This window comes from Ochotona princeps, chromosome 30, assembly GCF_030435755.1.
Source record: "Ochotona princeps isolate mOchPri1 chromosome 30, mOchPri1.hap1, whole genome shotgun sequence".
Classification (NCBI taxonomy): Eukaryota; Metazoa; Chordata; class Mammalia; order Lagomorpha; family Ochotonidae; genus Ochotona; species Ochotona princeps.
In genome coordinates, this window is record NC_080861.1 from 7840078 (window position 1) to 7912166 (window position 72089).

Consider the following 72089-nt stretch of genomic DNA (forward strand, 5'->3'; position numbering starts at 1 on the left):
AATTATTTCAGTGGTTTCTCATATAGAAAAACATGTATCTAGTCTGTTACTCTGCACTTAGCTTTTGGGCCTTTACCAACAAGATATGTACAAAAGAGTCTATAGCATCCTTATTTATAATGCCTGCCATTCAAATGTCTGTTGATAAAAAAATGGATAAACAGCTATGCAATAAAACCACACGAAAGAGTATATAAACAAATAATACAGGGATTCGTGAAAAGGTTTGCGGAAAATTAAAAGATAAATTTATTGAAAAACTTTTTTTTTATATTTCTAGTACATTTTTCCATAATATTTCCATCAACTTATTGAAGACCACCCCACATGGATCATTCTCAAAATTCTGAACTAAACGAACTTTCCATGAAAGAGTGTTTGCTGTAAGATTCCACTTAGATGATGAAATTCTAGTGTAAATAAAACTTCTGTATGACGAGACAGAGGAAGGCAGCATGCCATGCTCTCAAAGCCTTGTCCTCTTAGCTTCCTGTGTCAAAAGCTCATCACTGGCGTGGCAGTGTTTAAAGTAGATGACTAGGTCACAGAGGCAGAGTTCCCAAGGTGGGGCATGCTTCACCCGACAGTGCACCTGGGTCTTCCTAGCCACCTGACTGTGACAAGCAAATCTGTGTTGTTTATAAGCTACCCAATCTGTAGTGTCATGTACTAGCACACTGTATGGACTGTAACGGGGGATTTGGGAGCAAGCAAAGCCAAGACTTTCCTGGATGTTGGAAATGCTGCCTATGGTGGTAAGAATGCAGTGAGTCTACATGTAAGATCTTTGCATTTCAACATATGCAAGTAGTCTGAATGAAAGCAATGAAAAAGCCCTAGAGGGTATAATTTAGCACCTGATTAGTTAGAAATATTTAACATTTTTTAGGTACAGCTTTGGTACACAGAGGGTGCTGAATTCAGATCATATTCCTGAGATTTATTAGTTATCAATGTCTGGTAAGTTACATAATCTCATTAACTTTCCCTTGCAGACCTACAATATCTGTGCTCTGGGGACACCGTGAGAACACATGTAAGTGACTCATTCCAGGGACTGAAATAATGTGCAAAGAAATCAACATCAATGAATTATTTGCCTCCTCTTTCTGTCTTCTTGTTTATTACTAGCAGAAGTATCAACAGGATTATGAGGTGCAAGTACTGGGAAGACAGTACATTTCTTTTACTTTTTATTTCTCTATTTTTTTTAAAGATTTATTTTTATTACAAAGTCAGATATACAGAGAGGAGGAGAGACAGAGAGGAAGATCTTCCATCCAATGATTCACTCCCCAAGTGAGTCGCAACGGGCCGATGCGTGCCAATCCGAAGCCGGGAACCTGGAACCTCTTCCAGGTCTCCCACGAGGGTGCAGGGTCCCAATGCATTGGGCCATCCTCGACTGGTTTCCCAGGCCACAAGCAGGGAGCTGGATGGGAAGTAGAGCTGCCGGGATTAGAACCAGCGCCCATATGGGATCGTGGGGCGTTCAAGGCGAGGATTTCGGCCGCTAGGCCACGCCGCCGGGCCTTTCTTTTACTTTTTAAAAAATTTATTCATTTTATTGGAAAGGCAGATTTACAGAGAGGAGGATAAACAGAGAGAAAGATCTTCTGTCCATTGGTTCACTCCCTAAGTGGCCACAACAGCTGGAACTGAACTGATTCGAAGTTTAGGAACCAGGAGCCTCCTCTGGATCTCCCGCATGGCTGCAGGGTCCCAAGGCTATGGGCCATCCTCTACTGCTTTCCCAGGCCTCAAGCAGGGAGCTGGATGGGAAATGCGGGAAGTGGAGCAGTAGGGGCACAAATTGGCATCCATATGGGATCCTGGGGTTTGAAGGCGGCTAACCAATTGAGCAGTTGCACTGGGCCCGCGACGATACATTTCTAACAGAATTACAGAACTCACTGGTAAGTGCATCCCTGGGTTCTCAGTGGAACCAAACAGATTTGAGAAAAGCAGAGTTGTCTTCCATGCAGTTGCCGACGAAGGATCTGGAAAATGGAAGAGAACTAGAGAAACAGCTATAGGTGTGAACTGTGTGAGCTGATAGAGCAGCTCTGCAGAGGAGGGCTCTGGGTAGCTGTGACTCGTAATGTTCACCAATTTCCTTGCTGTAAACACTTCTATCATATCCAACCTCAAGTCACCAAACTGGTTTTCAAAATTCCTGAGTGTTTATCAATCCAGTCTTTGCGGAGGGGAGCATGACAGCTCTAGCACATGACTAGATCTGAGTCATTTGATGAGGCAGAGAATGAGATCCAAATCTCTCCTCCTTTTGCACCAGGTCTTCTAACTGGCAGGGTACTTTGGGTTTATTAAATTTTTTCTCAGTGAGTCCTCGCTTCTGAGAGGCTCTCCCTGAACCACAATTTTTTTTTCAGCCATGTCATAGGGTTAGGGTTGGGGTGGCATTTTGCTGAGCCAAATCCAAAGCCAGGAGCTAGGAACTTTCTTTCGGGTCTCCCATGCAGGCGCAGGTTCCCAATGCACTGGGCTGTCCTCGACTGCATTCCCAGGCCACAAGCAGGGAGCTGGATGGGAAGTGGAGCTTCCGGGATTAGAACTGGTGCCCATATGGGATCCCGGGGCATTCAAGGCAAGGACATTAACCGCTTTGCTATTGTGCCAGGCCCAGATATGTTGTTTTTTTTAGTACTCTCTATATTAGCTACTAAATTCAGATAATTTTTTTTAAGATTTATTTATTTTTATTGGAAAGGCAGATCAGATTTAAAAAGAGAAGGGGAAACAGAGAGAAAGATCTTCCATCCACTGGTCCACTCCCCAAGTGCCCACAATGACCAGAGCTGAGGTCATCTGTAATCAGGAGCCAGGACATGAGTGCAGGGTCCCAAGGCTTTGGCCTGACCTCAACTGCTTTCCCAGGCCACAAGAAAGAAAGGATGGTAAGTGGAGCAACTGGGACACGAATCAGTGCCCAGATGGGCTCCTGGAGCTTGCAAGGTGAGGATTTAGCCATTGAGCCATCATACCAGGCCCAAGATAAGAATTCTTGGGGTCAGCATTGTGGGGTAGTGGGTAAGGGTGTTGCCTGTGACATGAACATCCCATATAAGCACCTATTCATTATATCTCAGCTGTTCCAGTTCTGATCCAGCTCCTTGCTAATGGTTTGGGAAAGTAGCAAAGAATGGCTCAATTAACTAGGACTCTACAACCCATGTGTGTAACATGGAGGAAGCTCCTAGTTCCTGGCTTCAACATTGCCAGCTGACATTTGGGGGCATCTCATGAGTGATTCAGAGGACATAAGATCTCTCTCCCTCCCTGTGTCTCTGCTTCTCTTTGTCTTCCTCTCCCTGTAACTCTAATTTCTGAATAAATAATATAAAAATACTTACTGGAGTAGGTGGTTGGCTTAGTGGCTAAGATTTCGTCTTGGTATGCCTACATCCCTTATGTCAGTGCCTTGTTCACACCCCACTCCTTCTTTTCTGATTCAGTTTCCTACTAATGTGTGCTCAGGAGTAGATGCCGGCTCAGGTACTGAGTCCCATGAGGGAGATCTTCAGAGTTCTGAGCTCCTGCTTTTGTCTGGCCCAGCCTTGGCTGTCTTGAACGTTAGGGGAATGGATCAGTGGATGGAGGAACTCCCCTTGTCTCTCTGCCCTTCAAATAAAGTGAAAACAAGCAAAAAATGTTTTCAAAAGAGAACATGTGGGCCCGGCGGCGTGGCCTAGCGGCTAAAGTCCTCGCCTTGAAAGCCCCGGGATCCCATATGGGCGCTGGTTCTAATCCCGGCAGCTCCACTTCCCATCCAGCTCCCTGCTTGTGGCCTGGGAAGGCAGTTGAGGACGGCCCAAAGCTTTGGGACACTGCACCCTCGTGGGAGACCCGGAAGAGGTTCCTGGTTCCTGGCATCGGATTGGCACGCATCGGCCCGTTGCGGCTCACTTGGGGAGTGAAACATCGGATGGAAGATCTTCCTGTCTCTCCTCCTCTTTGTATATCCGGCTTTCCAATAATAATAAAATCTTAAAAAAAAAAAAGAGAGAACACGTATTTAATTTTTTCTTGGCTTGTTAAAAAAGTACTCCCAAATGTCTCTAGCATAGAGTAAATAAATAAAAATAAAATGAAACCTAATACTTTTGGATCCCACATCAACTTCTTAGAAAACACTGGCTTTCTAAACCCAGGACTACTTTGTTGTATGAAGAATTTCCTTAGATATCAACAATAAGAAACAATAACAATTCAACCTAAAGTCTCTTCTTCTGAGAACTCTGTTATTCTAGAACTTGATGAACAGGGCTCTTTTCCCACAGTGATTTTATAACCTGTGACCATATGCTTTTCACTCTGGTGAGATGTTTAGATTAAGTATTTCCATAGCGACTCCCCCTTTTTTCTTATCTTGGATCTCTTATTATGTCTTTCTTGAAATACGCTGATAAGACTTGTAATATCTGAAATGCAAAACCTACTCCCACCATTTTTAAAATATAGATGGGCAATTTAAGTCTTAATTGCCTTAATTTTATTCAATAGAACTAGCATTCAATGGCTTTATGTAAGAGAGGCATGCATGTTTAACAATGGACTATAAACTGGAAACATTGACCTTGCCGTGCACAGTATTTAGGGTTGATGGAGCCCATAGTCTGAATGGTCATACTGCCTATTGTTTAAGAAGCTTTGGGGATTTTCTGTTGACGTGAGTTGAAGAGGTGGATGTGGATGTGCTGCAGGTGTTGCGAGCACCTCAGCATTGTCCTGCAGGGGAAAATGCTGACCATGTCAGCAGCAGTGTTAGTACAGCTTGGATTTCCTTGGCTGGACTGGATTTTGTAACTAAACATCTTTTTTTTTTCCTTCTGGAACCAGAATGCCTCTCTTGCTTCCTTACAACACAGAGGAAACATGTTTATGAAATCAAAGGAGACCTTTGACTACTGTGACCTGTTTAATATGATTCTCTGCTCTGCTTTGGATGAAAGATTTCAAATCACATCATTAATGTGGTAAAAAATATTGACCTGGAGAACGCTAACACTGTCTTTTCATATCAATTCCTGCTCCTTTTGTTACTTCAGAGCAAGAAGATATTAATGGTCACCTTGATTTTTTTTCCCTGTGACCTCTACCACTACAGTTTTTAAATTGAGTCTGGATTGAGGATTTTGAGAGTGGACGTCCACAGCGTGCATGGTAGGGATTGGATGTGTCCACTTGGCATTAAAGGACCGCAAGCAAAGAAGGAAAAAAACAGAGGGAGAGAGAGAGATAATATTTGGAAAAACTGAGTGTTGTTTTCCCCTGCCTCGGCATCTGCTTGCATTCACAATGGTGGCAGTGTTTTCTTTACCTGGTAGGTGGCCTCTCCATGTATCGATGAGGCACTGCGTGAAAATGTGCCTCCTTATGTCGGAGGGAAATTTGCTTTCACATTGTTCCCCTGCTCTCCCGAGCCTCCCTCTGTTCTGATCATACATATGAGGAGAAAAGCCAGTGAGACCAGCAACCATTTTCTTCTCCAGCCACTTTTTGGAGTTAATAATTCAAACAGATTTTTGCGAACTCATTTTATTCTTAGAAATGGCCTTATTGTTAACAGTCGGCTCTCCAGTTGTACTTTATCAAGCAGCAGATCTGTTGTAAAATGTGATGACTGGATTTCATCTGTTTTGCCACCCCCTAAGAATTCATTGCCCACAGTGCTTCAACTGCTGTTCTAAGAGACGGTTTAATTTTTGTGGTACATTGATTGATAACTGGGCTCCCTGGTAACATGGTCTTCCTTGAATAGGACTGCTGTTTTCTAGGTCTCAGATCCCCTGAAGATGCTCCATAACTCCCTGTATGAAACAAATCTTCCACACCCTAATAGTAATATCCCACATCCCCAAATGAACACAAAATACACACAAGTGCCTATAGGTATCTCAATGCCTGTAGGTGATGCAATATGGGAAGGGAAGCTTCCCCCTCGTCTTTCACTCAGAGAAGCAGAAAGGCAGCCAACCAGCCAACCAACCAAACAAAACAGGAAGACTTTCCACAATTTGAAAAAGTTGTCTAAATTGGTCTTTACTGGGTAATAACATTGCAGGTACTTCTTACTCCTTGACTAATTTTTTGTTGCCCTCAGGTGAACTATGTAGGGTTCTTGCTATGTAACTCAAAAATTTTAAAAAAAGCAACAAAAGAAAAGGCAAAGAAAAAGTAAATAAGGAGAAGAATTTTAAAAATCAGGAAAACAGAGTAGGAAAATCATAATAGCACCTGAACCTCCAAGTTGTTGGACACATTTTTTAATCTGAGCATGAAAAATCAATTATTTTAGTTCTAGAAAAAAACCCAACCTAATTCTTTTCAATGTATCATGGCTAAAAAACTTCACATTTATGCACACAGCTCAAAGAAGAGGATGATGATGCATGTTCCAATAAAAATCATCACTGCTGGATGGTAAGTTTGCTAAGCCAACTACTCGTAAGAGAGTTGGGGACTGGGTGTAATGTCATCAGATCATCTGGCTCTTCGCAGCCTACTGTGCCTTCCAATTCTGGTGAGATCCATTTCTCCCCAGTCCTGTGCAGCTCATGACTGGTGCGCATGGCAGCAATGATGAGACCAGTAGGTCATAGGTTCTCCTTTCACAGCTCATATTGGCTTGGTAGTGATTGTCACTCTCCTCTAACTTACAGCCATTTCCAGAGGCACTATAGGCACTCTCATTCTGATTACCTTCTTTTTGTTTGGGGCACTGAGTTTGTTCAATGAAATTATTTCTGTATTTAATGAACACGATTCATTCAACAAATATTTATTGAGAAGTCACTATGCTTTAGATACTAAGATCTTGAGATTCAGTGATGAATAAAATGGAAGAAACATTTGTCAATCTGGATCTTACATTCTAGCAGGTGAGACAGAAAATACAAAATATGAAAACAAAATAAAGTCAGATGATGATAATGGCAAATAGGAAGTGAAAGATGGGGGGATGTTTTAGAGACAGAGCAAGAGCATCCTCGCTTAGCAAAGGATTTTGATTGAAGACCAGAAGAAAGCAAGGGAACTGATCATGCAGGTGTCTGGTGGATTATCTGGATCGGCAAAAAGCAGAGTAAGTGAATGGGTTACGGGACTAGGACATAGCTGACATTTTTTTCGTGGAGCAAAGCAAAGAGGCCAAGATGACTGGAGTGGAGTAAGTGAAGGGGAGAGTTATGGATGATGATTTACAGAGTTAATGCAAAGCAGACCGTGGCTGACCTTGCAAGCCACAAAAGAATATTAGCTTTCCCTTTAAGTCCCTCGGGAAGCCATAGCAGGTCTTGTACAAACTAATGATATCATCAGATTGACTACTCTGGATATGAAGTTAATTGAGAAAGAATGGAAAATGTGCAAGGGTATGTAGAGGAAGGGCAATCAATTAGGCTACTGAAATTTTAGGCAGGATTGGGTTAGAGCAGTGTGGTGATAGTGGGGACAATGACCAATCTGGTTTGGATATATATTGAAGGGTGAGATTATAGGATCTGAAGGTGGCTATTGGCATAAAGTTGTGAATATTACTAACATACTCATCTGAGGAACTGATAGAATGGAAATTCAGTGAATTGAGATGGAAAAGGAGGGCTCTTGGTGGTGTGTGTATATATAAATGCTTAGGATTGTATGTCTATTAGAAATCTAACTGTACTGGCCTAATTTACACTTAAACAGTGAAGTCTGAAATTGTGGAGAGAGAAGTCAAGTTGGAGATAGCAGTTTGAATACTGTCAGCATATGAATGGTATTGAAAGCCATCAGATTGCATAAAGTTAATTAGATTATCTCTCACAGAATGAGGTTTACAGTACTGAACCCTCTTCAGGGCTGTGAGGAGAAACTAGCCCATGAACCTGAGTTGGTATAGCCAAAAGAGTTTGATGTCCTGTAGCACAGTTAAGAACCCTTTCCGAGGGAGAGTGAGGCCAGTACCATGGTGCAATAGATTACATTGTCAACTGCAGTGCCTGAATCCCATATGGGTGTCGCCACTCTCCTCCCCTGCCTCAGCAGGAAAACTTTGGCCTAGCCCAGTTCCAACCATTGCTGCCATTTGTAGAGTGAGCCAGAAGATAACAGACCTCTTTCTCTCTCCTTTTCCCCCTCTGTAAATTTTCCTTTGAAATAAACAACATCTCAAAAGAGAAAGTGCGATGGGGTGACCAACTGAGTCAGATGTTGCTGATAAGTGAAATAAGACGAAAATCATCAGATAAAAAGTGATCATTAGAAATATGCAATTCATCATTGACCTTCAGGAAAACTATTGAACTCGAAGTCTGAAGTCATCCAAAATATTTCATCAACTTTTAGGTACAAAATAAGAAGGTGTTTCTAGGTATAAGCAATTTGTTTGAAAGCAGGCTGTGGTGAGAGAACTAGATATTGAAGGATAGAGTCCCATATTCCTTACTACCACCACGCTATACATAAAGGGCTAAAATGATAGGGTATTGAGAACAAATAAGCAAATAAACAAATGGAACAAAACACAAAAACTATGACAATGGGTAGTAGTCTTCAGCGGAAACCATGACAACAGGGACAAGAGGCCTTGTGAAAATGTTTATGTGTACACACTTGCTTTTCTCCACACACTTATTATGCTGTGGCCTTGGAACAAGCAAGAGCTGGAAGAAAAAACATATAAACGATTCCTCATATTTTGGGAAAAAACAAACAAAATTGGTTTAAGTGGCTAAAAATCCACTTAAAACTCTATTAAAAAATAGATAGGGTTGCAGTTGCGTGGGTGGATTTGGTTGGAAGTCTAATTACGCAACAGGGTGGAGGGCAATCTTGGCTTAGACAAAAATCACTTTTATTTGGTTCTCTAAAAACCTGAAGCTCCACTTGTTTTGAACAAGAGTTTGAAAGGGGGATCAAAAGGGAATTATCAGATAAATTAAAAGAATTAAGTTTATATGAGAGGTGAGGGGAGGAAGAGAGACAGAGAAACATTCCCAACCACTGGCGTGTACCCCCAGTGCTCCCAACAGAGCAAGGGGAGGGGCAGACAGGTCCAGAAGCTGAGACATGTTTCTCAGCTGGTCGTCTGTCATCGTCTCCTCTGCTGGCATGCCCCTATCAAGAGCTCTTGTTGCAGCTTCTCAAGCCCCCACATCTACTCCTAACTCTCTTACTAGAAGAGTAGACATACTGACACCACATTTTCTTTTTCATATGATTTGAGAAAGGGATAGAGGGCAAGACAGAGGCCATCTAGGGCTTCACTCCCCAGTGCCCACCACAGCTGGTTGAGGGTGGGCAGCTGAAGCTAGGCGCTAGGAACCTCCATTGAGGTCTCCCCTGTGGATGACAGGAGCCCAATCATTTGAGGTATCACTACTGTAGCTGTCTTAAGAGGAAGCTGGAATCCAGAGCCAGAACTAGGACTCCAACCCAGGTAATTTGAAATGAAAAGCATGTGCCTGCGCCACTAGGTTAAATAGCCAGTCCCTAAAGCCGTCATTTTCTCAGTTCAGAGCAGAAATAATCCCACAGACAAAGGAATGTCTCATTTATTACAGGCTCAGTAGTAGAGACACAAGGTGGGGACTGACAGCAGTTTCTAGAGTGAATTACTTTGTAAATACCTATGTTACCTGCTTAAGAATCCTATTTATTTTTGGTAATTCACTAATTCATCATGCTCAACAGTTTGTCTATTGTCATGAGTTCAGGAAGCTGTCCTATTGGGAATTTTTTTCAGAACATTTGTCCAAGTGAATAAAATTCAAAATTATCACTCTTCAACTGAGGTATTCCAACAACTTGAGCTATGAGGAAGTGAGAGTGATAATTACATTGGTAATTGTCCTAACGATTACCCTGATACAGATCCTGATATACACAAGTGATTCATTAAGGAAGTGTTCCCAGAAGAAACCAGTACTGGTATGGAGGACATTAGGACTGAAAAAAGGAAGAAGGTAAATGGAGTGTGTTATTCCAGGCCAAGTCCTGTTAGAGGGTGGGACTTTTCTCCACTGATTTCTGCACCGATTTCAGTGGGAAGGTTTAGCCTGATCCTACAAGGGAACCTGAGAGTTGAGTTGTCTGCTGCAAGGTAGCTGGGAGAAACTTGAGCTGTCATGCTTTTACAACATCATCTAGGTTAAGGGCCTCCTGCAGGGCTAACTCCCAAAACTCTATTCCCCTTGCCCTTAGATAATTCTCTAAAGAAGAGACAAATGGGTGAGCCACTGGGATTACCCATTGGGAATAAAAAGCGTGCATCAAAGTAGGAACGCACAAATCTCTAAATGTATTCATGATATGGGTGGGGTACTGCTCTGTCATATCATCAGGAACAATTATTGAACCTTTGCTAGTGCCTGGAATAATTTGTCTTTGTGTGTAGTGACTCATTCAGTTCCCACAATACCCTGATGAATTACCTCTATTTGACATACCAAGGAACTGAGATGTTCAGAAATATCTGAAACTCTCTAAGAAAGGTTGGCAACAGAGGCGAGACAAATTCTGGCTGGTGTAAAGACCGTGACTATTGTTATATTTCTCTCTTCCTATTGGTTTCCTTACCTGTCATCCTCATCACCAAAGACATGATGAAAGGGTAGGGGAACCAGGAGTAGGGGGGATGGAAAACCATAGATAATAAAATGGACTGTAACTAAATATGTTATAGCAAATGAGGAGGTGATTGTATGACCAGGAGTTGGCAGACAGGTTCAGAAAAGGTTTTAAGATGAAATAGATTGAGCAGCTGGGCTCACAACTCTACAAAGAATAAAAAGGAACTTCCAAGCAGTTATAGCATGGTTATTTTAGGTTGGATTGAGGACGTGTCCCTGGCCATAGAGGCCATGGCTGAGAAGAAGCAAAAAAGAAAAGGAATGGAAAAAAGCCAGCCCGGTCTGCCAGGCTGTGCAAATGTATGAGATGTTACCTTAAACACAGCTGCTTAGTACTTGCAACCTGCCACAGTGGGGGAGCTGTGAATTAGCGTGTGTGTTGAGGGGCGCAGGGCACTGTGAATTAAAGAGAAGCACAGTGACAACTTCCTGGAAGCTGAGCTTGCTGGGGAGTCTGCTGGCCATCCAGAAAGTGTTCTATTCCTTCTGTCAGGAAATAGATGTACACTGGTCTAGGATGGCAGTTTGTTTCTCATTTTTGTTTTTGGCCTTTCTCAAACACGAATGTCTCAAATTCATTATAATAGACCAAAGAGTATCCATAGGGAAATTAGAGAAACAATATTGTGGACTCATGGATTCCATGACCGTATTGCTCCTGGAAAACTGGGCTCCAGTGACTTATCTCAAGCATTACAGATCTTTGAGTAATTTTTTATGACCTTGTCCATCCGTAGCTCCTGCCTCTGGGAAGTAGTTTGTGTAATTCCACCTAATTTTTAAAATTTACACATATATGTGTACACAAAGTAATGTATGTTCATGGTAGATTCTATAAGCACATAACTTACCCAACTCTTCTATGAAGGGGACACTATGAATATATTTTCCCCTAGGACATTTCAACATGAATAAAATTATTATTTGGGCAGACTATCCCTGCAATCATATTCTATTAATGTATAAAGGTACCATTTTTCAAAAACACCATGGGTTCCATTGATACTGCTGAACTGTTGCAGGAACTCAATCACTATTCAGATCACTCTCTGGAAAAATGGATTCCAATTTGGATTTTGAATTACAAGAATCATTTCCATCCTAATGTACTTCTCAATCGAGTCTTTGAGAGGATTTTGCACTCACTGGTAAAGCCAATAGCCCAAAGTCATTGCCCTAATGTTGCTCTTCTTGAACCAAACTAGTACTTGATCTCTGTGAAAGAATTCTCCTACTTTCCACCTTAAACTCAGCCATTCAAAAGACTAAGGAATCTGTTCCAAGACAAGAGTTGTTGCTGAGCACCTGCTATGTACTGGATATTGTAACTCACCATATGGATATTATCTTATGTAGTCTTCATAACAACCCTGGGATATCAGTATTGTCATCACAGTTTAAAAATAAAATTTCTATTTACTTGTTTGAAATGGAGGGTTACCAAGGTGGTGGAGGAGGCAGGGAGGAGGAGGGACAGAGGTAAAGAGAGAGAGAGAGAGAGTTATCTTTTGTCTGTTGTTCTTGCCCCAAGTGGCTACAATAGCCAAGGCTAGGCCAAGCTGATGCCAGCAGCCAGAAGCTTTTTTCAGGTCTCCTTGTGTGGGCAGTGACCCAAGGACTTGGTACATCTTGTGATGTCTTCCCAGGCACATTAGTTGGGAACTGGATTGAGAGTAAAACAACTGCAACACAGTGCAGTACCCACATCGGATACTGGCATTGCAGCTGGCATCTTAACTTGCCTCACCATAATGCCTTGGCTCAACTTGGACTGAGAGAACCACCTTGTGATGAAAAGAGTCCTATGGCCCTGCCTTTTACTTGCCTTCTTAGACCCTTAATTCCTCAGTCACCAATATTAAGACATCAGAATTTTAATCGTTTCATGAGGTTTGAAGAAGCCAAGTCCAGTTCAACCCATAACACCATCCCAAGTAATGAAGGTTTTGAAAGAGTACACAAACAACTATATTATAACAAAAACTATGCAAAGTTGTTTTTTTTTTTTTACCAAAAAATGTATCTCTTAGTTCTTTTTCTATAAACTTTTAGAAATAACTCCATATTTGTTTTAGGGGAGGACATTAACTTTTTTTCACTCAGTAATATTTGAGAACCATTGATATTTTGGTTGAGTAATAAATCTATTTTTTACTGCTAGGTAATATTTCATTTTGCTATGAATCTTTTTATTTGTTTTTTTTTTTTCTTTTTCAGATTTGTTTAGGGGAATAGCAGATAAGCTGCCACCAGTGTTGCATAGGAGTGACCATTTTCTAGACTTGACTGCTCCAGTCCTAATCCAGCTCTCTGCAAACGCATTTGGAAAAGCACAAGAAGATGGTCCAGGTGCTTGGGCCCCTTCACCTACTTTGGAGACCTGGAAGAAGCTCCTGGCCCCTGCCCCTGATCTGACACAACTTGAATTTGTTCAACAACAGCTTTTTGAACATTAGGGCGTGAACCAATGGGCAGAAAAGCTTTTTTCTTTGTCTATCCTTTTCTTGGTGAAACCCTTTCAAATAAATAAATAGATACATATTAAAATATACTTATATTTTATATAAAATTGCATAGAAATATTTATATAAAACTATTAAAATATAACATATTTTCTATAAAATATAAAATGTATATTAGATAAAGTAAAATACAATGTATATTAAAATATTATAATGCAAAAGAAAAAAACTAGAGAGAAAGAGAGAGAGAGAAACAGAGATATTCTATTCGCTGGTTCATGTCCCAAATGGCCGCCAACAATGAGCTCTGGGCTAGCCAAAGCCAGGAGCCTGAACTCCATCATGGTGTCCACATGAGTGGCAAGGGCCTGAGACCCTGCATCATCCTTCACTATCTTTCTAGACGCATTAACAGGAAGCTAGCTCAGGAGCACAGTTGCTAGAACTAGATGAATTGGCATACTGACATTCTGGCATTGTAGATGGTGGCTTAATTTATTGTGCCATAATGCTGACTGCTATCCATTTCTTAATGCTGAACACTCATGGTGTATAAAGTTCTGAACTATTAATTTACAATGAACTTTTGTTTGGAAGTCTTCGTTTTGAGAAATATTTTCATTTTCTTTGGGAGATAACTGGAAGGAGATTGCTTGGGTTATATGTGCATGTATATTTTGTTTATTAGTATAAAGGGAGCAGATTTTGTAAGTTCCAGAAAGTTCTAAGATACTTTCCTTCCTCCTCCGCTCTCTCCCACCCCCATACCTCTTCCTCCCTTTCATCTCTTCAACAGTATTTACATTGACATAATTTTAATGCGTTCTATATTCACAGTCTTATTTTGCCACACATCGTGATATTTGACAAGTAAAAACTAAAAGAAGCACAAGAACCCATTTCCACTGGAATAAATGGACTGAAAATGACAATCATCACAAAGTGATCTTTTCATTCCTGCACTGTTTTGTATGTTGTATATGAGATGCCAAATATAACAGAAAACGTATGAGATGTGTCTTTTTGAGACTTGCTTATTTGTCTAACTATAATGACCTCCAGTTTATATTGACTTTGTTGCAAAGACAGGATTTCATTCTTCGTTATGCTTCGGAGTATTCCATCCTGTATGGTTTTCTAAAGTAGTTGAACCATGTTTTCATTCCCATGAGCAGTATTTGAGGGTTTCAGTTCCTCCAAATCCCTGGCTATGGGGTAACAAGCTTTTTTAAGCTTTATCCATTCTAATAAATCTGGAATTCACCCTTGTGTGGTTTTAGTTTAATACTGTTGAGGATTCTTTGGCAAGTTGTCAAAATAACTTGCTCATTGTTTGTGTTATTATTGAGTTTTAAGGATTTAAATGTATATACATGTTTGTGATGTAGATCCTTCTCAAGACAAGTAATTTGTAACTATTTTCTTCCATCTGTGGCTTTTCTTTCATTATGCTAACAGTATATTTAAAAAGCAGACATTTTAGGAAACTTGGATGATATCTACTTTATCAATATTTTGTTTTGTGGGCTGTGATTTGTGCACCGTATCTGAAAAATCTCTATCTAGTCAAAGTTGCAAAAGTTTTCTCTGAGAAGTTTCGTAGGTTTAAGTTTTACATTTGGGTCAACGATACATGTTGAGTTAATTTTATGGTGCAAGATGTGGATCAAAGTTTATTTTTTTCTTGCATATGTGTACATCCAATTATTCTAGCACCATTTGTCGAAAAGACTAATCTTTCTCTACTGAATTGCCTTTGAAATTTTGTTAAAATCTTTGCCTGTATATATATATGGGTCTATTTCTAGACTCTCTTCTCTTCCATTTGTCTATTTGGCTATCTTTGCGCCACTACCAAACTGTCTTGATTATTGTAGCTTCATAATAAATGTTAGTTCTCTAAATTTGTCCATCTTTTTTTTTGAAGGTTTTTTTTTTTTTTTGGCTATTTTAGGTCTTTTGAATTTTTACATCAATTTTAGAGTCAGCCAGTTAATTTCTGCAAAAAAGCCTGCTAGGATTTTATTGGGATTATTTTAATTCTTTGGATCAGTTTGGGGAGTTTTCTATTGAGTTTTCTGATAAATGAATATAGTATATCTAGTATTATTTGGGTCTTTAAAAAATGATTTTAATAATTCTTTGCAATTTTAATTGAATGGATTTCTTACAGTTTTTGGCAGATGCAGCCCTAAATATTTTCTATTTTTGATGTTGTTTTAATGCATTTTTAAAACTGTACTTTTTAATGCCTTTAAAATTATAATTTCTGATGGTTCATTGATATTATGTAGAAATACAATAGATTTTTGTGTATTTATCTTTTATCTTGAATCATGGCTTTAACTTGTTTAATATTTCTAATAGCTTTGAGAATATATTCCAGTGTATTTTCTAACTGATCAACTATTTCATTTGTGACTAGGGGCAGGTTTATTTCTCCTTTTCCAATCTGGATTTATTTTATTTCCTCTTCACACCTTTTTTGGAACAACTACAAACTCTAATGTAATGTTTTAGGCACAAAGTGAAGTTAGACATCCTTCCTTTTTCCTAAGTTTGGTTAAAGCTGTATTTACAGTTTTATTTTTTGGTTGAATTTTTGTATATGCCCTTTGTTGAGTAGAGAAAGGTTTTTTTCTCTTTTTGTCTAACAGTCTTTTTTTTTTTTCCAATCAGGAAAACATGTTGCTATTTCAAACAGTCTTTTCTGTGTTGACTGGGATGATCATCTAGATTTTTTTTATTTCTTCTGTTTGTTTCTTTGTTGTTATGGTAAAACACATTGACTGTTTTTCTATTGCTAAACCGACTTTTCACACTTAGTTATGACTTATCATTTTTATATGCAGTGTTACACTTGATTTGGTCAAAATTTGGAAAGGATTTTTCCAACTCTGTCCATGAGAGATGATTTTCTGCAATTTTTGTAGTATCTTCAGATGTTTTCATATCAAAGTAGTTTATTTTGAATGAGATGGAGAGTGTTACTTGTTCTTAAACAGCTGGAGGTGTTCATGTATAATTAGTATTCTTTCTTTCTTAAATATTGATAAACTTGGTCAGTGAGGCCATGTGGCCTTTAGTATTGTTTTTTGGAGAATGCAATAACTATTAATTCTGCTTCATTAAGAGATGTAAGGTTACCCATGTTATTTAGTTTTTTCTTGTGTGGACTTTGGTAGTTTCTACTTTTCAAGGAATTCGGCAAGTGCCAATAAATTGTTAAGTTTAATGGCGAAGGTTGTGTGTAACAGTTCCGTAGTAATATTTTATATTTGTAAACTCCATTGTGATATCACTTCTGTCATTTTTGTAACTGGCATTTCGTATCTTCTCTTTTTCTCTGACCAACTTTGAGATTTATCAATTTTATAGTGTTTCTTGAAAGAAGAGCACATTCATTCAGCTTTTTGAAAATGAATTTGGTTTTGAATTTAAAGACCTTTTCACTGGTTACTGAATTCTAGAATGACTTTGTTTTTTGCCTTGCAGTATTTTACAGATATTTTCTTATTGTTTTCTGTCTTCTGCAGCATTTACAACAGAAAGCTTTTGTCATCCTTATCCTTGTGCCTGCGTGTTTGTCTTGGTCTTCCTCTTTTTCTAAGATTTTAGGTTTGTTACTGCTTTTGATGAATTTGATTTTTCTGTGACCAATGCTAGTTTTTTTTTAAATGATTTTTTTGCTTAAGATGTGTCCTTTTCAGCTTATGTATTATAGAAAATTTAGGGAGTTTTCATCGGCAGGTGCTTCCAATGTTCTGTCCTCCTGTGACCCCCAATTCTGTGTATTGTGGTGCTTTGTGACCCTACAGCTCACTAAACAATGCCCATTTTTTTTTGAAGCTGTGTCTTCTCCACATGTTTCGTTTTGGCTTTTTCTCTTGTGAGCCCTTTAAGATCAGTAATCTTTTCTTCTGCAATGTCTAATCTGGTGTTAATCTTAGAAAGTCTATTTCCATCTCACACATTTTAGTTTTAATCACTAAAAGTTTGACTTAGATCTTTTTTTTTATGTACTTCATATTTTTGCTTAACTTTTTGAACATGTGGAATACGGTTATAATAACCATTTTAATATCCTCCTCTGCTTACTCTAACATCTGTCGTTAGTTCGTAATCAGATTCAATTGATTGATTTATCTCCTTATTATGGATCAAATTTTCCTATTTCTTTGTGTGTCTGGAAATTTTTGATTGGATGCCAGATATTATAAATTATACTTTGTGGGATGCTGAGTCTTTTTGTGTTCCTAAAAATATTCTTGAGCTTTGTTCTGGTACACAGTTAAGTTCCTTGGAAACAATTTAGTCCCTTCTGGTTTTGCTTGTAAGAATTGCTAGACAGACCAGAGTTGTGTTAATCATGGGCTGACTATTCCCCACCATTGAGGCAAGAGCTTTCTGGGAACTACACTTTGTGTTCTGGAAATCTCCAAGTTTTTCCATCGACCTGGTAAACGTAAGACTGTTGTGACCCTGGGCACTGCTACTTGTAATTTTCTTCAGGGGGGCATTAGAGGTAGTTTCCTCACAAGTGTGTATCCATCTGGGCTCAGCAGAAATTTGTAGCTCAGGAGCTGCTCCAAACGGCTTTTCCTCTCTGGGGCTCAGTGCTGTGAACCCCAGCAGCTGGAAGCTCCTGAGACCCTGGGTCGCATCTGCTGAACTCATGCTGTCCTCTACAATGCGTGTGGATTCCCCTTCCCTGTGTGTGGCCTGGAAGGTAGTCAGATGGAGGAATCCTAGTGTTCTCTTCATTTATTTCTCATGGCTCAGGGATAAATAGCTCTTATTGCCTGGTGATCCAGTGTCTTGCAAACTATTGCTCTGTGTATTTTGAATAATTTTTTGGTTGTTTCAAGTGGGAGAGTAAGTTGTTCTTTCTCCACTTTTACAGGAACAAATGGTCTCCTTTTTGGATTTTTTGGGGGGTAAGGGTGGGATTACATTGGATTAAAAATATCAGAATAAAAACATAAAAGGCTCTTCTTGGAATTACAAGGAAACTTAAGTCGGGCAGTGTAGGTGTTTGACAATTAAACGGAGCAGTGAGCCAGTCTTCATTTCATTTATCTGTCATGGAAAAAGAGGGAGGTACATGAAATTCACTACTCAGATACCATGTCAGTTGCTACAGCAGAGAAACAGAGTCCCGGACCATTGTTGATGTTTCTGTAGAAGGCAACTTCTATTATTGTAGCAAAAAGAAAGACTGTATAAAAATGTCAAAAAGAAACTACTCTTTTAAGGAAAAAATTGAAACTAATTTACTAAAGGGAACTATTGGGGATAATTACCTGGTGTCCAAAGTTGGTCAGGGGGGCTGATTTAAAGTGACTGTTTTTGCAAATTCTGCAAAAAACAAAATAACAACAAAAAATAAAAAACAAAACTGATGTTTCCATGCTTCATTGCTGATGGAAAAATTCTTGTCACCGCAGTAGTTTCATGTAAACTGCAAAAGAGTATTTATTTGAGTTCTCCCAACCTCCTTTTTTTTTTTTTCCAAATACAGGGTAATCATAGCTAATGATTAAACATGCTGAAAACTATAATTTGAAATAGTTTCTTGACTTCTGATTGGCCGTCTAAGAACAGATCACAGGGACTTCAGTTGGTCGGTTGCCTGCTGCCTGAGGTCAGGCCAGCCTGAACTCTCTCATCTGACACCTGTTCCACTCGGAGGATGCTGATGAATTCAGAATGGAAGGGTATCAATTTCAAACCCAGATCACTTCCTGCTTGTAATGTTCTTCTTGTGGATGACATTGAATTAATTGTGGGTAGCTAAATATTCAGTTCTTTGGATACCACTGTATTCTCTTTCTTTCAGAAAAAGGTCTCACTTGAACTTTCTCAACAATAAAAACATCTTAAATGCTTAATTACTATCACACCAAGAATTACAATGTCTGAATTACATTTGTTTTTCTGATACTGCTGGTGTCTAATTTGCATAAATCTTCTATTAAAATGAAGTCATGAAGGGGCTAGTGTTTTAGCTTATGGTACCAACATCTCATACCAGAGTTTTGTTTCGAGATTCTTCTCAAGCCAGCTTCCTGTAAGTGAATGGGGCAGGCAGTAGAAGATGGCCCCACTGCTTGGGCTGCTACTGCTCCCCATGTAGAAGGCAGGCCTGCAGTTCCATGTTCCTGACTTCTGCATAGCCCAGATATGGCTGTTGTGGCCATTTCTGGAGTTTATCAGCAGATGAAAGATCTCCTCCTTCTCTCCCTCTTCCTATCACTCCACCTATCAAATAAATGATTTTTGAAAATCTGATCATTAAGTTTAGCATTGAGAGAATTCTTGTTAGAATAGAAACAGCGAAGCAAAAGGTTAATTATGAATATTCTATATGAATGTACAATGAATAATAGGTGTTTTGCACTTTTAGGAATCAATTTTATCTTCCGAGACTTGAAATATTCCAAGTTTTCAGTTTTTTTGAAGTTTAAAAATTATTTATCTGAAAGGCAAAGTTACAGAGAGAGAGATGGAGAGAGACAGACATCTTCTTTCTACTGGTTCACTCTCCAAATAGCAAAAAGTCATCTGGCTGGGAGGCCGGAAATCCATCTGAATTGTCCATGCAAATATTTTACACTGACTCTGATTTTGAGAAGTGGAACTTAATTTTTGATTGCAAATGATAGTGTCCTAGGGTGGAGAGGCCCACCAGCCTGTTGGAAAAGCACAAGAGGATAACAGTTTTGAGGGGAGAACAATTCTAAAGGTGGGCATGCCAGCTTCCTAGGACTGTCAAGGAAAGCAAGGCCAGCAGAATCAGAGGCATTAAAGTCACAGTTGTCCTAAAAGTTTGAAATTGTGTAATCAGCTAACGGCATAGAGAAGCCCTCACATCTCTGCTGTGCTTACCAACAAGATGTACAAAATACAATCATGGAACTTTTGAGCAGGGTCATTTGATAGCTGTTCTTCTCTCATCCTATTGTTTTACAGATGTAAGAACTGAGTGCCAGAAAGAAGTGCCTTGGATAAGACGACAGAGAAACGGGAAACTGGGACTCTTGATTCATATTCACATATTCACAGGGCTCCTAGGATGACGGTCTGCTGCCCCTGGAAGGCCTGTGACCGTCACAGAGAGAGGACTTCAATGTTTTGGTACATCAGAAGAAGAAGTCTAAGTTTTTATTTTTTTTTATCCTACTTGCGCTTATGTTTGCTTTTCCTAATGAGTAGATAATAGTTATTTGTCTCTTAAGTTCTTTTTTTAAAAAATTATTTTTATTGAAAAGTCAGATATACAGAGAGGAGGTCAGACAGAGAGGAAAATCTTTTGTCTGCTGACTCACCACTACCCAAGTGATTGCAACGGCCGGAGCTGAGCCGATCCAAAGCCAGAAGCCTGCAGCTTCTTCCAGGTCTCCCACACAGGTGCAGGGTCCCAAGGTGTTGAGCTGTCGTTGACTGCTTTCCAAGGCCACAAGCGGGGAGCTGAGTGGGCAGTGAGGCAGCTCAGACATGCAATGGCACCTATATGAGATCCCAGCATGTGCAAGGCGAGGGCTTTAGCCACTATGCTACCATGCTGAGCTGTGTCTCTTAAGTTCTTAAATCAGATTTTTTTTTTACAATGAAGTTTAATTAGTGACTCTGTACCTTTTTCTAGTATACAGGAGAGATGATACAGGTTGTGGGCTAGAATTACACACATTTCAGTCTAATTGCATAGTTTGGTGTTATGAAGTGATTGAATCACCAAGAACATTGCCTTCTGCTTCTCTTTATGTTTCCTTACCTAATTGGGATATGATATTTTCCTTTTGATCTATATTGTGGTCTAAGAGTATGTGAAGAATATGGGAGAAAATAATGAAAATAATGAAAGAAAACTTTAACATTAAAAAGACATAGCATGGACCTGCCACGATAGCGTAGCAGTTGAAGTCTTTGCCTTCAAAGTGCCAGGATCCTATATGGGTGCCGGTTCCAATCCCAGTGGCTCCACTTCCCATCCAGCTCCCTGCTTGTGTCCTGGGAAAGCAGTTGAGGATGGCCCAAGGCTTTGGGACCTTGCACCCGTGTGGGAGACCCGGAAGAAGCTCCTGGCTCCTGGTTTTGGATCAGCTCAGTTCCAGCCATTGTGGTCACTTGGGTAGTGAACTGGTGGACAGAAGACCTTCCTCTCTGTCTCTCTTCTCCGGATATCTGACTTTCCAATAAAAACAAGTAAATCTTTTTTAAAAAAAGACATTGCACAATTAAATGCTCAGACACTTTAGTTTGTCGTTGAAAATCTGTCATGATCATGTTGACCTACAATTCCAGCTAAATACCGTATTTTACTTGCATATATTGTAGTTTAATTCAGACAAACCGAATGATTTGCTATTATTCAAATGCTTTATTTGTCTACCTCTAGGCCTAATCTTGCACTTCTGTCTCCACGTGACTGTCCCTGAATGTTTTTACATTTGGCTTTACTTGGAGGCAGACACCATGATAAACCATTAAGTCTGAGTGGTTTGTTGAAAGGTACAAGTAGGTGAAAGAGTAAGTGAAACAAGGAAGGGAAGATTACTTTCAAAGAGCCTCTTATCAAGTCAGGTTCCACTTCTGCAAAACAGGTAAAGCATAATGCTCCCTGGGGAAGTACTGAAAGCCCCTATAAGCTATGCCATCGCAGACTTATTACACTCAACGGGGAAAGCGGAGGTAGTATTCATACACTAATATTCCCCAGATATGCTTGAGAGTTGTTCTCAAAGGCATGTGTTCCAGAAACTTGCAATCTCTAGAACAGGTGGCAATGAGTTCCAACAGAGAGAGGACACCCACAACAAGGAAGAGATGGTGCCAGAAGTTGAAAGTTGGGCCAAGTCCAATCAAGTGCTAATAGGCAGGTAGTGTGAATGGCATTGACACCATCTGGTACAAAATTGTGCCCAGAGGAAAGGTGAGAGACATTTGGCTGTGCTGTAGTTAGCAGTTAGAAAGCAACCAAGTATTAATGGTTCAGTATCACAAGTTTCTTGTTCACTGTGGCTGTCAGGAGAACTCTTTGGACCACATTCAGGTGGATGGAGTAGCTGCTGTCTCACTCATGGCCTGATTCTGCATCAGCAGGAAGGGGAAGTCCTATACTGGTGATTGAATAGGCGGATTTATAGTGACCTGGGCCACCAATACACATGAGTGATTGCTCGGAAGCACTTACATGACCCCAATCCACCAGAATTGCACATGCCATCAACAAGGAACTGGTGATTTCCATATCTCCATCGGTAATTAAGATAGATCAATGGCTTAAGTGAAAAAGTACCGAATAAAGGAACAGAGGCAGAAAAAGTTTTTGATAAACTTTAGGTGACTCTTAGGCAACAATCCAAACTACCCATCCCCCACACACAAAGAGAATGACAATGTAAGTATATAAAGCTTTGGACAAATTTGATGTGCAAAAAGTGCCATAAAAAGGATTAAATGTGTAAAAAAACCTCATCATAGTAGATTTGGTGGCTATCTGCTTAACATGTCAGAAACTCAATAAAAGAAATTTTGACCCAGAAGAAAAATGAGCATGGAATCAAAAAATCCAAAGATACCAACATTTATTTAGCCAATAAATATGTTATAAGAATACATGGCATAAAAAATATAAACATAATGCTGCTTTTTGGTCATCAGTTGAGCAAAACTGCAAAGGTATAATGAGACCAAGGCATTTTCAGACATTGAGAATAATGGGAAGTGTAACCCCTATTATTACTTGTATTTTTGAACAGGCTTACCAACATTTTAAATGGACATGGTTTTTGACCTAGAAATTTCATCTCTAAGATGCTCATCTGGATTTATAGTTGAAGAAATGCATCCAAATCTATGTAAAAGTATGCTCAGTGAAATGCAGTTTGCAGTTCTATCACCCCCAGAAGCCCAAATGTCCATAAATAGATGATTAGCTGAATGAATGATGGCATATACCTGTATGAAATACTAGTCAGTCATTAAAAAGCAGAAGGTAGGTATCTGTGGTGTGATGTGGAACTCAAGGATGGAGAATTAGTGAGAAGTCCAATAGTAACAACATGTTTTCAGAGGGATTTCACCTATGTATGTCACTTTGTGAGAGAAGACACTAGAGGCTATTGAGGGAACCTCCTTGTGTGCAGGCTTAGAAACGGAGACAGAAGAATCTATTAATGATTTTGAGGCAGGCCTTGAATATGTATTTTTCCTTCTTATAAAAAACCCTTCCGTCCTGTTTATGATATATTCCTGGAAGGATGTGCTTGGCTGCCCTCACTCCACAGGGGGAGCTATGCACTCCATAAGCACCACGTCAATGGAAATACAAACTCTGTTTCCTGGGCATGAATCTGCAGGGATGCATGCTGGGGCTGTTGCAGCAGCTGAATGTAATCGGAGGTGAAGCAGAGCAAAATGGAGGAAAGTTGGTGCATCCAAACTGGGGTCAATACACATTTTAGTAAGGAAAATAGATAGATAGATTATCTATGTTATCTGTCATCTATCTATATTCTATATAAATAAAATAGCACTAGTTCTTTCTCCTTTCTTTAACATCTTTAAGTTCGATAAAGACTGTAGTGAGTATTTTACAAAAACACCCTTTGCATTTTATAATTACACATTTTAAAAGATATCTACAGTAGAGGGACTTGGATGTGGAAACAGATATTTCTGAATGTGATAACAAGGCAGTGGTTGAAAAAATAATGAGGTTGATCTGTGTGTATTCATATGGAAAGATGCTCCAGACGTGGGAGAAAATGTCAGGTTTCAGAAATCAAATGTAGTGTATTTTCATTTATATAAAACTCTGTATGTGAATTAAGTTCTTGAAAGCTATACAGCAGATTAAATAATTATTTCCAAAGTACTGAGCATTAAAGAGGGCGTTTCACTTCCTATTTTATTTAACTTCACTTTTATTTTGAAATGATTTCACTTGCAGAAAACTTCCCGTTTTATTTTATTTTTTAAGCATTGATTTATTTAAAGGCAGAGTGACAGAAAGATCTTCTGTTCTTTACTCGCCAAATGTGCGCGCCATTTAGGCTGGGTCAATCTGAAGCAGCAACTTCCATCTCGGTCTTCCACATTCAAGTACTTGGATCATTCATCCCTGCTGCCTTCCATCCATGCTCGTAAGAGGTTGGATCTGAAAGAGAAGTACAGAGAATTAAGCTGGGACTCAGATGTGGGATATTATTCTGACTTTTTCTCAAGCATTGGCTTCACCCGATGTCCCACAATATCTTCCCCAGAATACTTCCTGTATCATACAGAAATGCTTGGAAATACTTTATCCTCATACTTAAGTGATAATGTCTTCAGGAAACCCGGATGGAGTTCCTGGCTGCTGGCCTTGGTCTGGCCCAGTAATGGTCAGCCCATAATGGTCTTATGGGAGTGAACTGGTAGATGGAAGATGGATCTCTGTTTTTAACCCTCTCCATCACCCTGTTTGTCTGTGAAAGGCAAATTTCAAATAGCACCAGTTCCCTAGGCTTTGAAGAAATAATGCAGTCACAAGATCCCTTTTCTTATTACAATTACATATGGTCCTTCGACTGAAGGTGTTCAAAGAAGAAACATTTTATGTGTTTTGACTTGGTTGGTTGGCTCCAGTTAATCTTCAGTTAGTATTACACTAGAGTATCAAGCAACACTCAAATCTAGTGGCATGAACAGTAATGTGTGTTTCTTGGGCTTATCACATTTCCCAAACAAATTAGAATGGGACTCAGTTCGTTGTAGGCATGCAGGAACCTAGCTAGAACCGAGGCTTTATTTCAAAATGTGCCCCTATATAATCACAGGGCAAAGAAAGTGCAGCATGGAAATTGTCCAGTGTTTTTTCAAGCTGTTGTTTGAAGGTGACATGCACACCCATGTGGGTCACATATGCACACCTGGGTTCAAGGAGGCAGACACAGGATCTATGGAGAGATAGGGTTGATCTCCATGTAATATATGGTCCCTGCTCATTTTTGGTATTACTCTGACATTTTAAAAAAAGAATTCTTGTTTGTTTTGTTTATGGAAGAATTGTCCTTCTACATATTTTCTAATGAAATGTCATTTACTTGTAATACAGTCATTTAAAGTTCCATTGCTAAATTTACACCTTTGGTAGAAATAAATTTGAAGTAACCTAAGTAAACACAAATGGAAATAAAAAACCAGAATATTATCATCTTTAAGAAATTTAGCACTGTGTGTGCCAATCAGAAATGGCAGGACATATTCAGCCATGGAAAAAGCTTACTGAAAAGGTTCACTTCCATGGTAAGCAAATATTTCCCAATGCTATTTAATTGCAAGGGATATATTTGTCTAGCATCACAGGAATTATTAAATTATGACATGGTTGTAAGTCAGATTATTATTCATAAATTATTTAATTTACAGGACAGTGAGAAAAGCAATAAGATACTTAAATCGTCATTTGAAATTATTTAAGACAGTACAGATGAGAGAAATATAGCAAATTATGGAAAGGATTATCTCTGCGTTCTGGGATTAAGGAAGATTTGTATTGTTCTATATTATTCTCTTTCTTTCCAGTTTATTATTTCAAGAATTTGGGGGCACTAAAACCCATTTGTTCTATAACTAGAAAAAAATTATACTTTCTCAGATTCTATTCCAGGATGTTTTATTTATGACTTGTTGATTTTATTTGTACTAGGCCAGATCTTAAATTTGGTCCTGGCTCTTTCTGAAACAAAGCAGACCATTAGACCTAGAAAGAAAATGGTGCAAGACAAAAACGGTGATGGTTCAAAGTTTAAAGAGTGTGAATCAAGACTAGTAGAGTTGAGAGAGTGAGCTGCATGATTGCAAAATAGATCCTGGATCTCTACACACCTTGCTAATGGTCTAGAATATAATGGTCACTCAGTCATCCCTGAAATGACTTTTAAAAATAAATGACAGAAAGAGCAAAAATAAATGAAGGAAGAGACATTTATTATGCATCTGCCCTCAGTCAATGAGAAAACCTTGAAGGTTTTATATTTGGTACAAATCTCTGTGAATTTCTTTAAAATATGGAAGTATTGTATTGACTTTTGACAGGACATGTTGAAGAGGAACTGGAGAGTGGAAGTGTAATTTGGGATGCTAAAGAAATGTTGTGTCTCCAAAAATCTGAGCTACCCAAATCGGGATTTCTTGAAAGAACAACTTCCAAAATCCTCTTTTGCGAAGTAACATTTCTCAGACTGGTGAAGAGCCAAGGGTGATTGATTCTGGAATTCTGGGATATTAGTATTTTGGATAAACCTGGTTTCCCAAAAACAAACATCACCTATGCAAGCTATTTTACTTAGTCTAGGATTCACTAGAATGAATGTCTGAGGTTCAATGGTTATTTGCAAATTATTGACAGGTGTGGGGAGGAACAGCCTTTATGAAGTTTCTATGACCTACTTTTGAATCGAAAATCACTTATACTTTAATATCTATAGAGTACCTATAGAAAGCTATTTTTTTCCTCCAAAGGTATGTCAGCAATGTTTATGTCTTCAAGGAGCTGTATACATACCTGCACACACACACACACACACACAACACAGTGGAGTCTATCTGTGATTGCTGTATTTACACATTTTCCCATTAACTAAGACTTATTCATAGGCTTCCATCATTATCTCTGGTACTGCCATGGTTTTCCAGTGTGGCTGCAGAATAGTGATCAAAAGAGGAGAGGAGATGAAATCTCAGAAATCAGGGTGACACAGTTGGGACCATTATAAGGAATTTGGATTTTATTTAAGTAAAAAGGGAAAATATTGGATAAAAGCACAACGTGACTGTCATTGAGAGTGTTTATTTGGGATTCTTGGAAGAAAATAAACTGCAAAGAATAAGGGTGACAGCAGGGACTCAAATCAGGAGGCTCTCACAATAATCCAGGTGGAAAAGAATGAATTTCTGGAACAGAGTAGTTGCAGTAAAGATGGTGTAAAATAGACTTGACAGAGTTTTCTAATGGGATGGCTGTGTAATTGTGATGGTAAAGGAATGGGGGTGGGAAGGATGGTTCTAATTAGCAAGGAAATTGTATGAAGGGAAGTAAATGTAAGAACTCAGATGTTAGTACACAAAGGGTAAAGAGAGTTATGGGGGAATTACGCTGGAAAAATAGGTAGAATCCGGTCACTGAGAATCTTTATACAGTGGTAGGAGATTTGGACATTTTGTTTGACATAGAAGATATATTTTAAGGGATCAGTTTATTTATTTGAAAACCAGAGTTACAGAAACAAAAAAACAAAGGAGAGAGAGAGAGAGAGAGTTTCTTGCTGGTTAACTTTAACAGATGGCCAGAACAGCCAGGCTGGATCAGGCTGAAACCAGGCGTCAAGAGCTTCTTCTGAATTACCTACACCGATGCAGGACTTCAAGAGCTTGGATCGTCTGCTGCTGTTTTCCCTAGCCCATTAGCAAGGAATCACATGAGAAGCGCAGCAGCAGAGACACGAATTGACACTCATATTGGACACTGGATTGCAGACAGTACTTTACCTGTCACGCTATGCCCTGGCCTCGGAGCATAGAATCTTTGGAAGAATTTTAACAAGAGAATTGTATGTGCAAACTGTGAGGCCCCCAAATTGTTACATAGATGGGTTCAGAGACAATAAAATTAGAAGTGGACTAGAGGGTAGATGGGACTAGCGAAGGTTAACCTAAACAGAGGCCATGAAGATGTGGAGAAAAGAATGGCTTTGGAGAAATAGCTAAAAAGTTGACTGGTTGTGGGGAGTAGGAAGAAATAAGAGTTTTAATCGGTTTTGTTGATGGTATGAAGAATAGATCCTGGATGTGTAAAATGCATTTTAAACCATATACTACAATGTGGTACACATAGTAGCCAAGTGTGGGGGCATCAATTGATTGACATTATAAACGCTTTTTGATTTGCTTCCAACAGAAAAGCTCAGAGGTTTATTCTGCTCTGTTCTTAAGCCACCCACTCCTTGCTCCGGGAAAGGGGAAAGTGACACTTATGTTGGGGAGTGCTGCAAGCAGTGCCTTTGGTCCCTGTTTTGCTTAGTGAAATGTGACTGTTTCAGCTATTGTTATTACTCTAAGGTTATTAGTGACTGTTGGTCAGATTTGTCAGTGTAAAACTGATCAGTTTCATTTTAGGAAAGGATCACTTACAGAAATTTGTGGTCATCAGTATGAAAGAGTTTTTGCATTAGCAACAGTCACTTGAACATTATTATTCAGCCCGATAATAGGTTTTGATTACTTAAATATGTCCATTTTTACAGAGCTGAACAGATTTTATCTGCCTGTATAAATTATGTAATAAGATCTTGTATTGTGGGTGATACTGCATGGGCTAAGTTGAGGGTAGGCAACGCATGGTTGTCACTGTCGTTTGTCCACAGAAGCACCTTTGAAGACATTCACTGCCTTACTCGGTGCTCCCAGATCTCTGCTCACAGTGGCGGTGACATTTAGCATCTCTTCCAGATTTCAGCTGATCGTCATTCATTTGACCCTAAGAGTACCTTCTGCACGATGGAGGGTCACTACAAATCCCAGGGCTCCTCAGTTCACTCTGCTGCCCCTCTGAGTTACCCTTGTCCCCAAATCAGTATTCTTCTTTTGCCACACTCCACACTGGAAACTTTTTAATCTATTTTAAATCTCCATGTGCCCCAAATGTACTAAGAAATCTCCTTCTCTCTTGCAAATTGCTTCCTTTGCTTCAACCTAGATTCTTTGAGCTGCTCAAGTCTTGTCTTCTGCCTTGTGCTTGGACTAGGAACATGGATAATTCTCTTTCCTTGAGGATAGATTGATGTATCTGTTTACATGGCGTTTCCTTTGCTCCTCCCTCTATTAGCATCCAGGAAATGCTGCTTTTAAAATTGGAAATAACTATGTAGAAGAAGCTGTATGCTTCATCATGGTATTTGATTCTAAATGTTTTGCTGTATTTCGACTCCTTCTGTCATGTCTCCGTTCAGGTTTTTGAGTTGAGATGCTAACAGTGATTACTTCTTTTCTCTATTTCCAGTCTCTGAAATAATTAGATGCGTGTACCCTTTATGACTAAACAGAGTAAGCCAAAGACATGATGAGAGATCTTTTGGGGGTATGTGGGTATTGATCACATTAGCTAGTATTTTCACATTACTAATCCATCACTTGAGTAAACATCAAAATTTTATTTAAAGATTAGAGTTTCGGTAGTCAAATCAAGTAATTTCTCTTTTTGTGCCTCTTGCTCTTCCATCCAGAAAATAGAAAAGTTAGTGAGAATTCAAAGGGAAAAATTAGAATACTAAGTAATAGAACAGATGCGAGGGAATGTTAACCTTCAATTTTCTCTGATTTCATTATTGAGATAGTCTTTGTGTTCCTGGTGTACGAACGTCTGCAGTGGTAATATGACCTGTTCTTCTTCCATTTGTTGAAGAAATGATTGAAGAGATTATAAAGTAAGAATTCACACCTGATGAATCTAATTTTTTAACATTTTACACCTGCTTCCATTTTCCAAAGTTTCGAAAACAAGATTCAGTGGATGCTCACATATGTACTGTAGAGTCATTTGAACTAATAAACTGTGTTTTAGTGTACAGAAGTAATTCCTTACCAAACGATAGCTTATTTTTCAAATACTTCTGGAGTTGGAGGTTTAAGGCAAGAAGAAAAGAACAACAAGAATAAAACAAAAACATGAGCTTTGTGTCAGTGTAGATTGGGTTGTATTTTCTGGTGATCCTTTATTCTTATCCTCCTCAATCTACAGTACAAGAAGTAATTACACTGTACTTGATTAACTTTGTAAACTGAGCTATAAACAGTTTGGAGACCTGGCGAAGAATTAGAAAATGATGAACAGTTAGAGGTGTTTTTTTTTTTTTTTTTTGAGTTGAAGAATAATAAAAATTTGTAGAATAACTGAGAATTGAAATAATACTGTTTTGTTTCATAATGGATGTCATTTTTACAGAGAACTCATTGCTTTGTTGTGTAAGGCAGATATTACCCTCATCTCTACCGATGTATTTTCAGGTGTAAACATCAGCCTCTAAGAGCAAACTTGTTGGCTCTTGGTACGAAGAAGGAGTCTTCGAACTTTTAGGATAGATTGATCATTACTGTTCTACTCACTGAGACCTTAATGTTGAACTGGTATTTTTTTTAAAGACTTATTTTATTTTTATTGGAAAGTCAGATATACACAGAGGAGGAGAGACAGAGAGGAAGATCTGTCCATTGATTCATTACCCAAGTGGCCGCAAAGGCCAAAGCTGAGCTGATCTGAAGCCAGGAGTCAGGAGCCTCTTCTGGGTATCCCGTGCAGTTGCAGAAAGTACCTCCTTGTGCAATTTCAGATCTCAGTAGCAATGCCTCCAACAACTAGTGGAAATGTCTCCCCCAAATATGCCAAGTAGACTAAGGGATATGAATAAACTTATTAAAGAGTTCTTTGCTGGTTAAATTATTGAAGAGAAAGTTCCTTGTGATTCCATTTCTGGAAAAGCAAGTGTTTAGTTTGCCTAAACAAATACAGAAACCTGCATCATCTATATCTTATTGGCTTTGCCAATTTTACTAATGAAGGATCTTACAGTCATTAGAGCTGGTTTGGCTGTAGTAACAGAATCACTATTCAAGTTTTTTTTTTCATAGGATGATCAAATGAGTGGGCAAATTTGGCAAAATGAGATTTATTCAACTGCATAAGTGATAGATTCATAAATACTACGTTGGATTCACCCATCTTTTTTCCTGGTCTCTGCTTTCCTTTGAGTTGCCTTTTTAAAATCCTTTTTTATTATTTTGCATGATGCAGTTTTATGGACATGGTTGCCTTAGTGATTCAAGCTTCAATCTTATCACTGCAGGAAAGTCTCAAGGTTGGCCTTGGATGGTCCCAGTGGACTTATTGGTGTCACGGTCGTTGACTGAACCAATGATTCTGGCCTGAGGTTTGTGATATGGTCATTATCCCAGAACTACATGGCAGATTTAATGGCACTCTGATTAATGCTGAGGAGAGAACTTTCCCCAATAAAAAACTGTAATATTTTTCTTAAAAAGGAAAATAGATTCATATTGGCAAAAGCCATGGCTGTCTGCCAGATATCTTCTTTCCAGTTTTTCTAGAATGGAAGGTTGAAAAAATTTGTTTGTCTAAAAATGTTTTCTTGTGTAAAAATTAATCTCATTTTTGCTCAAGGAAATCAATCTTCCATGACACAATATTGAGTGAAGATAGTTACAAACCAGCCAACCAAACAACAAATCAATCAACTAATAAAAATTTGCATGTTGCAGGTTACATGACCAAGACATTTATAAAGTTTTTGGGAAATTGGAAGTTACTTTGGGACCTTCAGTCATGTCACCAGTGTCCCCATCATCTTTGAAGCCCAGGTTAGAAACACATACTAAGGGTTTTTCAACTTAATTGTGCATCAGATTCACCAGATCATATTAGAGCATACCAGTGCCCAACCTCCACATCCATGGGTTTTATATAGTGAACCTGAAGAAGGAATCAGGTGTCATGTATCCACCTGAGGAACTGGTGCCCATATGGGATGTGGGCGTTGCAGACAGTGGGTTTACGCACTGTACCATAATGCCAGTTCCACTGTGGGCTTCTTAAGGAGTAACATCAAGGGCTCTATAAATAAGGAAAAGGCAGCAATGAACACCATTGTGGATCACAGAATTCAAACCCGTAACCATCATTATTAGCTGCATCATTCACTACTATCCTTTCCTTCTGTCCATCACATTACTGCAAAAAGCAGCAAATGTGACCATAATCATTACAGGGAAATTTAAAGGAAGGTCGACACCAAAGATATGTTTTCTCTTTTGCTTATGCTCCTAATTTTCTTTTCACATTTATAACTAGTAGCTGGTTTGCATTTTTGGCAGAGTTGTGTTTTTGAGTTAATGCACATTGTGAGTGCCAGTTAAGTTTTCCCAAGAATTTTAGCATTGTTTGTGTTTTACAGGATAATCGCAATGGCTTAGAGTTTAGCCAGAATTTTGATGTTGCATTTTTTGCTTTTCTTGCAATATTTTTTCATACTTACATATTTTTCATACTTTCTCTAATAGTTAAATATTTTTTCCTACTTTCTCTAAGAAAGTACAGGTTGTACCAGAAATAAGTTTGCTGTCTGATTTAATCTTTGTATGGCTATATTTTAAATAAATTTAGGAGGAAGAGAATAGTGGAATATCATTCATATTCATAATGAAAAGGAGACAGTAATTTGATGTAGGACAGAATCTCCAGAAAAGTTGCGAGATCACAGAAACATACAGTTCTTCACCTTGGAAGTCTGTGGTGCATCATCAAAGACTAGTTAAGCCTTGCATGCATCATGAAGTATTTGTTATGGCTATTGCATCAGCAAACTGTTGACTGTATTTGATATTTAGTAAAGCTATGCATGCATTCAGACATGGAAATCAGCAATATCTGAGGGAATAATGACATAAGGAATAAACATGAACATTAGTTAAATCTCAGGCTTTGCTTCAAAGGAATAATCCTCCTTGTCTTCAAGATATCAATGTGAAATGAACCACCACACTAAGAAACACGGTGTTGAAGAGTTCCAGTTGCTCCACATATTTACCAACATTTGGTATGTCAAATTTGGTTATTTTAGATACTTCAGTGGAAGTTTAGTGGCATCTCCTAATGTACTGAATTTGCATTTCCATGGTGACTAATGGTACTGAACATTTATTCAAGTACTTTCTGCCATCTGTTTATCTCTTTGAAGAAATGTCTGCTCAAGTCTTTTGCCCAAGTTTTTATTGGGTGTTTGAATTCTTATCATTGAGTCGTGAATGTTATTTATATATTCTTATGCAAGTCCTTTTTCACTTATATAATGTAAATATTTTCTTACAGTCTCCAGACTGCCTTTTTTCATTTCCTTAGTGCTGTCTTTGGAACAACAGAAATTTCACTTTGATGAAGTCCTATATTTACAAAATTTTCTTTTACATTTCAGATCATCTCAATAAACTTTTTGCCTATTCTAAGGCCAAAAAATTTTTTCTCTTTGGTGGTTTATGACCAAAACCGCTTCGGAAAAAAGACATGGGAGGTCTTTTATGAGGTTAACTATATTTTTACTCTATAAAAAATGAATTCCTCTACTCAGTCTATACCCATGAAAAAAGAAAAATACGCCCATGGAAGATTTAAACACACATGTCCATAATATTTTTATTCATAATGCGCTCAAATAGAAGCAACCTGAATAGCCATTATCCGGTGGATAAGATGTAACAAATAAATAAATGTGTACAATGTATACACATGGAATGTGATAAAGGAATGCTTCTCTGATGCACATAACCTCAAAACATTATGCTAGATGCAAAAAAGTACAAGCTATGTGAAGTCACACAAACTTGTAAAACAGAAAGGCTAATAATCTAAAGCAATGGAACATAAATTAGTAACTGCCTGTTCTACGAATTTGTCAAGGAAACTTGGGAATGACAGATGCATCCTGCATCTTGACTGTGGTGTGATTCCATGGGTGTGTAGCTATCAAAACTGATCCTACTATCCATACTTTATGATATATATAGTCAGAAAAATTTAAATGAAAGATGATTAAAAAATTCCAAATGATATTCTTATTGGAAACCCATATTGACTCATTCTAAAAATTGATTATTGGCAGAATTCACAGGTCTTAAACTTCCAGATTATAATATTATCATTTGTATTTTAAAATATGATCTCTTCCTTAATGGAAATTTGAAAAATACACAAGTTAAAAGGATAAAATTATTCCATTTTCAACACCCATACTTAACTTTTTTTTTTTTTTACCATGCTTTATATTCTTTCTTTAAAAAAAAAGGCTTATGTATTTATTTCAAAATGGAGTTACAAAGAGAGAGGAGAGACAAAGAAGGAACTTTCATCCACTGGTCCATTCCCCAAATGGCCACAGTGGTCCAACGGGGGCTGGACCAGGCCACAGCCGGGAGCCAGGATCTAGGAGCTTCTTCCAGGTGTCCAACACGGATAGCAAAGGCCCAAGCATGTGGGCCATATTTCATGGCTTTTCCCAGGCCATTACCGGGGAGCTAGCAAGGAACTGGAGCAGCCAGGACATAAAAAGGCACCTGAAGGTATGGGCTTTGCCTGTGATGTCACAATGCAACCCATGTATTTTTCTTTTTAAATCACATTTTTCAGATCATATTATAACCTACTTTCCTCATTTAACATTATAGTGTTCATGATTTTGATTTTAATATGCCTAATACTCAGTATATAGACATTTTAAGTTATTTAAAATTATTTCCTAATTTTGAACATCTTTCATGTGTGATGTGTTCCCCCACCTAAACTGATGGCATGGCAATCAGCATGCATCGTTTTCTCCATTGATGATTATTTACTGAGGATAGGTTCCAAACACCTTGATCAAAGGGTGATATAGTCAACATTACTACTTGTAAAAAGGAATTAAATTTTTTTTTTCTTTTTTGCATGGCCTTTTTCTTAGGCTTCCATTCTAGAAAACGTTTTATTCTTCTTGCTTTCCAGTGAATTATTGTTTTTAAAGCAGCGAGCTAGAGAGAAAGATTTTCACCTACTCTTCTGAATGTATTGCGTTGCCTGAATTAGCCTCATCTATCTGTCAAAGTGCCCAGAAACCATGATGATAGGAGCTGTGGAAATAGATATCTAACATATGGGAACCTGCTTATAATTTCTTGCTCACAGCATTTATCCCACGTACAGCATTTATCTTTAAAAGAGCAAGACTAATGAACCCGTATGTATTGTTTTCTACTTATAGCGCATCCTCGTTTGAAATACATCCCGTGGAAAATAAAACTCTGCTAATGAGTGAGGAATGCACTGTATTATGTGAGTGATGTCATCATGCCTTGGGGGTCATGTTGCTTTTGCCGTTGACCGTATTGGGTCCCTTAATATTTTTTTAAATCAGTGATCATCTCTGAGCTTAAGAACCATGTAACTACACCTATGAATCAAAATTATTCATGCTTCACGAAAATTGGAACTGGCCAAATAGTTCTCACAGGGAAGTTATTTTTACTTTAACAAAGGATTCACAATGATACTCCAGCCATGTTGAACTCCTTTCATGTACTGTGACCATGGCTTGACTTGCAGATTTAGGATTATGATCAGTGCATGCAAGATGACAATGCAAAATAATGGTTAAGCTGTCATTTCAAAAGCTATTTGTTGGGGGTCAAGTTACATGGCTTCTCTAGGCCCCATATTTTCACTTTTTGAAATGCCCAATAAAACAACTTGTCTTATAGACTTTTGCTAGCTGCATTTTCAAATCCCAAGCTTCCTCCTGTAAGATCAATAAATGTCCACTTCCCGCTAGAGTAGCAGCCCTCTTCATTGGAGCTCTTCTCTCTGGCTGGCGTGGCCTTCAGGACCTAGAAGTGCAGTAACGCTGCTCTGCTATCCAGATGCTGCCTTTCCCCTACCTTGCATCTCTGAGGCTCAGCCCTTGCAGGCGGGTCGCTATCTTCTATGCGCAACACATACGGATCTCTTTCTAGCTCTTCTCCTCGCTTTTTGCTTTAGGATTCTTCCCTGACACTTTTGTCATCATTCTTGGGAACTTGGCTTGCCAGGTTCTTTGCATGCCATTCCAGAATCTCCAATGCTCTGTGTTTCTCCTCAGGCAGAGCTTGCCACTGTTCTGGAACTTTCCAGGTCATGTCATTCAATCCACTGCACAGCTCACTTGTAATGTCTCAGTACTTCTCCTGTTGCTTCGCTTTCTCTCTAGGGTAAATGTCATGATTCATTACTGTAATTTCTCCCTTTCTAATATTCTTAATGCTCTTGTCCTCTCTCCACGTGTTCTATAAAGTTTGTAAAACTTCCAACCTTGCTTAGACTTTTCTTGTCTTTTCTTATCTGCACGTGAAGAAAGGTGTTACGGCTGAGGGAAAAGCTCATAGTGTCACAGCTGATACAGCTTTTCAACATGACTCCACACTTTTCATAAATGAAGCATCATTTCTAATTTATTTTTCTTGGGAAGACAGATTTACAGAGAGAAGGAGAGATAGGAAGATCTGCTATTCTCTGGTTCATTCCCCAAATGGCCACAATGACCGGAGCTGAGCTGATCAGAAGCCAGGAGCCAGGTCCCTCCTCTGTGTCTTTGTGTGGGTGCAGGTGTCAAGGACTTGGGCTGTCCTCCACTGCTTTCCCAAGCCACGAGCAGGGAGCTGGATGGGAAGTGGAGTAGTGGGACATGAACTAGCACCCATGTGGGGTGCTAGCATTTGCAGGTGGAGGGTTAGCCTGTTAAGCCACAACACTGGCACCAAATGAAACATCATTTTAAGCATGTTTTACTCTCACTTCTTTCTCCCTCATTTTGGCTGATAACCTACTGACGTTATGGATATAAAAACCATAAGATGAGAACTTTGTCGTTTTTTTTCATCATCCAAATTGGTGACTCACACAAGTTTCTCACAGTGTCTGTCCACTTCTTCTTTCATTATTAAAATGAAGGTCATAGCACCTCTTATTTCAGATGCTGGTGTCTCCAGGCGTACTCCAGATCTCATCTGTTTTCACTTTAGTAAAGTCTTTACTAAACTGCTTATTCTCTTTTCTACCATCTTTCTAAATGACCTTTCTTGTAACAGGAAGGTGCTGCATTATCTGCCATCTTCACAGTTGCTTGGCTCTGTAACTCTTCCTGTATCGTCCATTGCTCTGTGTCGTTTCAAGCCCTGGTTTTCTAAGAGTGGACTGCGAATATTGCTTGCTCATTCTTGGTGCCGTCCCTTTCCAACAAGCTGCAGAACAGCTTCTGCCTGTGGCTTCATTAACACTGCTTTTGTGAAGGCCACCAGCAATCTTCCCAGAGCACAAATCTCAGATAGATTTTCAGTCTGTATCTCCATTGACCACCTATTAGAATCTAGTGGTAGGTTTAATAATAGAACATGATTGCAGTTTTCTAAAATTGATCAGTGTGTAAATTTTAGTAAATCAGTTCTCCAAGATTGGTCAAAGGGGATAGGATGACTGTGCCTAGATCAGCAGTTTCAAGCTGGCACTGGGGACTAATTCTGTCAAGTCAAATCACAGAACCACCTAAAGAGTGCATAAACCGGGACAGAGAGACCTGGGAGGGAAAAAGTGGGTTCCCCCTTCTTGGGTCACTAGTCCCGTGGGAGGGCATGAAAACTAGGACGGGGGCTGGGATGGCTAGATAGAGAGGCACTCAACAACACCCGTGAGGGCTGGATGGTTGAGTTGATTAGATAGAACTAAGCTTTAATACCCATTGACAAGTGCCAGAGCCAAATGGGATGGGGGACAGACTGGTCTTCTGCTACACATACTGGCAAACCAGGGTAGGGGGCGGGCCTGGTGTGGGTTATCGTGGGTCGCCCCAACTAGGCTGCAGCTCCCACTGGTTAGTGTGAGGGCCGAGTATGTGCTGGGCAGAACCAGACTGGACTGCAACACCCATTGGTTCCAGTGCAACTAGGGACTGAAAACAGAACCAACCCAGCAATTGCAACCACCAGCTGATCGGGGTGATGGACTGTGCCGGGCCCTGTGCTTGCTAGAACATGCAAGAAACTAGTCTGGGAATACCTCAAAGTTTCTTTGGAGATCTCCCCAATCGAACTGCTGGACTCAGAACTCTAATCAAGAAAAGACAGAAGACAGAGCAGATCAATCATTCATCTCAGCTAGATGTTGGCAGCGAAAAATGGGGCAAACGGAGACTTTATGATGGACCATATCAATCAGTGGACGACCTCATCGAGCGAAACTGGCAGCGATTCATAACTGGAGAACTATTAACACCACTCGAGCACATATCTCAGAACATGCCCCACATCCGGGACTCGGGGTGGGCGGGAAACCGGGTGGGGCTTCTCCCTCAATATCCTCCTTTACCTCAGATACAAGATGGAAACAATATGGACATAATAGTATTGCCCACTTCCCTATCCCCCTGAACCTTTTTTTTTCTTTCTTTAACTGTAATTAACTATGTAAAGATTGTCAACAACAACACAATAAAATAGATTATAAAAAAAAAGTTTATGGAAAATAAATATTATGATGAATACTTTGCATGCACTTCAAAAGTGTTCACCAAAATAAGCGCTTTTTACCAATTTCTGTTTTTCACCAACTTTCTGGAGTCCCATTTTAGTCTTTTCTCTGTTTCCAAGATATATTTACATGTGAATTCTTCCAACAGGCGCATGTTGGCACAGGGGCCTCTGCTGCTAATCCCTGGATCACACATGAACTCCTTGTTAAAATCTTTCAGACAATGGAAACATGGAAATCAACTTAGCTAAAACCTCAGGCATAACAGAAAGAAATAAACTCAGAAAATATCTAGCGAGTTTATCTTCTGGTCTACAGGTAAGGCAATCCAGGGTATCCAAAGTGTTCATTTTACAATAATTTCTTGTGGACTCACTGTTACGTATCCAGGGTCTTCTCTGGGAAGAAAGTCATTCCAAAGCATAAGCTTTTTCTTTAATTATTACCAATGCACTATATGCTATTTCACAGAATTCCATTTTCAACATGTGACTAAAAGCTGTATACAAATACATGATTGAATTATTAATATTAGATACCTGACATGGTTGGGATATTCATTTGGCATTGAACGATAGCCACTTAGAAGTTAGCATTCATAACATAAAATGACTAAATAGATTCTCTCAATAGCATTGCTCTACAAATAAGCCTACTGGCCACACAACATTTGGCCACATCATGCAGTTCCATCTGACAATGCAAGCAACCAAATGAATGTAATGCTTTTTAAAAGAATACATGGAAGGGAAAAGGGGTCTTTGGCTTGCCTAAAAGGGCAGCAGCGCAAACTATTGGAGAACTACTGCTGTCATTTTTGTGTCTATGGGGCAGATATAATTTTAGCAGCATCTAGCAAAGAATCACTCTTTTAAAGCTGACTACAAACAAGTCAGTTTTCAGAAAAGAAGTGTGGAGTGAAACAGAACTTCTGTCTTTTGGGAGAAATCTTACTGTCTTGGGGCATGCTCTCCAGGGGCACTGTGCCTGCCTGAGCTGATTGGATCCGCAGTGACGGGGAAAGGAAGTTTAGTCACGAGGGAGAACAGGAGATTCACCTCTTCGGTGTGGTCATTTCTAGACGCGGATTTCTGGGAAAAGTAAAATCTTATAAGTGTAGGAGGACCACGGAATGCTTAGGTTTTTAGTTTAGCAAACAGAGATACCAAGTGAGCAAATATATTGAGAAGAAAGGAATATTTATGATAATAAGAGTGAAAACATACTCTCAGCATGAATAAAATACTTTTGTTCCCTGTGTATAATGTATACAAGGAGAATCTCTCTGCATTTTGTTTTTTTTTTCCATTTTGCTGCACTGCACACCAATGAGACGCCACCGGAGGCTTTTTCTGGCATATGGGAATCAATGCTCCATCAGACAGCCTTATAAAGTTGTCATGTGTGATTAAAATTGCCAAACAGCATTTTGGTTTTACTGTGTATTTTCCTAATTGTGCAATGTCCAAAGCCTGGGTAGAGTTTGGTGCATAATCTCGCATCACTCCAGAAAAAAAAAGTCCACATCTAGGGCTTATAGACTCTCTGAAACCAGAGTAATGATGGCTACCATAATATCTCAGAGATCTCCAGAAATATGTAAATCTCATGGAAGAAAACTCAGAACAACAAAATGCTGCTTATTATAAGTAGGGTTGCTTTCCTGCAGTATCTTACCAAGGTTTGCAAGGAAGCTGGTGGTTTCTCTAACAGGGCGTCTGCACATTCCTGGAAATGCTTTTTGCGAAGTCCTGAAAATGGAAAGAATTATCCTAGACAGCTCAGTCTCTTCTGTATTCTAAAAACAAACACAGAGTTCTTACCCCCCTTCTTTCAAAGGTACACAGAAAGGTACCACTTCACCAGGCTGGCTGGGGAGCAAACTTCATTGGAAAAGGTACAGGGCTGCTGCTTGGCACTGAACCCCCTCCCCCACGATGTGTGGCCCTCTTTCCTACAAAGCCCTGGGACCCCTCTGTCTATCTCAGCTGTAGAGTCAATGGTCAGTGTGCAATCAGCCGGGAGAAAAGGCTGGCAGACATGCCTCCTGGGGCACAGAATGATCTGTGAGAGAGCAGGAAGGTAGAAAGGCAAGGTCCCAGGTGGTAATGACTCAATGAACGGGTACAGCTGAAGAGATGAGTTCTGTAGTGGGCACCCCCGCAGCTGCCGCTGTAGGGATTGTCAAGATGTATCGAGTTCCCCCATGTTAGGAAGCTTGACACCTGTCCTGGACCACTGATACTTCAAAGCTCAGGTCCGGATGTCAGTTAGGGCTCGTGGCTTGTTCCGTTCATTACATTTCCTATTTAAGCAGCAGAAATTGTGGAGGCTGCCCATGAAATCAATTTTCACTGGGTTCGTTTAGACAAGTGTAGTGTAAATATATTAAGAAAACCCTAAATACAGGTATCAGTCCAGAAGCAGCATTTAAGAATCTATTGAGATCAATGCTGTGGAATAGGACAAATAACATTTAAAAAGAGAGAGAGAGGGAGAGATAAATAAAAAGGGAAAAGGCAAATAAGTGAGGCTCTGGGAATTGTAACTAATTTGTGGACCAGGCATCCTGCTTTTGCACGGTACAGCAACATGATCTGACGAGACTGAGTAAATGTGGTTTGTGCACTGTGAGCTGTGCACTGCCGAAGCATTGAACTGCATCCTGCTGAGGCGGACTGAAACTTCAAGGGCATCCAATGTCATATGTGTTTCGTCACCAGTTTGCCCACTCCTGCATTTGTCATCCAGCCTGTGCAGTGTGTGTGTGTATGTGTGTATACTCTCTCTATAGAAAATATATATACTTTGTATATATATATTTAAACTTCACACCATGGTATCTGATTTATAATTTCCCGAGGGCAATATTTTTTTACAGAGACTGGCAGAATTTTTTGTTCTTCATTAGGCCTTTTATTAACCCACTGCCAGAGCTCTGGATGTAACCACTCCCAGTGTTTCAGTGATCATATTATCAGTAATAGCATATTTCCTCTGGGAGATATGAATACAGTCTATTGCAGGTGGAAGGCTGGGAGGAGGCGGAGAGAGTGGAGTGTTCACAGCTCTGCCTATAGACTCTCCCCACTAAACTTGCAGATGTTGCTGAGTAGAAACTTTGATGATTCCTTTATGATTATGTGTATAAGGCCAGCAACTTTATTTATTCAGAAACTTTTATAACTGATAACAACCTGTGCTCTATAAAGTAGGTTTGTGGGCTCAAATTCCTGAGATTTTCTTCGAAATCTTTGACCTTATGTGAAATTCTAGATGGTTAATAGACAAGGACCAGCTTGGAAAGAGGGTCATTTGTGCAGATGGGTGGCTCCTTTCTGCTGGGCTGAAAAACTCAAATTAGAAGAAGCACAGAAAGCTAAAACGTCATGATCATCACCACTTTTCTATTTAGACAGAGATGATCCCAACTACATGGCTAGTAGAATACTCACAAGCTCTTCTGGTCTCTTCCTTGCCTATAATCAGACTCACCATAAAGACACTAGACTTAGAAGAGAAGGTAGTTTGTTTACAGAAGACTTCTAATAGAGGAAAATCTGTAAGTTCCTCTAACACACCAATTTTAAGTTCCTAACAACATGCTTGCTCAGCATGGACGTTTTTACTGGCAAAGCAAACTTGAACAAGTCTCTTAATCTCGTGGCACCTTATTGTTTAAATGTGAATTCTAGGAAGGACCCAGAGAGGTTCAATCTAGATAACCCACTTCAGAGACATTTGCAAGCTGTGAAGTATCACACGATAAGCTCCTGTGCTATTAACCATCACTTCCATTCACGAAGCACCTGTCAAAATGAGATACTGCACTGAGCACCTTAGAGGCAATGGAAAATCAACTGGTTTTCTTCCCTACCTCTATTATCTCATGCAAAATAACATGAATGAAAGTGTCAAAGAACATATACTTCTGTCATGAAATTATTTGTTATCTTTATACTTTGTTGATCTTGTGATTCCTTGACTTTGATTCCCATGACGTTTGTGGTATTTTAAATGGACAATAGTCTCATTCCAGTGCCTGGGACCTTGGCTAGCCTAGTGGCTGAATCCATCTTCCTTAGGTCTTTTAGTGAGTTAAGATGAGTAATGGACTGGGAGGGTCTCTCTTTGGTGTTGGTGCATCCCAACAATGATGTGAGATTTTACCAAACATGGTATAATTTTATTCTATTTCCCCCCCCTTTTTTTGAGATACTATCCAAGAGGTGGAAATCCCTAACAAGTATAATCTATTTGGTTTGGATAGTGTTTTTCTGTACTTTGCCTCCAACTTCACCCGAAAATCACCCATTGCATCTTATGCAGGCAAAGCACGTGTGGTGTGGGCAAGGCTGCCAACTATTCCGATACATCCATTCTTGAAGAGCAGTCACTTACGAAACCAATACAAAGGGCGAGGAAAAGACCAAGATAGATATGGAATTGTACGATGAACTTTAGAACACTGGTTTGGAGTGAAGAGGGCTGTAAGATGCAACTACCCCGTGAGCTCTGGGGTGACCAACAGTATCTGAATGCAGGCGGCAGTAGACTTGATTCCCTGGCTAATATCACCAGGTGTTTCACACGCCTGATTGAAAGTGGCCCACTGAAGACAAAGAGGAAGGGGAGTTTTTACAAGCTACCTTGACACCAAGAGACTATCTGCACAAATGATTAGAAACTAAAGCTAGCTTTTTCAACTTGACAAACTGAACTTAATTGTCAGAAAATCCATCCATTGAGCCAGCAGCATGATTTGAAGGTCCCTTCCCTTGTTTCAGAAGGCATCTGCCATTAGATTTTTGGCCACTCAAGGAAAACATGACCCCAATTTCAAAGAAGAAATTGTAAAAATTCCCCAAAGACATTTAATACCAGTGTGTTTGCTTGTCATTTCTTAATGCCCAACACCTTGCAAGTCCCTTCATACGCGTGCTCTCATTTGATTCTCAGAAGAAATCTGTGAAGTAGAAACTATTATTGTTCTCATTTGTCAGTGGCTCAAGAGGTTGAGTAACTTGTTTCAAGTTATGTGGGCAGTAACTGTCAGAGTCAGGATTTGACTCATTCCGGTTGCTCTTCAAATCGTTTTGTCTCAGTCACAATAATACCCCCCCTCCCTGGGGAATTAAGTTATGGGAGACAAGCAGGATTACAGCAGTTCTGCTGTCCAGTTGCTTCATTCTGCTAAGAAGTGTTACAGAATCACCAACACATCCTCCGCAGACAATGTCCTAAAACTACTGTCAGTAACACCCAAGACTACAGTGACTTCAGCCTCTGGTTGTTGTTCTTGGCCGGTGCCACAAGGTGGCTCAGTGCAGAGTGAGTGCCCTTCTGAGCCTGAATTCCCAGAGGGTAAAAAAGGTGCCTGAACAGATTACTCTGTCCTGTCCTGTCAGATTTCACCCATACTAGCTCTGCTTTCCCTTAGGATTTCACTGGCTCTAGCTCATCCAGTCTTAAAGGACCAGGCACCCACACCTTAGCTAAAAGCTTGAAGTCGTACACACTCAAAGGCACGCTCTTTGGAAGCCGGCCTCCAATGGGAGTCTTTGTCAAACAACACTAGCTTCAAGAGACCAGCTGCTGACTGGTAATTCTTTCTTCAAGTGCACAAATTAAATTCTGAAAGAGCTTATAAAATTTCAAGCAAAGAAGTTTGTGGCTTGATTTTTTTAAACACTCCCATCCCTCCAACAACTGGCTGCTGGTGGAGGACACCTGGGAGGGTGAAAAGCCCCTCGAGCAATCAGCGACAGAGTTTGTGCAGTATGTCAAAGTTTGCTAAGTTGTCCTCAGACTCTTCCCCTGCCCCTACACTCCCATACCCTCAACCTTTAAAAGAAAAAGAATTCTGTTCAGGTTGTGGAAAGGTACCGTGGGACCTGCCCAACGCTGAAGCTGAAATGAACTTTTTCACCCCTTTTAAATATTTAAAAACAGGAAAATCTCCCGATACACGCAAATAGGTCATGAAGTGCCAAGAAGTATCTATGAGAATACATCTGCTTTTGAGATCCGGACTCCTGATAGTACTCTGTTTTGATTTGCTTTGCTAAATCAGACGTGGGAGTCAGCAAAACCCTATTGTAAAGAATAGCCACATGTCCAGCACCTCAGGGTAAATAAAGTTAATGTTCTGTCATTCAAATGGGTGTCTTTATTCCGGGGACAAGGGAATCAGGGACACAGTTTAATTTAACCCATGCAAAACGCTCATTGGAGATACATTACTTACTAATGCAGAAGATGGGCAGGCAAATTGACAAAAATGGGGTGTCAAGGCTGGGAAAGAGAATAGAAGTAGAATCAGGCATTTTTCATCTATTTGACAATTTTGCCTTGAACTGAGACCAGATCCTAGACATCTATCTACTTTTCTTTCAAAGAAATAACAATCAGTGGACCATTAGTTTTTCACCGTAAGGCTACATTTTGTTCAGAATTACAATTTGTACAGGATTGAGAGAAGGAAAGGCTAGAAAGAATAAGCTTGAAAACTTAAATTCGCAAGAACTTCCTGCCCATCTGAGATTATCCTTTATATTGGCCAATGACCTCTAAATGACCCTGTGTCTACACTGTTCCATGTGAGAGACCTGGAAGAAGCTCCTGGCTCCTGGCTTCAAATCAGTTCAACTTCAGCTGTTGTGGCCATTTGGGGAGTGAACCAGCAGATGGAAGATCTTTCTCTCTTGTCTCTCCTTCTCTTTGTAAATCTGCCTTTCCGATATCTGTAAATCTGCCTTGCCAATAAGAATTCATAATAAAACTTGCTATCTGCAAGTTTGCTTCTTACAGTGTAGGGTCTGAGACACTGTACTTGTTCTCTCTGAAGGCAAGCCTTGGAATCTGTATTTTTAATAGCACTCCAGATAACTCCTCAAATCGGCACTTTGGAACAGATGATTCAAGGAAATGGTTCCAAACCTTCTGTGAGAGTTCCTGGTAAAGCAAGGAAAGCAAACAGGTTCCACTACTATTCTGGATTCCAAGGTGAGAATTTCTGAATCCACCAGCTGGAGCATACAAGCGATGCCTTATTCTTAACATCCCTTTGGCTTTGCCTACCTCAGCTTTTGATTAAGACTTTTCCATACTTTGCTTTCCCACTAGGCTCTTCTTTCTGTCTCTCCTTTTTGAGATAGATTTATTTTTCATTTGAAGGGTTTACAACGAATGATGGGGAAGGGGGAGAGAGAGAGGAGACAGAAATAATCTTCCTGCCATCTTCTGGTTCACTCCCCAAATGGTCACAATGGCTAGAGCAGAGGCAATATGAAGCCAGGAGCATGGAGTTTCCCTTTGGCTCACCCAGGGGGACCAAGGACCTGAGCCATCCTCTACTGCTTTCCCAGGCAGAAAGCTGGATTTAAAGTGAAGCATCTGGGACATGAACTGATGCCCGTGTGGGATGCTGGTACCACAGGTGGAGGATTAGCATATTACCCCACTCCCCAGGCCCCTCCAGTAGGCTCTTAATTAGGAAGCTCTATCAGTCTTCTGCGTTACAGACTCTGCAGTATCTTCTGGCACTGATTCACCTGTGTGACTATACTTGTGGCGACAGAGGATAAATTATTTTGTAGGTTCCCCAGGGCCCATTGGCAAGATTTGGTGTAAGTTTTGTTTAAGCTCTTTAGAGCATTTCTGGCATGGGACCAAGAAATTGGTTCTTAAGAAGGAGGAAAAAAAAAATCAATGGGCCAATCAATATTATGAACATCTGGTTCCATTAGCTACTTCCCGGTCTCTAGGATCTGGATGATGGTTTGTGCATTTTCTTTGTTGCAGGTTTTTGACAGAAAATTAGATTAGAGGAGAGTGTCACTGCCTGTTTTGAAGCTGCCTCATCTTATCTCAATGGCTACTCCCACACTTGAGGCAGAAGAGATGGAAAGAGCCTCTTGGATCAAGAAGCCTGCCTCTCCTCCCCAGCCCTCCTGAGTGTAGATTCCTCTAGAGGTGAAATCCAATTGCCTGCTATCTACTCATCCCCTGGTGACTTCACTCACTGCTTGCGTTCCTTTGCCAGGCTGACTTGAACACTAACCCTAAATTTTTTTTCTTTCCTCAAGTGCCTTGTTTAATCGCATTTTAGAACTCCACTCTTGACTGAGAGATAGGGGTCAAAGTGTTATTCGACAAAGGATTGCTTACAAAGTGGATACTTCTCTTGAAGTAATTCTGGAAGCCAGGGATGGAGTAACTCAGGTATACAGCAGGACAAGAGCTGGTTGCTGCGCCTCCATATTGAGAAATAATAGCTCTCCATGGAATAGAAGCACTCTCCCAAGAGGCTTCAGCAACATGTATTTATTCTAGCACAAGTAGTGCTCCTTCAGAGGGGGGTCACTACTGCAGGGTTATGAAACTTCCAAAACTCTCACTACACTGGAAACAAGATTTGTAGAAATGACCTCTTTTTTCAGAAAGAGGTCAGACACATACACTGAGTACTGAGTCAACGTTCATTTTTTTCACTAACCACTCAGTAGATTCTAGCTGAGACCTTATGCTAAGCTCTAGTTCTAACAGTGAAAGTGGGACTTGTTTAGCAGTTAATGTTTCTATTGTATGGGAGAACGGCTTGCCATCTTAAGTGACTATGCCTTTATTGGAGGTTGTTATGGTGCAAAGGGATTTCTAATTCATAAACATGGAGTAATTTTGTCTTCTTGCCTCATTATTTCCTTGAGGAATAGACAACGGACTCCCCCAGGTCACTAAATAAACTCAGCATTCGAAGCCCTCTCTTCTATAACATACACATGTGAGAAAGACCTTCTAGGACTTATGACTTAGTCACTAAACTGGATGTAAAACGGAGAGGGGAGAATATGGCCAGATTGTGTGAGTAAAGATGGCATTGATGACGTTTCAAGAGTCACTTAAGGTGAGGCTTAAAATTGTCTAGGATAGAGACATAGTTCATGGGATAACTTAGGTTGTGATTGCAATATTGGGTTGCAGCAAAACTGTGGGCATTTTGCCAATGAAATGCTTCTTCTATTTTGTAGACTACTGCAACATGTTTACTAAAGTTTTAGTACTGGGTTTCCTATCTGTCATAGCCAAACTGGAATCATATTTTCTTTTCTATTGGGAAGAAAAGAATACTGTTAATCAAGCAGTGTAAAATTCATTTGTTTACACTCATTTAAAGGATAGCACTCTAGACAATGTTTCAGCATTTCTTTTTTACGTGGACTTTGTCTTCAGTGAATACCAGGGCGACATTCCTGACGCATGACTTTGGGGAGGCTGTTCTGAGAGGCCCATGTGAGTGAGTTTCCAAAGGGAACTTTCTTTGTTTGATTTGATGACAGAGACGATACTCCTCAGACAACACTTTCTTCACTGGGTGTTTCAGGTTTCTAGTAAGAATTGCAGAGTAGATTCTGGGAAGCAATTTGTTCAGAAATACCACACAGGAACCTGAAATGGATCAATGAGACCTAATAAATCCATATCAAAATACTCTGGAACACACAAAGATGTGGATTTCAGTATGAAACATACTAATAAAAAATGGAAGAAACAAACATGTAAACAAATAAGATGATATCCACAGTGACATATCAAGCCACTGAACTGGTAATAACATAAATGGCGTGAGTCTTACTCTATAAACCAAATAAGAACGATGCCTAGGAAACTTAGAATAGTCCTTGACACATTAGTCATTGTTCACTGGATTGAAATATTATCAGCAACATTTCTGTGCAATGTCTGGAAAATGCGTGAAGAAAAGATGGGCAAGGAGTGTGTTAAAATACTAAATTGCTGTGGGATTATTATTAGGAGTGATAATCAGCATAGGGTAGCTAGTAGGAATGATTGTAGAAAATTGCTACAATAACAAACTCTTTGACAATAACAAAAAGCATACACATTTGTAAAAAAAAAAAATTATACTGTTGAGACCTAAGCATAGGGGTTGGTGTAGAGGTACAATGGTGCATGGTTTAAACTGCCACCTGAGATCTGGGTATACCATATGAGTGCCAGTTTGCATTTTGGCTGTACCAATTCCTAATCTAGCTCCCTGCTTATGTGCCCGGGAAACCTGCGGAGATTATTGAAATACCTGGTCCCCTATCACCCACGTGGGAGCCTTGAATGGAATTTCAGGCTCTGGCTTTTATTTGACCCAACCACAAGTCGTTGCAATAATTTCAGCAATGAACCAGTGGGTGGAAGATGTCTCTCACCTGTCTCTTTGCCTTTCAAATAAATTAATAAATGACAGAAGAAAGAAAACTTGGGGCCAGTGTCTTGGTGTAGTAGGCTAAGGCTCTGACTGTGGCGCTCGCATCATGTCAGTGTTCCTGTTTGTGGTCTGGATATTACGCTTCTGACCCAGTTTCTTGCTTATGGCCTGGGAAAGTAGCAAAGTTTGGGTTAAAACAGTGGGCACCAGCACCCGTGAAGGAGATAAGAAAAGAAGTTCCTGGCTTCTGGCTTCAAATTAGCCCGGGTTTGACTGTTGCAGCCATTTCGGAAGTGATTCAGTGGATGAAAGATTTGTTGGTGTCTGTCCTCTCTCTAACTCCGGCCTTTAACTAAAAATAAATAAATCTTTACAAAATAAAACTAGATTTTAAAAAGTGTCTTAAGTGTAATAGAGTTTAAGTTGGACCTTCTTTTACTGATCCAAGGGCAATGAAGTATTTTGAAGATCAGGCATGTAGGAGGCAAGACTATCTGAAGCAAGAACTGCACCGTGAACTGTCACTCTAAAGCGAAGACCTCTAGATGCTCAGATGGAGAATGAGAGGAAAAAGACGCAAAACCGAATCTGAAAACACTGAGTCTCCCGTAGAGGGCTGATAAAAATTAAAACAAAAAAAGCAACATGATGTGGACTGGGGTCAGTTTGCTGGCTCCATCACCAGGCTCCAGGATTCTCTAGCTGTGTGTGCTTGAGCCAGTCGCTTGGTTTCTGTTGCATCACTGCCTCTTCCCTCACTGTGAAGATGAAATGATATTGATGTAAAGTACTTCACATAGTACCTTATTCTTGATAAGAACTCAATACAGGAGAGTTATAAGTCAAATGCTCTGTTTCCTTAATTAGGTTATATTCCTGGGTTGGACCCTGTGGGTTCTTGTGCCCTAAGCTCCCTCTGGCCCCTCCCCACTGCATTCTTTTGATTGTTTCAGAGTAAAAGCAGGAGAAATACCATGTAAATATTATCTTAAGTTCTATCTGGTAAAGAAAAAAAAGGAGGGCTCACAATTATTCACTCTCAGGCACAAATGTCTTATGTAAATGAAGGACATCTTTCTTATACAGTTGATTGGTTCAATAATAGGAGGATAACTCTAATGAATTAATTTGCTAATTTTCCATCCTAGTTCTATAAAACAACTGGTCTTCCTTCAGGATGCCTGTATATTATTCATCGCTGCCAAACGAAAGACAAAAGCCGTGAAAAAAGGAAGACATTCAAGTGACGTGAAGTTCCAGAAAACACAAAATAACTGTGTCTCAGAGGCTGAGTTAAGCTCAATATTAGCAGTCATCAGAAAAAGAAGTGAGCACAGGATCCTGAACTCCCTGTGTCCTGGGGAAGACCATCTGGGTATTTAACAAAAACTCCACATGTTTTACAAATCGTTCCCAACACTGAGATTTTGAAGGAAGTTGCATGTGCACCACTAATTACTAACCCCAAATAAAACACAACTGTGAGAACATGTGTTTTGACATTTTTCACCAATAGGTATTATAAGAAATGTGTTCTTAAACATACATCTGAGGGAGTTTAAAAATCAGGCTTTTTAACCCTCCTGAAATGGAGACATGGAAAAGCCAGTCGTACATTAATTCTGCTGTAATACATGTCTCACTTGTTAGTGCAACAAAACAATTTGAAGTCACCAAGGCCAGACTAAACCAGGCCTTTGCTCTGAAGTTAAAGGCTCTAAATAGATCAAAACATTCTTTGCAATGCCCTTGAGTGATCCATTTATTGCACTTAACTTTCTCATTACTTAAATGCAAAAGACGAAAGTTGAAGAGGCCAAAACATACATTTGGAAATTTCAGAAAACATAATAGGCTGAGAGAGATAATGTAATACTTCTCCATGAAGAGGAGAGATAGAATATCTTGATTACAGCTTCCCTACCCATCCCTCACACATTCAAATCCAATATATGTGCTTTTATTAATGCGTGAGTGCAGAGATATGCATAAATGAATATTGATAAGGCAGGATACTGTATATTTATGAGGTTTTATATGTTTTCTCTTTATGTTTTATTTGTATTTATATCCAATGCTGCATACTGTATATATGTGTTTATAAGTATGGCAGCTACGAAAAGAAATAAGATTTTAATCGATTTCATAATATTTTGGAACCACACATACACTATCATCTATTTCACTGATGTGTGCTGGTATGAGGAGGGGGTTTACACTTCCTATTGGTCTCTGTGTGGACTTGCAATAAATATCTCATTGCTTGAATAGGATTTTATAAACAACTTCGTATTATAATGCAAGTGTATCCTTGAAATTTTACATGCAAAAAAGTCAAAAATTTGGGGTTGTCATAGTAACATTAATCCTGGCCCTTTCCAAAAAGTGCAGTATTTTGTCATATAGCATAAAATGTTAATGCCTGTGCCTCTGTGCCTCGGCAATGAGACCGAGCTATGTTTGCCATGGAAATCGCGAGTTTGGAGAGCTTTCCTGTCGACATTTAAAATCTGAGGCGTAACATGTTGCACTAAATTTCCCTAATTAAAAAAAAAATACACAAGACAGAGACACAAGCTGGACAAAAGGGTAAAGAGCAATGATGATTATTTCTGAAATGAACAAATGGAAGAAAGAAACAGGACTGATGCTAAAAAACATTGGTTGGGAGAAACTTAGCCACCCAGGTGTGTTTATTCAAATATAGCGTGCATTGGAACAAAGGTGTCAGCGTCAAGCTTGGTGTCTTTTGCCATGAAAACAGAGGTCTCTGTTCAGGATAAGCAACATCTGGATAAAATCCTGCGGCAAACAAATAAGGCAGAAAACAGCATTTCTGTCCCTAGGGATCTGCCGAAAGGAAAGAAATTGGCTTTTTGTGTGTGTGTGTGGGCAGGTTAAACAAATACTGGTCTGAAGGAAGATATCTAATTTGGACTGGACTTTAATAAGTATTTTTTTCTAGACCATGATTCTTTTCTTTTTTACAGTTATTTACTTTACTTGAATGTCGGAATTATAGAGAGGGGGACAGAGAAAGAGGCACACACACGCATCATTTTGTATTCTGGTTCACCCCTCAAATGGCCACAATGGCTACAGCTGAGCTGACTCAAAGCCAGGAGCCAGAGGCTTCATCTGGGCCTGCCACGCGTGGACAGGGTCTCAAGGTGTTGGGCCATCATTCTCTACTGCTTTCCCAGGCCATAAGCAGGGAGCTGGATGAGAAGTGGATCAGCAGGGACTCTCATGCGCATATGGGATGCTTGCATCACAGGTGGGGGATTGGCTAGCTATGCCACACTGCCAGCCCTCGCTGGTCCACGATTCAATATTCTTTAATATAAGTGAGTACTTCTCATGTAGTATTTAAAGCCTGAAGCTGTGAGCTGGATGCAATGCTGCCACCCATGGCACTCAGGATGATAAAACGAAATTGTTACTTATAGGTCTCTAAACTGGAAGTCCGGGGATGGTGAGAGTGAAGAGGAAGGAAAGAAGAGAGATGAAAAGGGATGGTGTCCTTTCAGACTGCCACTCTGACACCTGGCACAATGTGGTGGTGACTCAGATGATGATCTTTTGATGGAGATCTGTGACAACCCTGGAACACAACATCTTTACTCTTGTTAGCATCTGAGTCTATCTATTTCTCTTCTCTGCTCGTACTCTGGCCTATGCATTCACCAGTGAGTACAGTTGGTTAGTCCAACCTGGCTCTCCCCCAACACAGTCCACACCAAACAAGTGTTGTAGCCATGCCTGGCCTGGTCTGCCTCTGATTCCAGCTCTCATGCTCACCAATGGAAGCAGTGACCCAGCAGGAGAGCCCTCCCCTCTACGGAGCTCACAGCCCTCTCCCTGGGTCTCATGTGTGTTGATGGGTACTACGGCCATGCCTAGCATGGCTGTCTCACTCCAGCATTTGCTGGCTAGTGCGATAGCCTGCCTGGCCTGGTCTGCCCCCACTTCCAGTTCATGCTGGTAGGTGCTGAAGCTTAACCCAGCCCAGCCACGAGCAGAGTTTTCTAAACACCTGCTGGGATGCATTACTGAATGGCTCTGTGATTCTCCCACCCTTGAACTGAACCTTTTTCTGAGATTCTATACGTATCCTTCTCATTATCTACTAGATTGCTTCACTCACCTCTCAGAGTTATCTCCCATGTCTGCACTGCCTCACAGGGTAACCACCAATCCAATGTGGTTATTTAAAGTAAAGTTAAACACATTTAAAAGTCAGTTCCTCAGTCACATTTGTCACCTTCAAAGTATTCACCAGGCATACATGTTAATGGTTTTCATGGGGATAGGACCAAGACAGCACATCACTGCAGAGTGTTCTATGGGAGGGTATTGTTCTCTATGTACTGAATCTCCAATTGCATCTCCTTTATAACATCCTTACTTGCAGTTAGCAATCAGATGAAGAGGTAAATTGGGGACAAAGCTCAGCATTCAAGTTGTTTATGTATTGGCACACATAGAATCATTCACTTTTTGAGTTTGGAAGTTGTTGGTAGCAGTTGTGTGTTCCCTATCATGGCACATAACACGAATGACAACCATGTGCCCAGAACTTGAGAAAAAGTGCTAGGAGGCGATACACAGCAACGACTTCAAACGCTCGCACGCTATCCCTAATTTGATGGAGTCGCCCTCAGCCTAGGGAAGACATTCTGTCCCCGGAAAACTCCTCTGAGCCAGTGGGACGTTACCTTCTTGGTCTTGGTGCTGTGACTGCTGTTTTCTTGCTCCTTCCTGAAATGCCTCCAGTCCCCCTTCTCTGTTCAAGGAGGCACGCTTGCCATGGTCCTCTAGATCAGAAATCACAGCTCGGTTTCTTCCCTTCCTCCACCATGTCCCATTACCAGGGAACCAGAGGAGATACTTTTCCCTCATTTAAAAATGTTTCTTGGTTTCCTCAAATCCTGTTCACACACAGCCTGGCATCCTAGTGACCTCAGATTCCTTTCCCATTTGTCGCCATTTTTGTCATACCATCATGTCTTCTGAAACATGCTCCTTCATGCTTCAAAAACTACTTTCTGCAAGCTTTTCCTTGAGTTCTTATTTTTCATACCTCCTTTGGTTATGATCTATTTCTTCCCCTATATCGCTGTCTCTATTGAGAATCAGCAGTCGGGACTTTTAGGTAAAATCTAACTTGGCTTCTTGGTTTGCATTGCTTGTTAGCTACGGCTGGTTACCACCTTTTTAAATTGTTGGAAAAAATTTTGTAAAATGATGATAGTCTGTAACATGCCAAATTTACATGAAATTCAAATTTCAATGTTCAGAAATAAAGTTTTACTGGAATGTAACTATATTCATTGATTTATGTATTACAGATTGATGCTTTTGTCTACAATGATAGAGACCAGTGTGGGCCACAGAGATTAATTTACTTCCTAATTGTATCTTAAGGGAAAGGTTTGGGAATCCTGATCTATATCTTTGTGTCTGTTTCTATATATAATCTAAAAATAAAAACACTCACAGGATTTTTTTGCTCATATGTAGCCATCCTCAGGAGCAGAGTGGTCAGGAAGAGGGATGGGAGTGAAGGGAGTGTTTTCTATCCTATTTCCTCTATATCTGAAAGAGAGAAAAAGACAGAGAGAAAGAGACTCCTTATTATAGGCTTTTATGAGGTTTAAAATAAGAATGGTTGCATTACACTGCTCCCCCACTTTCCACTTTCCAAGGTCTGCCCTTGTATGGCATGATGTGATGGACAGGTGGGCAGATACGATTATGATTATCCAGGACAGAACGGAAGAAGTATGGCTTCCAGTTAGTGACCCTTAAGCTATGTATCCGTTTAGCCCATGCCATGCTCCTCTTCAAGATTTCTGAGTCTTATTTTTAAGGCGTTGCTGAAAGATGCGGATTCATCGTATCCTGGTCATGAGAGGCATAGCTGTTGATTAGAGCCAAAGGTCTTGCCTATGCTGGGTCTAAGAATATCTTCCTATCTTATTTAATGGATCCACCTCGTGAACTGGAGAATTTTCAGTGGCTGGCACTGGCTGTGTCACCAACATTGTCATCATTACTTTGAGAAGTTGTCAGATTCTGAAACAGACAAGTTTATTAATCCATATGAGCAAAATTGGAGAGAAACAAACTGCAAGCAGAGTACCTTAAGAAAGGAAGACTGTATTTCACTGTTTCCCAAATACTGGGTGTTGGTACACTGCCCCTGTTGAGATTGTAAAACTATCTTGCCTGAGTGTAAAGACCTTTAATATCTCCTTAAGTGAACATATTACCGTTAGAGTAGAGGTGACAGATTCCATTAATCCCTGCACATGACTCTTCTTGTTTTGTCAGTATGTATTCTAAGGCCTGCCATTTGTCCATAGGTACTGTAAGCAGAGTGCCCATAGACTTGAGTACTTGCTATAAAATTTGGCCTGAGCTCTAGGACAAGTTATTCAAAGAAGTGATCAGGTTTTTAAAATTAGCTTCATGTGAAATCCAGGTCTTTTAATATATGGTAGAACTCCCTATTGAGCTTTCCTGCCAATAGCAACTTCCAGGAGAATCAAGAGAAGAGGTAGGTAAAACATGTCTGCCTTAAGGTGCTGCAGCCTTAATGTGCCTCTTTTTATTTGAAAAGGGTTTATTTATTTTATTTGAAATGCAGAGTTCTAGAAAAACAGAGGGCAAAGACAGAGTGATATCTTTCATCCATTGGTTCCCTTTCCAAATGGCAATAGTGACGCAGTTGGGCCAGTCCAAAGCCAGGAGCCAGGAGTTTCTTCTGGATCACCCATGTTGGTGAGAGGCCCAGGGACTTGAGCCATGGTCTGATGCTTTCCCAGGCATTCTAGCAGAGTTAGATTGGCAGTGGAGTAGCTGGGATAGGAATAGGCTCTCATACAGCATGTTGGCCCTGCAGAAGATTACCCACTAAACTACAACATTGGTCCTTCTTGTAGCTGTGTGAAGAGGTATTTGATTGGTTCACAGGAACAGGCAGATTTATCTTTTACATGTATCTGTGAAGAGTCAAGAGGTAGCAGTTTGATGCTTGACAATTGTGTCCAGCTTGGGATATGCTGTAGTTTCAATGAGGCAGGTGTGTTTAGCAGCACCTAGTATGTCTCTTGCATTTAGGCTGCAACTGGTCTGAAGTGGATCTTTTTTTTCAAGTCTTTAATATGCAGACCTAGGCTGCTTATGCTTCTTGGGATCTGGCACTAGGAGGATTTTATTGCCATATTCTGTCAGAGCTTTTTGTACCTAGTTCAGATTAATAACATATTTTTTCTGACCTTGAGTCTCTGAATCAAGAAGATGTCAGAGGTGAGTAGCAGCCGAGTTTGTTTGCATCTCTTACTGTCATTAGCTAAGTTTACCTAATATCTATTTATTTACTTGTTTGTCTAGTAACTTGAGAAGTTGTAAGCAGCTTGAGAGCACATATATTGAATTTATTATTCTTTATGTTCCTTGTTAGCACTTAGCACAAGACATTGCACACACAAGATGTTCACTAAATATTTTTATTGAAGTGATAAAATATGACTGAGTAATCAAAATCATCTTAGGCTTAACTTTGGTGTGAAGTGTATCACATTAGGAGAGATTCCTATATATGCATTCAAATACACAGAGATTATACATATATGTGTGTAACTATAAGTACTCAACCAAATGTAAATGTTTCTATCTGCACATGCTGTTTTACAACAGAAGCTTGTAGTTTTTATGGGATAAAACTGATATAATAGCATGGAAATAAATTGTAATGTTTGCAAGATATGGACATAGATTCAAAATATTTTATATTCGAATTGTAACTTATGTTCCCAATTGAATTGTAGATTTTTTCTTATCTGACAAATGCTTAGTTCTATTGTAAGCAGTAGAAACAATTACTCATTTGGGCTTTCATATTTTTAGCATATTTGAACCTGTCAAAGAATTTGCCTCTTAGTATCAGTTAATGTATTTTTTATTGCAGAAATTAAAAAAAAATAACCAAAGTATTTGGGTTGTAGGATAAATTAATACCATATAAAACTTTTTTTCTCAGTCCAAGAAGATGTCAACAATCTATCTCTTGTAACATGCTTTGAATTTTGCCACACTGCCAAAAATAAAGCCAACTAAACGTTTTCTTCTGGGTTCTTTTAGCCAAACCATAACTTTTTTTTTTTTCCAAAAATTGGCAAGAATGGAAACGCAAGCACATGGAACAAAGCCTCATTGGTTGATACCCAGAGAGCTTGGACCTACTTCTTTGGCCTCAGGAGCCTGTGGGCTAATCTCTGGGAAGCTGGATGACTGTGGAAGAAAAAAGAGGCAAAAGAATGGAATTATTGTCAGAATCCTGTAATTGGTGGGTATCGTTTGAAATGATTAGGGATGAGGGAATTCAGCATGTATGTATGAAGCATTTGGGGGCAACATTAACTTTTAAATATTTAGCTTGAAAATAGGCTAAGCAGGCTGCAGTTTTCACTCTTTTTTTCTATTTTCTACAGAGGCCATGTGATGAGCAGTAATTTCCCTTGTAGGCATTGGCTTGACTTGAGTCTTCACCCTTACAGATTTGGTTGTTGCATATCGCACTCCCCCCTCTTTGTGTCTCTACACACTTGGAGGCAAGGTATATTATAATCCGTTTTCAGATGTGTTCAAGTTTGGTGGGAATATTAACCCCTTCCACTGACGTCTACTTAGGACAGCATATTGGCACCTGAAGAGGTAAGAGAGGCAGTACTGAGGGTACAAATTAAATTAACAAAACATTTGCTAATTTTAATTCAGTATTACTTGAAATAATAAAATGTTGAGGGTTCGTAACTGATGCCACACCTATGCAATGTAGTTGAGATTTGTGGATCTATAAAATCATTGAAATATAATTATCACAATTATCTACAGCTCCCCCAAAACTCTTTTGACCACATAACTAATACACTATTAATCCAAAAAAAAAAAAAAAACCTCAACAGCCAATGCACACAATTTTACTTTCTGGATTCTATCTTCATACTTTTTTTCAGTCTGAGAAAGAAAAGATTATTTCTTTGACACTATTTCCTAGATTCTCAGTGTTACTCATATAAGCTTGAACTACTTTGTGCAGTAACAGTTTAGTTTTCTCTGCTTAACTGCGATGTCAGTAACAAATACATGGACTCTGCGAATGGGATGTGTGGGTTGTTCTCTAGTTACAGTATTTGCTAGTTCTGTAGCTGTAGGGGCCATTACTTCTGTACTCTGTACTTCAGCTTCTTAATTTACAGAAAGGGGAAACAAAAATGCCAATTATAGCAGCTTACTGTAATGAATAATTGAGATATTTTAGATGAAATGCCTTAATCCAGTTCCTAGAACAAGTAAGTATTTGTGGAGGGGTTACAGATTGTGAGAGAAAAGCTGTTCAGGGCATTGGCAACATTCACTTGTATCTCCTTCAGTCACTTCACTGGCAGGGCATCGAGTGAAGGGTGCATTGATAAACTTAATCAGGCTTAATCTGATTTGGTCAGAAAATGAGAGATGTTCAAGTAATTCAAGCCAGGCTCCAACTAGAACGGGTCTCAGACGTGTTCCCTAGTTGCAGTCAAACCCTTGTGCAAAGTAGACTCAAAGTGTTTCCATACTGTGATTTGGAAGTGTTAAAAAAGGAATATACTTGGATTCTGTATGCCCGCCCTTCATTGGTCCCTGTACCACTTGCCTGTACCTGACCTGAGTCCTGCTGTTTTGGAAAATGTTATCCAAGGAAGAAATTACGTTTAAAGAAAGTAGAAACACTGAGAGAGGCAGAAGTCGACTTGAAGGGTAGGAGACTGTGAACTTGTGGACAAAGAGGCTTACATCTTCGCCTTGCCAATGGTCACAGAGCCCATGTGGCCGTGGATATTTTAAAGACATTTTCTAATCCTGTGAGAACTTTTCAACCATCTGTGTGATTTTTGATTTAAATGACCAGCTGCCTTAAAAGAGACTAAGCATATGACATAGGCAATCGGTACATCTTGAGAAGCAGCAAGGATTTTATTCATTTAAAACAACATCTCCACCATTTCTATAGGGTTCATTACTCTGTCATCTTCTATCTAACATCTTCTGCCTAACAGAGGCTTCTGACCTCCCACCATCAATCCACACACACAACACGTTTTCAACTCTGAGCTGATTTCTTCAGGCTGTGTGTGGTTGTCTTCCCAGTGCCATTCACTTCTGTTCTGGGTTTTTGCAAAAAGTTTCATAGGAGAGGTATTTTGCCTTGCGATGCAAGTGAGCAAGTACTTCACGAGATTTTGAATCTGGCTTTCCCTGTTTCCTAGCATTGACTGAATGCAATCAATGAGCCAGCCTAGTTAAGAAATGAGTAATTTTAGATTCAGGAACACTTCATACTGGAGCAGGTGATTTGGCACAGGTGTTTTAATAATTGTAGTATGCTGAAAAACCTCACGCTGCTGGGCGGTCCTCAGACTCTCAGCGGTGCCCTCCTGCTTGGGCCCACTTCTGTCCTTGAAGACAAGGGGAACTGTGAGCCTGCAGGAATTTCAAGACCGTACCTCACCCTGAAATAGGATCCTGTTGGAGTTCTGGCAGCCCCTACACCTTTGTCTGGATTGGGCTCCAAGCCTGTGCTTTCTGGAGGCGTTTCTTTGTATCTGCATTTACAATTAGCTGGTTGAAAAAAAAAAAAGGGATGCAAGGCGGGGGTGGGGGGCTTGTACACCATGTGGGAATCGGAGAGACTCCAGCATGCCACTCATTGCATTTTTTCCCAAGGAATTGCAGGCACAGGTGGTACGTGATGGAGGGGAGGGTGAGTGTAAGGGGTGATAATTGATGGGGGGCCGGAGTCCAGACCGCAGCTGTCCCCAGGTGCGCCCAACTGCATCTGTTCTTCCACAAGGTATTGCACAGTAGCAGATTTTGGGTTATTTAAGCAGAAGAAAACAAATCAGGAAAGTTAACAAAGCTCTTGGAGGAGGAAGGTGAGGAGGTGCGATTGCCATATGTGAAGAAGGCGGCTTTCAGGAAGAGGCTACATTGGGTGGGGCGGGAGGGGGTTGGCAGCCAGCACCAAAGACACCTCACCTCCCGCCCTTTCACTTGTGAACTTGGTGGAGACGAAAAGGACAAGCAGGAGGAGGTGGGGATATCACAGTCCCTGCACTGTCCCACGCTTTTGAGCAAGTGCTGGGTTTTCACCACATGGTGGATTTGTGCAAAAGCAAGGAGAATTATAGAACTGAGGTGAAGTTGTATTCCTTCTGCCTCTTCTTTCATCTTTACTGAGACTACAGAAGGAAAAAGAACTCTGTGTAGCTACCAGGAATGTTCTTGCAAGTCACTGTCCCCCTCAGGCGTCCCTGACACAGTGATATTGGTAAAAGAAATAAATTCATTTACTGGATGTGATACTTAATGCAGGCCCAAGGCTGGAGTCCCACTGTCTGTCCTGAAATCGGTGAGGAGGAAGGCCAAATTGACCACATTGGGATGATGGGAAATTGGGGCCATTTGTCATCCACAATTCAGATCTTATGATATATTCTGAGATCTCTCTTGACATAGTTTGCATGGCAAAAGTCTTGAAAGGTCTTCACAGTATAACAGGAAACTCTGAAAGTCAGCAGAACTGGTTATTGATTTTTTTTCTTGCACTAGCTCCTCTTCTTCCTCCGCTTCTTTCTGCCTCCTCCCTCTCTGCTTTCTCTTCCTCATCCACCTCCAAAACAGTATTCAGGATTCACCTGTATTGACCTATGGGAGCATATGGACAGTATAAGAGAAGTCAGGGGTGTTCTTGCTGTCTCATGATATTTTCTATCTTAAGTCATTTCGGTAGAGAATGCTCGCATGAAGTAAGTGCCTAGGTGGCGTGGGAGGAGAGGTGCATCAGACCTGTGCAGAGGAAAAGGATACTGTACACCTCAAAAGTCTAAGATTAGGGCTGGCAATGTGGCGTGAGGGTAAGGCCGTGTCTGCAATGTCGGCATCCCAGTGGGTCAACATTTTGAGTTCCACCTGTTTCACTTCAAAACCAGCTCCCTGCTAAGTCACCTGGGAAGGTGGCCCAATGCCATAGGCTCCTGCCCCCAAATGAGAGACCTGGAAAGAGTTCCTGGCTCTTGACTCCTGGTCTCATTCTGTTCCAATCCTAGTCGTTACTGCTATTTGGGGATTGCAATAGAAGATGGAGGATCTGTCCCCCTCCACCCCTCTCTGTAACTCTGCCTTTTAAATAAATAAAACAATTATTTTTTAAAAAGGTCCAGATTGAACAAATATCTTGGATGTGAAAGAAACTGTTGCAAAAAACAACTTCTCCATAAGGATCTCTCATAATGGTTCACTCTAATATCAAGGCTTGAATTTATTTTCACTACTCTGTGTTATGTAAGCACAAATGGTATATCTACTATATACAAAAGGTATGTGGTAGCAAAGTGTACGTTTTCTATCTCAAAAGGATTGAGAACCAATTATGAAAATCAGTCTACAATGCATTTTGAAACAAGCAGTTCCAGGTCAGGAACTGAATAGCCTCTGAATAGTAGAAGCAGTGCAATACTGAGCGCTTGATACTAATGCTTGAAATGTGTTCTTGATTGATTCATGGATCTGTAAGTGTGTTTTTGGCTACAAGTAACGAACTATGCTTTAAAATGGATTGAACAATAATTATCTATATATTCTCATAATGAGAATGTCGCACAGTTACATGATTTAGTAAGGCAGTGTCCCACATGATGTTAGTGAATGAGATTCTGCACATGTATCCATCCCCCATCTGTTTGTTCCTTTATGAGCACAAGATGAACATGGCAGCATTATTAAGTGAAGAGACAAAAAAGGGAGTTTTCTCCTGAAATATCTCTTCCTATGAAGTAAGATAACTTTTAAAACAAATTCATTGATTTTACTTGCAAGTCATAATTACAAAGAGAGAAAGAAGGGGGAGAGAGAGAGAGATCTTCTGTCTGCTGGTTCACTCCCCATGGCTAGGATGGTCTAAAGTTGGGAGTCAGAAGCTTCTTTTAGGACTCCCACTAGGGAGGTTAACAGATAGGCATTTGGGTCACCATTTGCTTTGTAATAGAATTTGCAGGAACCTGGATTGGAAGTGGAGTGGATAGAATACCAACCAACACCCATGTGGGTTGCTGGCATTACAGAGAGCTTTAGCCACTATGTCACAAGGGTGGCCCCTGTAGGATAACCTTTTTTTTCTCTGAAGCTCCATCGCAGATTTCCCTGTAAGTATTATTGGTTAAGATTATATCACATGTCATTGACTAGCCAATCAATTGCAAGAGACATGTGAGTACAAATATTTTACATGAATTGAGGCACCAGGCACATATGACTATCTTTATCCTGGGAACATTTCTATCTGCAAAATTCACATTTCTATGCTGTAAGAGAATGATTTTTAATGTAAAAGAGGGAGGTGGAGGCAATAGAAATATATATATAATATATTATGTATATCTATTATATATATGTGTGTGTGTGTGTGGTATTCACAGTATTACAAGAAACTCTGAAAATCAAGGGAAAATAGATTCCACGCTAGCCCAATTAATTCCTTGCTGGAGGGAGTGGCACAAGTGATACAAATAGAGGTATGAGCCCTTAATGGGATGAGTAAAGTCAACCTGTTGACCTGTGGTCAACAGAATTTAAAAATCTGTTTTTGTCCATCCCAGCAATATCAGGGTACACTTAAATAGAATGAAGGACTATACTATACTATTGTAGTAATATAGGAGAAATCAGTGGATCAGTGGTGGGGGGGTGGTAATTTGGAGGATGGGGAAGGGAAATCTCAGAGCCTATGGAATTATATCATAAAACTAAAAAAAAAAAAAAATCAGCCCCTAGGAGAAGACTCCAGTAATCTAAGTTGCAATGGCCAAGGGCAAAAACACAGGCACAATGAGTGAGGTTACCATTGTTTCTTCTGCAAAGGAACAAAAGATTGTATCAACCTCAGAATTAACTGGTGGAGACATTGAGGAGCTGCCTGATAATTTTTTAAAATGCTATAAAGCACTTTAGAAATAGCAGGAAACACATACAGAGTTCAAGGAGTTTAAGGAATACAGTACACATGGGCCCGGCGGCGAGGTCTAGCGGCTCAAGTCCATGCCTTGAACGCACCAGGATACCATATGGGCGTCGGTTCTAATCCCGGCAGCTCCACTTGCATCCAGCTCCCTGCTTGTGGGAAAGCAGTCGAGGACAGCCCAAAGTTTTGGGACCCTGCACCCGTGTGGGAGACCTGGAGGAAGTTCCTGACTCTTGGCTCCAGATTGACACAGCACGGGCCGTTGCGGTCACTTGGGGAGTGAATCGTTGGACAGAAGATCTTCCTGTCTATTTCTCCTCCTCTCTGTATATCTGACTTTGTAACAAAAGTAAGATAAATCTTAAAAAAGGAATACAGTACACAGGAAATAGCAACATTGAAACAAAATCAAACTGTTTCAATGTTGCTATCTCAGCTTCCCCCACCTCCTATTTCTGTTGCCTTTGTTTCTCTTGCGTTGCTTTTCTCCTGTTCAAAGATCCTAAGACACTGAACTTCACATAAGTTCAGCCAGGAATGTAGACAACTCATTTGTAATACTTCCCTGTAACAGAATGTAGGAGAAGCACTTACAGAAGGGACTTGATTCTGCCCTTCATCCCATAAATCTGTTGTGAAGTACTTGAGTGTCAGCACAGCTGGTGCCATGAGTGTCCTATGCACCTCTTGTCTGCATTGATTCCTACCATCTCTCAATGCTTCTATGCATGTAATCCTAGCTCTGCCCTCAGGACACAGCATGGTTCCTGGAGGACAGGTAGCTCTAACACAGGGTACATGAAAGTGAACGCCCAATCCCTGCCTTCCGTGCCCCTTAGCTGGTAGAATGCTAAGTGAGTTCCTCATTCTCCTTTACAGTCTGCCACAAGGCCTGAGTCCCAGCTGTTTGTGGTGAGTAGCTACTTGATGACACCTGCGTTTTTGGTTCTCTTTCTTGTCTCAATGCCCCATTCCCTGACCAAGGTTTTCTGAGATCATGTTCCAAATAAATTTCTTGTACTCAAATCCTTATGCCAGGGTCTGCTTCTGGGAACCAAATCAAGACAGACACTAACAAAGAGTAAGTCCATCAGGATTAATTTTTAAAAATTGTCATTCACAAATGTGCTTGGATTGACATTGATGTTATAACCCTATCATGAGCCAAAAACAGGAGAATTCAAAGTACAATTTCTCTAGTCTAACTTCTGTAAAGGGCATGAAATATTTTGAAGCCAAAATCTAAACACATACACACAGACACACACACACAACACGACAATGTAAACGCGAAAATTTTCATGAATAATACCTTGAGTTTTTAGTGACATCTTCTCCCTTGTTTATAAGATGCATTCCTACAATATAAATGTACAGGAGGCTTTCTTTAAAAATTTTGACTTTCTTATGTAGTGCTTCTGTTGTTGACAGTAACTCCAACTGCCTCTTGTTTGGTACTGAAGTTCATACAACAGACTATGAGCCAAAGTTAGTGATGAGCTGTTTTGAAAGAATCTCCCAAAATACACTTGTTTGTAATATGTCTTGCTTTGTGTCTCAGGTGTAAAATAATTGGCATTTTATGCCCAATTTGCCTTTTGCAAGCAGTATGTTACATGCAGTAGATTGAAGTGTCATTGTAGGACACGATTTTGGAGCCATGGTTCAATGTATTGCCATAATCCCAAACCACCCAGAGGGCTGACTTTTCATTCCCTGTCTCTTTTCATCTAGGTTATCTTGAAATGCCCAATTTTCCTTCTGGAGTAGACTGCTTCCTTTTGAAACATAACAATAGATAAATTGTATATTATTTTCTCTTAAGTGACCCTCCCTGACGGTAACCTCAACTGTGGTCTTTTTTTTTTCTTTTTCAGAGAAATAATGCTATTTGAAAATAATTTCAAGTGATTAGCTTAACATTATGGCTTTCTTTGAATGCTATACATTGGAGACCAGTGTTTGCTAGGTCTTTAGTAAGTGTATTTCTATTTAAGAACATATATATTTAAAGTTAGATCATGTATGTAACAGGTGCTCCAGTTATATGTTTCAACAATTCTGAGCATTACATTAGCTGTGGCAATAAGGGCTAGGTTTATGCATTTTTTTGAGGATAACCTGGAGAGTTAGTTGAGGTCATCTGTCTCATTTTTCCAACTCTATGACCCACAACAGTTCTGATGTCCCCCTTTGAGAGTTTCAGTTATCATTTTGTGTCAGCCATGAAACTCTCCTCTCCCTTTGTTCCTAATTCTTCCTCTTACCTGAATATTGTTGCCTCTACCCTGGGTTCCAGGACTGCTGCACCTTTCCCAAATAACCATCCCTTAGAGCACTTCTGCTGTGCGAGGCTGACTCTGTTGGAGACTCAGGACCAGGGAGGACAGCTATTTCATAGAAAGTTGGCATCCTTTTGCATCAAGGCACCTGAGGGCCTCCCCTCCCCGGGGTGTCTTCCCACATGATGACCTGGGGGTCGTCACTCCCACTCCGTTTTTCTGACTCTTACCCCTCAGAGCAATCTCAGCAAAGACAAGTGCAAATTCGTTTGGTATTTTTTATTTAGACATTCTTCAGAGTTTTTGTTCTTCTCTTCTGGAGGTCCATCCTTTCACATTATATGGTCCATTCAGTGCTTTTCCTAAACACAGACAGTTGCCTCCTGCAGAAGCTGCCTGATGCCAGCTCTCAAAAGAATAGATTTTCCTTTTACCTTGAAACAAAAGTTTTTTAACAGGTCATTTCACATCCTTCCTTGCTTCAAGTCAGACTCCAGAAGTTTTTACACTGTAATCTTGACCTTATCATTGATCCTCTGTTTAAGAACCTATTTAAGAATTCTATTGCTGTGTGATTCAAAGCTTTCTGTTGCTAGGATTGGCTATCCGGGTGCAAGCAGCGGCAGCCCATTGCATACAATTAGAACCACCAGCCCTGAATAAGAAAATTGCAACATAAATTTGTCCTTGAGGTAATGGTGGAAATCAGTTGTTTGCGTGGGCTAGGGCAGTGGGAAGAGAATAAACAGAACAAAGAAACAAAACGGAAGACAAATCTCCATCTCTGGGTAAGAAACATACATGTCTACGTACAGCTGGGAGACTCAGGAAAATTCAGGAAGCAACTCTGCAATCCTTCTAAACTCTACTGCTTGTGGCCTGGGAAAGCAGTGGAGGATGGCCCTCCACTGTATCCAGGTGGAAGCCCAGGAAGGAGCTCCTGGCTTCGGATCAGCTCAGCTGAGGTCATTGTGCTCATTTAGAGAGTGAAGCAGCAGATGTGGAAGATCTTCGTCTCTCTCTGCAATTTTGACTTTCCAATTAAAATAAATGAATCTTACAAAAAAAAAAAAAAGAAATATGACAAAATAACTCTGGTGATCCCAAATGCTACTGTTGATGTAGAACAACCAAAACTATGGCTTTCTGGAACCCTTGTGTTAGGCAGGCATTTATCATGTGGATTGCCAGCCCTTCTCTCAGGTAGTTAATCAGGTAATTGAAAACCATTACCCTCATAAAAACATGTAGGGAATATTTCACTAAAAACTGGGAATTGTCAGATATCTTTCAACGGGAGAATGGACAATACATTGCAATTTATTAGTGAAATGGAGCACCACTCAACAACAAAAAAAGGAATAGATGATTGATTCATGTAATGATATGAACAGATTTACAGCACATTTTCTTAAATTATGCAAGCTAGATATAGATGTATATATGCTGTATAAGTCAATCTATGTGACAGTCTGGAAAAGGGAAAGCGATAACCATGGAAAACAGGTAAGTTCAGAAGGAAAAAGGCAGGTAGCAACTGCAAAATAGCTGGAGGAAGGAATTTTGGTGGTGACATTCAGATGGTGCTGTGATGGCAAACTTTTGGCTGTATTCATCAAAAGCTATAGAGCTATGAAACACAAGGACAAGATTCTGTTACTTATGCAAAAATAATAATGACAATGAAAACGGTCACAATAGCATTGATAACCAAGATGTCAGGGAAAGTCAAGAAGGAAAGAACCAAACAGGTAATGACATAATGAAAAGTGTTGAGACAGTAAGGAACAATAGATACAACTTTGGGGAACAGTATTTTAGCTGGATTGAGTAAGGGCAAAAGCTCAAACTAACCAGTTAATAAATCTGTTTCCTACAGGCTATGCATTGACAGTACTACAACTACTTTACATGTGTATGAGAATTGAACAAATAACCATGTGTGTGCATAATAGGAAACCAATATATGTGTATGTGTATATATAATATAGAAAATCAATGCCAGACTTTTCGCTAATAGTGATAGAAGTTTACAAATACACACAGGTATGGCAAGAGAGAACTTGTGGTTAAAATTTATATTCAGAGATATCAGTCTGACTTCCTGTTTGGGTTCATATGTGCACAAATAGATGCAAAAATAAAGATGAACTTATGGCATTACTTAGCCAAGGTGCCTTAAGAGCATCTGATAACAGGGAATCTTAGCAGTAACAAGCACAGTTAGCGACCAGAGATTGGTTTCTACTGATTTACTATTTATTTTTATGACATACATTTATGCGGTGCCATGTGATGTCTCAATATATTAACATACACCATAGAAAGCTTAATTCAAGCCAAACAAACCTATAGAACATGGTTTCTATTTTTTTTTTAAAAAGATTTATTATTATTGGAAAGCCGGATATACAGAGAGGAAGAGAAACAGAGAGGAAGATCTTCCGTCCGATGTTTCACTCCCCAAGTGAGCCGCAACAGGCCGGTGCCTGCCAATCCGAAGCCGGGAACCAGGAACCTCTTCCGGGTCTCCCATGCAGGCGCAGGGTCCCAAAGCTTTGGGCCGTCCTCGACTGCTTTCCCAGGCCATAAGCAGGGAGCTGGATGGGAAGTGGAGCTGCCGGGATTAGAACCGGCGCCCATATGGGATCCCGGGGCATTCAAGGCGAGAACTTTAGCCACTAGGCCATGCCGCCGGGCCCAGAACATGGTTTCTAAATGCCTTTCTCCATTAAAAAACATTAGGAGGAAGAGCTGCATAGGGAAAGTACAAGATGAAACTGGAAGAAAAAGTTGAAAAGTTTACTAGGGTCAGAAAGTTTGAAGCACTCCCAATGGCTAAAGCTAGAACAACCTGAGCAACAAAAATAAACCTCAATATGACTGAATTATAGTCCATAGAATAAAATAAATATTTGGGTATATATTAAATATGCTATGTATTTTATATCTCTCTATCTCTCTATCTCTCTATATATAAATATCTCAGCACATTTCTTCATTAGAGTTATCCCAGATAGTAAAGTGAATATATAGACAAAATGGGATAGAGAGATCATTAGAACACACTGATGAATGCTAAAATTTGTATGAAATTTTCATGATAAAAAAGTATATCTCTCGAATATCTGTTGATCATTATGGTGATTTTAATCCCATACCCATGAATTCTTTGACGAATCTTCTTCCAAGAAGCGGCCTTATTTTTTCTCCCATCAGCGAGGGCTGAAGTTAGTGACTCATACCAAGACAACAGAGAAGCAGAAAATGCATCATTATAGTGGGGAAAAGTCACCCCCACTAATAAAGTGTATGAACATTGTACACCTTCTCTGCACTGAAGAGGACATCTCACCTCTGTAATATTCTTCATCAAGCCTCAGTCTAATCATAAAAAAGAAGATAAACAAACCCCAATTTATGAGAGTTGAGCAGAGCAGATACGAAGTCAAGAGCCAGGAGCTTCTTCTGGGTGTCCCACGCAGGCGCAGGGTCCCAAGTCTTTGGGCCATCCTCCACAAGTGGGGAACTAGAAGGGAAGTGGAGCCGAAGGGATATGAACTGGCACCCACATGGGATCCTGGGTGTGCAAGGTGAGGACCTTAGCCACTATGCTACCGTGACAGGCCCTGCAACTTGTACTTTTCAAAAGATCAAAATCATGGCAGACAATGACAAAAGGAGGAAATGCCCCAAACTGGAGAAGGCAAAGGCAAGCCATCAAAGTAAATATCATGAGGAGTTCTGGGTTACACCCAGGAAAAGGAAAAAAGACATAAATGGAAAAGTGCAAACTGGCAAATCTAAAGAAGTCTGTGTCAGTTGATATTGCACCAAAATTATTTTCTTATTCTTGGTCTCTGTAGAAAAGTTTAGTGAAGAGTGTATATGAGAAATTCTGTAAATCTCCGTGAGATTTGTAAGTCACAAAGCTCTATGTAAGTTTTGTACCTTTGGCATGATCTAATCATTCTTCAGTTCTAGTTCTTAGAAGGATATTCCCAAAGGCTACTACAAGCATTTCTCTCTCTCTCTCTCTCTTCCCCAGAGAACATCTATCTTTCCCTTTGAGGAATCTTGGAATTGGTGATCATAGAATTGCTACTTTATATTTACCAACTGTTTCCTACGTGCCAGGCACCCTGCCAGCTACTTTGCATACATATCCTTTTATTCCATACTTGCCCCAGTCTTACAAGGACATCTTTTCTGATATTCTAGATATGGAAACAAAAGGTAGGGAAATTATGCTCAGGGCTACAAGAAAAATAGTTGTTGAACAAAACAGGATTCATCCAGTTGTCTCACTCCAAATCCATGCTAGAAACAATAATTTGAGTAACTAGTATGTGCTACCTATCAAATTAACTCATTGGGTGTTGTTTTGTTTAATCTGCCAAAGGAGCTGTTGTCTTCATTGTCGTGAGTTTATTCATGGGGAACTGAACCCTGGGAAGCAGCTGCCTTGCTATTATTGGGGATCTGCTTCTCCCTGTCATTACGAACATGTGTGTGTTTTCTCCTGTTACTCTGTAGCTCAAGGGCTATACCATGATACACTTTAAAAATGATTAAGCTGTGTTCTGATGTTCACCCTTATTCCAACTGCTTTGGATTCATAGTGATTTAAACTAATCTCTAGTAAGTGCCCTGATGCTCAGGGTGCAGCTAAAAGGAACCAGGGGCCCTGAAAGTTGTGTCATGGGTTTCACATAGTATCACACATCATGACACCATGTAAAAACTCCCTACCCACCATCGGCATCACAGGCGGTTAGTTTACACAGTCAGTGCCCTTTATGTCATAGTGCTTTCCTTTCCAAAACCAACCACAAAGTAATGCAGTGCAAGAATTTTTTTTTTTTTTGCACATTTCCACACTCTGAAAAGATCTCTGAGGTATGCGCACCATCAAGCATTTTCTTCAGGAAAATGAAAGCAGTAAGGTATGGCAAACAGTAAGATGGCACCAGGAAACTGGCAGAGAACCTTGAGGTGGTAGGGCACAGAGAGACGATCTTGCTGCTTGTTGACTCTCAACCATTGTGCACCCACACCATCATTGTCACTGATTTAGATTCACCTTCATCTCTGTGGGGGAGATGAGTTTTCTGGAAGCGCCCATGCCCCCGTGCAAGGGGAACAATGCCTCTGTGCCACCAGGGACCTTACGGGTAAGGACGTTGACAGATGGAGGAACAAGACTGGAAGACAAAGTGCCCTGCTTAGGAGAACAGAGCACGTCCCTAGTGAAGCTCTTTCCACTGCCTTTTCTCACTGACTAGCCCTCCTCTGTGAACTGATAGGAGTGGAATGTTTAGTAGAGGCAACAACATAGAGTAGCATCTCTATTTAGTCATTGAACAAATATTTACTAAACACTCACCAGGAACTAGGCATTATGCCAGGCGCAGGAGCAGGAGAATTAGAAGACACTGTCTCTGTCTTTGCGGACTCATAGTCTGCTCAGAGGAAGAACTTGAAAGGAACTGCAATGCGGTAAGACTCATCGTTCATGAACATAGGTACCAGCTTGGCGTGAGGACCAAAGGAGGGTGAGATTTCCTCTACTCAGGAAAGATTTTCTGTAAAATCCTTTCTCCATGGGAGCAAAATCCTTGTTAGTGCTAATCAATACTTGGGAGGATAGTTTCTCATACATCTGTAAGGATGGTGCCATCTATTGTCAGTTACAAAATTAATGTGAAGTTAATTTTGCCTTTGCTGTTTATTTTTGGCCTTCGATTTAATCAAATTAGTTCTCTTGCATCATTTGCCTCCTAGACGGGAAAAGGCCTTCTGATCTATTCCTACCCCATTTTTCTAGGATTACTCCCAAAATGTGCCATATGTTTCCACCTACACTGAAGTGCCCGTGTTCCCAAAATGTGCTGTTTTGAGGCCTCTTTCTGTAGTTTTGCATATGCTATTTCTTCTACCTGGGGTATCTTCACAAATGCCTAAAAATCCAGTCCACCCTTTCAAAGGTCTACTCCAATATTGCCTCTTCTAAGACCCAACCTAACTGGCAATAAAGTCAGCCTCGTGACTGCCTAGACTGTGGTGTGTATGTCTGCTTGATCCGATGTGCCGCATCTTTAGCTTGCAGGTGCTTCCACCTCTAAATGATACGCGATTTAAAACATTTTTGGTAGCCAGCATATCTGGGGCATGAATGGATTCAACACATTTACTAAAAAATCTACTTATCCAAACAGTGGTGACAAGTTTTAGAGCACTTGAACCTGACTGTGCTCATGTCAACCATGCTCCTGTAAGAAACTGCATACATTCAGAGTTACCCAGCCAAAAATAAAAAGGTCAGAGGGGATTTGTGTCTCCTTGGACACCTAGTGGGACCTGGCAGGGCCAGCACTCTGCCACACGCACACTTTGCAGTCACACAGGGACACACATTTGGAATGCTTTGGCTTTCCCATCTTGTGGTTCTGAATAAGTTTGAACAAGGCACTCTGCATTGAACAAAGCAAATACGCAGATGGCACAGTCAGTCTTGCACTCCTGCTTACCAAGCAACTGCAAGAGTTAGCAAATAAGAACCAGTGGAAATAGAGCCCCGTTTGCAACCTAGAAATTAACCCTTGAAGGAGCCATGGTGGTCTGCCGAAGTCAGAGGGATACTCCTTTCTGCCCTGGGATCTCTTTGCACTGGAGCAATTCTATGCTTCTAGAAAGCTGGAGAAGAGGACTGTAAAAGGGTGTGTTCATTTGCTTGTGCTGCTGCAATCAAGTCTCACAGATATCGTGGCTTAAATAACAGAGACTGAACACTTCCCAGTTCTGGGACCAGAAGATCATGATCAAGATGTCAGAGGAACTGATCTGTGTTATATCCCTCCTTCCCAGCCACGGGTGTCCTTAACGTTGCAGATGGTGTTCCTCGGGTAGTCACATGGAAGTGCGTGTCTGTCTCTGTGTCCAAGCTTCTCCCTTTTATAAGGACATAGATGATAGCCATTAGTCCACCCAAGTGACTGAGGGCTTTAATTTGATTAAATCCATATATGTCCAATTTATTTTTTTTAAAAAAGATTTATTTATTTTTATCGAAAAGGCAGATTTTTTCAGAGAGAAGGAGATACAGACAGTAAGATCTTCTATTGGTTCACTCCCCAAGTGGCCGCAATTGAGTTGAGCCTGAGTTGAGCCAATTCGAAGCAGGGAGCCAGGAGCCTCTTCCAGGTCTCCCACGTGGGTGTAGGAACCCAAGACTTAGGGCTGTTCTTGACTGCTTTCCCAGGCCGCAAGCAGGGAGCTGGATGGGA